The 60,948-nt window shown below is 41.0% G+C and overlaps 4 protein-coding genes across 4 annotated transcripts; all 4 read left to right on the forward strand.

Annotated features, from left to right (window-relative positions):
- The first annotated feature begins 20,933 nt into the window (after positions 1–20,933).
- Positions 20,934–24,364, forward strand: lig4 (ligase IV, DNA, ATP-dependent). Its single transcript, XM_072437648.1, has 2 exons — positions 20,934–23,020; positions 23,531–24,364. The coding sequence occupies exons 1-2, from the start codon at positions 20,934–20,936 to the stop codon at positions 24,192–24,194; spliced, it is 2,751 nt and encodes a 916-aa protein (XP_072293749.1). The 3' UTR covers positions 24,195–24,364.
- A 1,504-nt stretch (positions 24,365–25,868) lies between these two features.
- Positions 25,869–44,419, forward strand: LOC140351798 (NALCN channel auxiliary factor 1-like). Its single transcript, XM_072437660.1, has 3 exons — positions 25,869–27,004; positions 41,161–41,332; positions 41,980–44,419. The coding sequence occupies exons 1-3, from the start codon at positions 26,333–26,335 to the stop codon at positions 42,237–42,239; spliced, it is 1,104 nt and encodes a 367-aa protein (XP_072293761.1). The 5' UTR covers positions 25,869–26,332; the 3' UTR covers positions 42,240–44,419.
- Positions 44,420–44,986: 567 nt separating this feature from the next.
- Positions 44,987–54,964, forward strand: ndufs1 (NADH:ubiquinone oxidoreductase core subunit S1). Its single transcript, XM_072437671.1, has 19 exons — positions 44,987–45,085; positions 46,785–46,861; positions 46,942–47,033; positions 47,919–48,026; positions 48,129–48,205; positions 48,285–48,366; positions 48,451–48,581; positions 49,110–49,295; positions 49,499–49,633; positions 49,752–49,866; positions 50,344–50,489; positions 50,574–50,702; positions 50,809–50,938; positions 51,016–51,176; positions 51,696–51,850; positions 52,211–52,386; positions 52,561–52,695; positions 53,155–53,227; positions 54,644–54,964. The coding sequence occupies exons 2-19, from the start codon at positions 46,789–46,791 to the stop codon at positions 54,733–54,735; spliced, it is 2,196 nt and encodes a 731-aa protein (XP_072293772.1). The 5' UTR covers positions 44,987–45,085; positions 46,785–46,788; the 3' UTR covers positions 54,736–54,964.
- Positions 54,965–55,625: 661 nt separating this feature from the next.
- On the forward strand, positions 55,626–60,725 carry unc50 (unc-50 homolog (C. elegans)). Its single transcript, XM_072437683.1, has 6 exons — positions 55,626–55,761; positions 56,870–57,141; positions 58,051–58,171; positions 59,921–60,060; positions 60,134–60,241; positions 60,395–60,725. The coding sequence occupies exons 2-6, from the start codon at positions 56,874–56,876 to the stop codon at positions 60,529–60,531; spliced, it is 774 nt and encodes a 257-aa protein (XP_072293784.1). The 5' UTR covers positions 55,626–55,761; positions 56,870–56,873; the 3' UTR covers positions 60,532–60,725.
- The last annotated feature ends 223 nt before the right edge of the window (positions 60,726–60,948 follow it).

Below are 60,948 nucleotides of genomic sequence, written 5' to 3' on the forward strand. Positions count from 1 at the left end.
CAGAAAGCATGACATTAACTTCCACTGCTATGCAGACGACACTCAGCTGTATTTATCAATGAAACCTGATCAGAGCGATCAAGTAGACAGACTTAGTACTTGTGTGAAGGAGATAAAAACCTGGATGACACTAAACTACCTGCTTCTTAACCCTGAAAAAAACGAGGTCATTGTGCTTGGCCCTAAGCATCTACGAGACTCTCTATCTGAGCAGATAGTCACACTGGACAATGTCAGTGTAGCCTCCAGTTCTACTGTAAGAAACCTTGGAGTCTTATTTGACCAGGAGCTCTCATTTAAAGCTCATATAAATCAAGCTTGTAAAACAGCCTATTTCCATTTGCGCAACATAGCCAAAATCAGAAGAATCCTGCCTAAAAGTGATGCCGAAAAACTTATCCATGCATTTGTAACGACTAGATTAGACTACTGTAACTCCCTGCTTGCAGCGTGTCCTAAAAGCTCCATAAAAAGCTTTCAACTGGTTCAAAATGCAGCAGCAAGATTACTAACAGGAACAAAAAGAAGAGAGCACATTACGCCGGTGCTGAAGTCTCTTCACTGGCTCCCCGTCGAGTCTAGAATCAAATTCAAAATTCTACTCTTGACCTACAAAGCCATAAATGACATGGCCCCATCCTACCTCAAAGATGCTATAGAACCATATCATCCAAACAGAGCTCTTCGCTCTCAGAATGCCGGCCTTCTGGTGGTGCCAAGAGTCTCTAAAAGTACTGTAGGAGGTAGAGCGTTTAGCTACCAAGCTCCTGTGTTATGGAATCAGCTCCCGACCCATGTTAAATATGCTGACACAGTCTCTTCATTTAAGTCCAGGCTTAAAACGTTCCTCTTCGAAATCGCTTATGGTCAGACTAGTTAGGAACAGAAACATAAACCCACAGCTTTAGCTACGCTGCCCTAGGAGTAACTATGCTGGGGGAATATGTCGGCGTAATCCCTCATTCGTCCAGGCGTGTTCCATAGTAGAAAAAGCTTCAGTTGTAGTCGGTGAGGTGAAGGTTTTAAGCAGGGAGAAAAGATGGTTTGAAAGAGGAGTCAAGGAAGCTATTTTTGTTAAAAGAAAGACCTTCTTTAAACAGAAATGGAGGGCTAAGGTTTAATCTTCCTGTTATTTATAATGGGTTACTGAACCCCTGGAAAGGTAGAGGACATTCAGATGCTAATCAGGTACTCAGGGTGGTTGAGCCAGGGTCTCACAAAGACAAAGAGGTTTCTAATAGCCCATTAAGATTCTGAATAGGCTAGCTCGGTAGATACAAGGGGGGAGTTTCTGTTGAAACAAACAACTCTTTCTACTTCAGGAAGGCTCCTCCCAATGGGCGGGTCTTACCACAGAATAGTATTAATATCGGAGTTCTCGACCTAAATTCTTTTATTGACAATGACTCTTGGATGAGAGTCGAAACGTCTATTTTTCAAACTGAGTCCAGATGACTACAATTGAAGCTTTTTCTACTATGCTGGGGGAAGTATGACAGCTTGAGCACTATCCTCTTCTTCTTCTGACTACTTATGCTATCAAACAATATTTATTTTTTGATTCCACTCGCAAACTGTTCACCGCCTTCTTTTCTTTCTCTCACTCCTGAGGACCTGTGGACCCAGATGCCCCTCACCTGGTGAAGTGGTCCCTGCCCTGTGTGGACGGTCCCTCATCTGCCTGAGGAGTGGGTCCAGCTCGCCCCCGACGGTCCCTCATCTGCCTGAAGAGTGGGTCCAGCTCGACTCCGACGGTCCCTCATCTGCCTGAAGAGTGGGTCCAGCTCGCCTCCGACGGTCCCTCATCTGCCTGAAGAGTGGGTCCAGCTCGACTCAGACGGTCCCTCATCTGCCTGAAGAGTGGGTCCAGCTCGCCTCAGTCGGTCCCTCATCTGCCTGAAGAGTGGGTCCAGCTCCAGTCTCCCTCGTGTCCGTCTGTCCGTCTGTGAGAGTCGGATCTCTCCTTCACTGGAACTCCTCCAGGTTTCTACGCTTTTTTCCCAAAGAGGTTTTTTTGTAGTTTTTCCTGGCCGAGAAGGAGAGTCTAAGGACAGAGGACCCTGGGACATCGTCCCTCGCCACCACAGACATTGTCTGACTCCATCGCCACCACAGACATTGTTGATTAATTTCTCCCTGTGGCCCTCAGAGGCAACTGTTGTTGTGATTTTGGGCCTTACAAAAATAAATTGATTTGATTTGATTTGACCCGTGACTGCAGATCTCTCAGAATAACGCCTTGTGACCCTTGTATGATTAATTGTGATTCTCACACTCATTAGTGAATCACTTATTAATCCTCATTCACACATTCACACTTCTCTCTTACTTACTTCGCTCGTGCACAGCGCTTACATTCACTCATCTTTATGTCAGTAACAACTCGGCATAAGGCTTCATGACTTTCTTTCGGTGAGAAACTTAACTCGTGGTGAGCAATTTAACTCCTTTATGTGAGAAACTTATCTACACAAAGCTAACCAATATTTTTCAGAAATATTAAACTAATTGCTCGAAAGCTAACCAATATTTTTCAGAAATATTAAAAACTAATGCTCGAAAGCTAACCAATATTTTTCAGAAATATTAAAAACTAATGCTCGAAAGCTAACCAATATTTTTCAGAAATATTAAAAACTAATGCATAAAACGTTTTATGGCTAACTCTTTTTCACACACAAAGTTCGAAACGACGCGCTCTCCTCGCGGAGAATGAGGTGCGATGGGCGGCCACGGGAAAAGTGGACTTCCTTCTGCTGTGCACACAGACTTTTACCGATTCACCCGTCAATCTCCGCGAAGGCAGCTGGTCGTCCGGCTCGATAGGACCAGAAAATGTCCTGGAATCAGAAAATGTCCTTGGGAGGAGACATACACACCAGATTCTATTCTGTAACACATCGAGAACTCAATTCAACTTAGAATATGAAACGACACAGAAATATCAGACATTTGTATGGCAAGCTTGGGAGAAAACGCCGGGCTGTGTCAGCCAAGCCGTTGTAAGGAGCCTGGCTGACCCTCCTGCGTCTCACCCCGTTTTTTCCCATGCTGGTTGGTTTTATTAGATATTCTGGAATAGGCGGGTCACATTTCTCATTGGTCTCAAGGCACTTGGTATTTTTCCGTAGAGATCAAGCCTTGGGTAAACATTACCCAAACTCCTATGGGCTGTCACCCCCCCTCGGGTAAACATCCTTTGGTCCATCTTTACGACCCCTTCACAAATGCAGTTTGTCACACACCCATTCTTCTCTTAGACTAATGATGCAGATAATATATCACTATTATGCAGATAAAATACATCACAGAAATATAATCATATATTCACATTTTATCACACTAGTACATTTCCTATCTTAAATAGCATAGCAATAGTTTAAATTTTGAATATTTTCTTAAATTTTCTTGTTGGTCAGATCTGTATTTAATTTTTCAAATCCTTTTCACTTCATTCATGTAAACGTGGTGTCCATTTTTGTATCTTTATGCTCAGGTCTCAGGAGAGGGGGTGACACAGATGTAACCAGTGTAACCGAGGGAGGGGTCTGCCTTCTGTTGCTAAGGAGGACAATGCGTGTAGGGATAAATGTGACATCATCAGAATGACCATAATAATATGTAATATGTAGAGGGTAGTGTAGTATTAATGATAGCAGTAGTTGTTGTAAAATATGTAGTAGTTGTAGATTACACTCATTTGCTGTTTTTGTTTCATATTGTTCTTGTATTTTTGTCTTTTAGATTGAAGATTGTCATCACTTTTCAAACTTTCATAACTGCTGCTCAATTGGGTTTGAATTTTAGACTTTACTTTTCATTTCTGGCCCTAAACGCAAACATTTTATGGCTCTGAAAGTCTCTTAAACACCCACAGATGGAACATGAAATTCTTCATGGAAAAACCTTACACTGAAAATAGATTAGAACATTTTTTTTTTTGAAAGTGGAATGTTGGATATTCCTGTTGCCGGAATGTTAATATGTTGCTTACTATGTTATGAGGAAGTTAAAAAAAAAGAAGAAACATTTGAAAAACATGTGAACATTTTTGCTTTTGCATTGTTTGATAATGATGCAGTGACAGGAGCAGAGCCCGGGGCAGAACGTGAGCCACAGAGCCACAGAGCCATGCTAATGTGCAAATCCTCCACAAAAAATGTTTTAAACACACACACAAAGCAATGGAAAAAGGTGAGAGATTATCTCAAAATGCCTAAAGGAATTTAAGCAGTAATGCTCCTACATTCTAAATAGTGAATTACTAACCCAACTAAACCGACACTGAACCAGCCACCAAACGGCTTTTCGAAGGACTAAATATGGATTTAACAGTGTTGTTTGGTGGCTGAGCGGATAGCACATATGTCAGGCTCCATGTGCAGCTGGTCACAGCATTGTAGGTTTGATTCTGGCTCCGACAATTTGCTGAATGTCCTTCCCAACTCTCTGCACTGCTGCACTCCTGTCCAATCACTGTCCCGTCCAATCAAGCCTTCGGGCCAAAAACTCAAGAACTTCAAGAAATGACCCTGCTTGGACTAAAATAATAGCTCTGTATTCACTTTATTCTCAGATTTCTTTCTTTATTCTTAGTTGAGGGCACATTTTCAGGATTCAGCAGTGCCATTTTGAAACAATTTAATATTTTTTTCTTCATCATTTTAAAATCAATATTGCAATTTAAATTGTCAAATTATAAAATAAGGATCCATGGGTATCATAAATTATAGCCATATAGCAGACAAAAGCATAATTTTCTTCTTTAAAAGCTTGTTCAGTGCATTTAGTAAAGCTGCTCTTTTACATTGACTAGAACCAGGAAGTACCATCACATTAGTCCTGTTCTCAGGTCTCTGCACTGGCTCCTGTGGCTCAGAGAATAGACTTTAAAGCAGCTCTGCTTGTGTACAAGTCTCTCCATGGCCTAGCACCAAAGTACATCTTGGATATGTTATTGCCATCTGAACCATCTCGGACTCTGAGGACCTCAGGGACCAGCCTCCTGCAGGTGCCCAGAGTCAGGACTAAACATGGATCGGCCTCCTGCTGGTGCCAGAGTCAGGACTAAACATGGACCGGCCTCCTGCTGGTGCCAGAGTCAGGACTAAACATGGACCGGCCTCCTGCTGGTGCCAGAGTCAGGACTAAACATGGACCGGCCTCCTGCTGGTGCCAGAGTCAGGACTAAACATGGACCGGCCTCCTGCTGGTGCCCAGAGTCAGGACTAAACATGGACCGGCCTCCTGCTGGTGCCAGAGTCAGGGCTAAACATGGGCCGGCCTCCTGCTGGTGCCAGAGTCAGGACTAAACATGGGGAATCTGCGTTTCAGTTTTATGCAGCTAAAATCTGGAACAGTCTTCCTGAAGATGTGAGACAGGCTTCTACTCTGACAATGTTTAAATCTAAGCTAAAAACAGTTTTGTTTAGCTGTGCATATGACTGAAAGGATTTTCTTTGCACTCTTCTCTTTTATGACTTAAATTGTTTTTAATTAGTTAATTTTATTGTATCTGTAATTTCTTTGTGATTTTAATGCATTTTCCCTGTTGTGTGAAGCACTTTGAATTGCCTTGTGTATGAAATGTGCTCTACAAATAAACTTGCCTTGCCTTACATTACTCCCATAGCTTAAAATGAAGTTATTACACACATATAATTTTTAGGTATTTTGGACAAGGCTGTTGTATGCGGATTCCAGAAAGGTAGTGGGTTCAAATCTAGACATTGCGGTCTGTTTCTGTATTTGAGATGGACAGAATATTGATGCAAATATCACTACATTCTTTATTAGTTAAATTCTTCTGATTCTTCAGTATTGGGACAATATTGTGTGTTTGCAGTTTGTCCTCAGTGCATTGGGGGACAAACGTCGCATGTGCACGTTGTTTCCATTGTTGGCGTGTTTTTTGAGCCCATCTGCTGCTAAACTTACGGCTCATTGGCTGCAACTCAGTGACACGGTTTGAGGTGAATGACCTTTGAACTCACACAAAAACATATGGAAAAACACAGGAGCAAACAAACGCATCAATAACAGACTGCATCCACACCGTAGGTTTTAACATGGTTTTGTCCAGGTTTAGTCCTGGTTTAGTCCTGGTTTAGTCCTGGTTTAGTCCTGGTTTAGTCCTGGTTAACTCTTGGTCTTACACAAGTTAGTTTTGAATGAATGCACTCTTAATTCAATGTTAAGTATTGATTCAATTTAAATTATAGATTTATCCAAATTTCAATCTTCAGTCCCATTGTAGTCACGGTTTTAGATCTGGGTTAAAGCTGAGTTATTTAGTCCTGTCTAACTCTATTTCAGCCTCAAATGTTTTTTATTTTTTATTTATTTCAAAAAAATTAAAAATAAAACACAAAAACAAACTGAACATGACCAGAACGAAAAATCAATCAAAAAATAAACAAACATCAACTCAACATTTAAGTATAAAAACAGTCCCAACGTGTCCAGTCGGTCAAATGTGTCCTTTTTTCCATTATTCTGTAATCATGTCTGTCCAGTCCTTGGTCTTTGTTATGGCTTTTTTTTCTGCTGCCAAAGGCACATTCCACAGGTATCCATTCACTTTGTCCATGGCAGGAGTCTTCAGGCCTAAGCAGAGGTATACTACCTCTGCTTCCGAAGAGTGCACACGCTTTTTTGCTCGCTCCGCTTGCTATCGCTGCTTTCCTTATTTATTTTGCTTTTTAATCAGTTTTTGTCTTCCAAACATTTTTGCTTTAGACTTTTTCAAGTAAACCAAGGATTTTAAGAACATTTTTCCAGTTTTAACGACATATCTGACGCCAGCGACATGTCCGGGAGAATAAGGGAGAAAGACTGTGAACGCTGTCGGAAATATCAACAAGAAATTAATGAGCTGAAAACACGGATATTTGTTTTGGAATCTGAAAAAGTTCTTCACGATACCATTCCTGTGTCAACCGGCGGTAAGAAGAGCACACTTTTTACAAGAAAAACTGCTACTTTCAACCTAAACCGCAGTGACTCTGTGTCGTTTCCGAAACTGTCTAAAAACCAGAAAGACCAGGCTGTTTCTTGGAACAAACTTGGAGCAAAGCCTAAACGATACAAAGATAACGTGAAGTCGCCTAAAATACAGCTCACCAACAGATTTTTACCACTTTCAGAGATGGAATTAAATGAAAAAAGGAAAGATGACGTGGCCAAAATACAGCGAGGAGGATCTGTGCCAGGAGCCAAGGTCACGCAGGTTGTTTTAGTTGGGGACGGCGCGATAAGTCACGTGACGCATGAAAAGATAAACACACATTCTTTTCCAAGCGCCACTGTTTCTGAGATAACGTCACTCCTTCCAAATATTATGGCTAAGCATGGAGGAGCTAAACAGCTGATTGTGCACGTGGGTGCAGTGGACATGCGGCGGGAACAGACTGAAGTTTTGAAAAAAGACTTCTTGAAGTTATTCGACGTGCTTGATAAAATGGAAATCAAAACATTCATAAGTGGACCTCTTCCAAACATCGACAGGAGGATAAACAAGTTTAGCCGGCTTCTTCAGCTGAACACATGGCTGTCCAAAGAGTGTTCCCCGAGAGGACTACACTACATTGAGAACTTCTATCTATTCTGGAAACGAGAGGACCTGTTTAAGAGAAATGGCCCCCACCTATGCAGAGGTGGAGTGAGGGTGCTGACAGAGAACCTGCTCCACGCTCTGAGGCATTGGACTGGGCCTGGACAGGGTCCTGACCAGATAGTTAGAGAAGAGAGGAATGAGAGAAGAATTCCTGCTCCATCAGCCAGAGACCGAGCCAATGTTTCAACATCAAAAGCACCACAACCTCAGCCTCCACCAAAGGATTCATCAGCAGCTGCTCCACCACCACCAGCAAAGGATTCAGCTCCAGCTGCTCCGCATTCACCTCCACCGCCTCCAGCAAAGGAACAATCTTCAAAGGCCTTGGACCCATCTGTGACAAGCCCAACAACATCCCTGTCATCGCCCCTGCCTTCACACCAGCCCTGGGTTCCCCCTGCAACATCTACTCCCACTAAAGATTCATCATTCTCCTTCTCATCTCCACTCTCACCCATGGGCCTTCCCAGCCATTTTGAAAGTCTGATCAAATCAGGCATTAAGATGGCTCCACTCACGCCCAATATAGCAAGGGCTATGTCTTCCCTGCACAAGCCGACTACACCAACAAAAGCCCCACCACCCATCCCCCCTCGCCTCTCACCTGGTCCCAAACTCTCCTTGGCTACAAAAGCCCCACCACCCATCCAACCTCGCCTTTCACCTGGTATCTCCCATAGCTAGGATGCACTGGGTCTCAGCGTTGCCGGGACTTATTGTCACATTAAAAATCAAACCAACCCGGGGCCCTATGTAAAAAGAGCCCCCCCTAGTGCTATTTCTGTAGTCACATCATCACAGAGATGGAAAAACAAAATGCGAGTCAGGCCCAATCTGAGAAATGTGATTCATATTCCCTGTGAAAAGATAAAGCCCAGTCTCACTGAAACTAGTCTGAAACTTGCTGTGCTAAATGTCAGATCCTTATGTAACAAATCTCTCTTAATTAATAATTTTATTTCTTCTTATAATCTTGATTTTATGTTTTTAACTGAAACATGGCTTGACAAAAACACAGGAAATGTAGTTCTGATAGAATCTGCTCCACCCAACTTTAAGTTTGAATCTGAAACACGAGAAAACAAAAAAGGGGGTGGAGTCTGTGCTGTCTTTAGAGATGAAATAATTACCCGCAGGTTGTCTTTTGGGATGTTTTCATCATTTGAGGATGTATCCTTTAAAATGGAGCTAAAACGGTCTCCATCCATTCTCTTCATTGTTTTATACAAGCCTCCCCAGCACTGCCAAAGTTTTATTGATGATTTTACTGAGATGCTTTCAGTCATATGCACAGACTTTGATGGTTTGGTCATTACAGGTGATTTCAATGTGCATGTTGATAATATTTGTGACAGAAACGCTAAAGAGCTTGATGCTGTCCTTGAAACCTTCAGTCTTACTCAGCATGTGAGAGGCCCCACCCACAGCAAAGGACACACTCTAGATCTCATAATTACAAAGGGGGTAAATATTTCAAATGTTAATGTGATCGATGTTGCTCTGTCTGATCATTTCTGTGTCTTCTTTGACCTGTTTCTCCCAAACCTCCGGTTGGTCCTGCAGTTGTTCAGAGGAGACACATAAGTGATGGCACAGGTGCACTGTTTATGGAAATGATAAACTTTGAAAATGTCTCATGTTCTAATGTAAATGATTTGTTGAACTCTGTTACATCTAGTGTTTTGAATGTTCTGGACACCATCGCCCCTATAAAGGCTAAAATGGTTAAAAATAAGCAGAAGGCGCCGTGGAGAAATGATGATTCGGTCAGGGCACAGAAAAGGGAGTGCCGCAGGGCTGAACGGAAATCGCGCAAGTCAAAGCTCCAGGTTCAAAAAGAGATTTACAAAGAAAAGCTGAACATGTACAACCTAATCTTATGTAGAACTAGGGAAAGATATTTTTCTGAAATAATTGGAAGCTGCAGTAACAACCCGCGTGTCCTGTTTGCCACAGTAAACAGATTAACAAACCCTCCAGCTCAGCTGCCGTTAGAACTCATTTCCACATCCAAGTGTAATGAGTTTGCATTATTCTTTAATGACAAAGTTCAGGGCATTAAAAATGCTATAAATCCCACAATGCAAAAACTTACCCTAAAACCACCAAGACACTTAGAGCTAACTCACTTTGCACCAGTAACTGACAAAACTGTCCATGAGATCATCACCAGTCTGAGTTCATCTACATGCTGCCTTGATGTGTTACCCACCAAATTTCTAAAGTCTGTGCTGAACAGTTTGTTAGCACCATTCACTCACATAGTTAACATGTCGCTTCAATCTGGAACATTCCCAATGTCTTTGAAAACTGCGGTCATAAAGCCTCTCCTAAAGAAGAGCAGTCTTGATGCCGCAGTACTGAGTCATTACCGGCCCATCTCTAATCTACCATTTTGGGGCAAAGTCCTTGAAAAGGTTGTTTACCAACAGCTCACAGATTTCCTCTTAATAAACAACTCATTTGATGTTTTTCAGTCAGGTTTTAGACCTCATCACAGCACTGAGACTGCTCTTGTTAAGGTGACAAATGACATCCGCCTGAACACTGACACGGGCAAAGCCTCAGTCTTAATTCTGTTAGATCTGAGTGCTGCTTTTGACACTGTCGATCATGGGATCCTCTTACAGAGACTAGAGGACTGGGTGGGCATCACTGGCACTGCCCTAAACTGGTTAAGGTCCTATCTGGAAGACAGGAAGTACTTTGTTGAAATTGGTAGCTGTGTCTCAGACCACATGACCCTGACCTGTGGAGTGCCCCAAGGGTCAGTCCTGGGTCCCCTTCTGTTCAACCTCTACATGCTGCCGTTGGGTCAGTTGATACGCAGTGAAAATGTGTCCTATCACAATTATGCAGATGACACTTAGATCTATGTTTCACTGTCGGCAGGTGACTTTGGACCAGTAGATTCACTCTGTCACTGCATCCAACAGATCAGTGTGTGGATGCAAAACAACTTTCTCCAGCTGAACTCAGACAAGACTGAAATAATCGTTTTTGGCCCACAGAAACAAAGAGAAAGTGTTAGCGGTCACCTCCAGAGTCTCGCTCTAAAACCTACAAACCAAATTAGAAATCTGGGGGTAATAATGGACTCAGACTTGAACTTTAATAGCCACGTCAAATCAATAACATCAGCAGCTTTTTACCATCTAAAAAACATTGCCAAAATCAAAAATATACTGTCAAAACCAGATTTAGAGAGACTTATCCACGCGTTTGTCTCCAGTAGATTAGACTACTGTAACGGCCTGCTCACTGGTCTCTCCAAACGAGCTGTAAAACAGCTGCAGTACATCCAGAACGCTGCTGCTCGGGTCCTGACCAGAACCAGGAAGTATGAGCACATTAGTCCTGTTCTCAGATCTCTGCACTGGCTCCTGTGGCTCAGAGAATAGACTTTAAAGCAGCTCTGCTTGTGTACAAGTCTCTCCATGGCCTAGCACCAAAGTACATCTTGGATATGTTAGTGCCATATGAACCATCTCGGACTCTGAGGACCTCAGGGACCGGCCTCCTGCTGGTGCCCAGAGTCAGGACAAAACATGGGGAATCTGCCTTTCAGTTTTATGCAGCTAAAATCTGGAACAGTCTTCCTGAAGATGTGAGACAGGCTTCTACTCTGACAATGTTCAAATCTAAGCTAAAACAGTTTTGTTTAGCTGCGCATATGACTGAAAGGATTTTTTCTTTGCACTCTTCTCTTTTGTTTGTGATTTTATTAGTTTAGAAAATCAGTTGGATTGATAATTTTTAATTTAGTTAATTTTATTGTATTTCTGTAATTTCTTTGTGATTTGAATGCATTTTTCCTGCTGTGTGAAGCACTTTGAATTGCCTTGTGTATGAAATGTGCTCTACAAATAAACTTGCCTTGCCTTGCCTTGCCTTGCCTAAGTACATAGTTCCAAAATTGAGTGGAATGGCAATGTCTGGCAAAACTGTCTGCAGTGCATCCTTAATTGCAGTCCAATACTTTTGAACAACAGGACAGTCCCAGTGATAGGGGTTTGCCTCCTTGCTGCCACAATTTCTTCGGCAGTCTGTACCTCCCTGTGAATCCTGGGCACTTTGACATTGTGTTTTGAAATGATGATGATGATACATTCTTCTAACAAAACTCTCTCCAAACGTGTGATTTTGTTGTCTTCCACAGGGATGTACAAACATCTTCCCACTCTTTGTCTGCGAAAACCACTCTCTCCTTCTCATTTGTTTTTGATATATTTTATTTTTTCAAATTAGAAATGCATTGATATCATTTAGATATTATTCCCCTTGAAAGTTCAGATTTATAAGCCTTTATAAACATCTCAATCAAAGGGCCACAATGGTCATTACCCTGTTTAACTTCTCAGTTATGGTAATTCCTTATTTGTTTCTCATGTTTCTCCAAACCAAATTTTTTTTCAGCATATCAAAGCTTTTCTTTTGATTATCTTTTACAATCTGGTAAAATATTTTATATATTTTGTAATCCAAACCCTGAATTTATGGCCAGATCTTTTTTGCACAAAACTTTTGTCATAAATATATATACGTTAGATTGATATATCAATCTAAGGTATATTCTTCAGTAAGATATGGAACTTCTTATTTATCGTTCCTCCAGTGCCTCCTGACTCGTCCAATGCAGGCTGAATGCAAAGATTCCAAACGCCGCCACAAATTAGGGTTCCCTCAGAGTGGTTTACAATCAGGTCCATGACATCAGCGTAGAAGACACTCCCTGGTGGAGCATACACAATTAAAAGACTGAAAACCTTTCCATTAATATTCCCCTTAACCAGTGTCTGCCCTTGTTATCCTTACATCCAAAACACTGTTCAAAAACTATTCGGTCTGAAGTCAAAATTACAACTCCCCTTCTATGTTTGCCTTTGTATGATGAATAAGACTTTTTATAACATAATTTCTTCGTTTTTGATATTCAGTATCAATCAAATGGGTCTCTTGTAAATATACTAGTTAAATTGTTTGTTTGATTGGGTTCAGTATGTCATTCACATTGAAGGATGCTACTTGTAACACTTCTGATGCCATTGGGTTGATTGTATTGACCATACCATTGATAACTCTTGAATGTTTTTAATCTCTCTGGTTGAAAACAACAAACAGACACAAGAACCATAGGAACCCAAAACAGCTGAAAGGATAAAAAACAAAAAGGGTCATGCTGGAAACAGTCATCAAACCCAAAACCTGATCAAAAAAATTATGATGAAGGGAGGGACTTCAACTCAATAATTCTTCTTCAATAATCCTCTCCAAAAAGGTTTCTGCATCCTGATCTTCTTCTCCCTCTGAGACCCCCAAAAGCCGAAGTTTAGGACGACATTATCTAGACTCTAAATTCAGGACCGTCAGCTCAAAGCGCCGCCATAACCCGGAAGTCCAATGATTTAATCCAAAATGTAACATTCATTCAGATTAAGGCTGTGTTCTGGTTTGGGCTTTGTTTGGAGCACAGTTGAGTCCTGATGTAGACTTGCATTTGTAGTCATGTTTATTATCAGTTTATTCAAATTCTTATATGTGTGCCAATGTACACACATTAATAAAGTGCAGATTTATCCTGGTTTAGTTCAGTTCTAGTTTAGTCCTGGTTTATTCCTAGTTTGGCCCTAGTTTTAGTCCTGGTCCAGTCCCATTTAGTCCGTGCTTATGGAAAAGAACAGCTTGAGAGGAAACGGTGGTTAAATGGAGCATGTCTGACTCTTGAGTTTACAGTAAAGTACACTAAAGAGCCCCATATCTTTACAACAGACCATAACAACATTGATATCGACCGTAAACAAACCGTAACATGCTCCATTGACTAGAAGTAACAGGTAATTAGAGGTATATTATTGTAATTTTAACAGTAAGCAGGGAGAAGTAGATACAAATTAACAAATAAATACATTGCTTGTATTCAATTACACAAACGTATATATTTCAGTTGAAATTCAATTTGCTATAAAGCTGTTGGCCTTTAGTCAATTAATCAGTCAATGAGGTATTAGTCATGTGTATGTATAGTCAACATCTTTTTTAGTTTAGTAAGTTCAGCAAAAAGGAAAAGGTATGGAGCTAGCTGAAGATTTGGGATATAACCATGAATATGATGTTCCTTTTTATATAAATACTCTGTTTACTAGTCATTGTGTACTTTTGCTGCATAAATACTGGTAGTTTTTTTGCATAAACTCTTCTGAGAGCAGTGTGGGTCAGATAGAGATTTAGTTCACAATGCACCTTTTAAACCCCTACAGAAGCCTTGCACATTTGAGAGAAGACTGAAATCTGAACTGCTAAGAATCTCATGTATTTCAGAACATTCAAACACACGTTTGCAGAGGTCTAAACTACAGGGTTTGCAGCTTTTACCCAGAATAAGACATTGTTGAGACACAGGGATATATTGCACTGCTATTTCCAATCAAAAAATCCCTAAAGCATTAAACTCCTTTTATCCTGCTAATTGTCTATAATCCTGTATATACCCTGGTTTAATAATCTTATTATGAGTTTGTGCTTGTTTGGCTCAGCTTTAGCCTGATCCTCATCACTGCTGAACTTTTCACCGCTCACTGAAAATTATACATACTCATCCTATTAGCTCCTATAGAAGGTCTAGCAACGACCCAGCTTCAACGGGTCAGGCACAGAGCATGTTTACACCCTAATGCCCCATACAGAAGGGCGGCCATTTTGGAGATGAATGAACAGACGCGAGTGGAAATGTAAAGTAATTAAAAAGTGGAAAAAAACAATACAGTATGCAAATTCCAAAGAGGTTCAAAAAGTACTCAGAATTTGAACTCAATGCAATGAAAAGTAATAATTCCATCTTAGTTCACAAAGAAGACACTGAATGTTTTTGTCAGCATTTGGAAACTGCAATTGTTCCATCCATCCATCCATCTTCTGCCGCTTTATCCGGGGCCGGATAATAAATAATATATTGGACAAGAATAAAACTGAAAAATAAAAGCATGACAATATCACAGTTATAATAAATGTATTGCTCTTTTGTTAGGGCTATTAATGGCTCGAATTATAAATAAGGTCCAGTTACTATTACAAGGTACAATGACAGCTGGTGCTACTACAGCCGCTGTTACTACTAGTAGTACTGGTCTAACCCTGGTTGTTCTTGGTGTAGTCCCTGGTTCCTTCCTGGTAAAGTCCTAGTCATGAGCTGGCTCTTGACTTTGCCCCTTGCATAAGGCTGTTTCCTTCAGTTATCATTTGTAAAGTTGGACTTAGATAAAGCTGAAGTTACATAATGTTTGTTAATATGTTCTGTTTTCACTGATACAGATCGGAGTAAACAAGAGGTGAGCCACTATAAAATAATGTGAAACACTTGAATGTTGGCATTAAACTTATCTCTGGCATTAAACTTATCTCTCTGTGGAAATAATCAGGTGATTCCACCAGGACAAGTTACAAGTCAGATCTGTGGAACAGAAAACTTACAAAGTGCATCTTTAAATAGTAACCAAGAATCTAATCTAGGACTAAACCAGAAGTCAAGGACTAAACCATGAATAAACTCAACCAAGACCAAACCAGGACTAACCCGCTCCTCATTCATTGTTCTGTCCTGTTCTTGGATACTTGATCAGCTTTTGTCTATGTGCGACTTTAAGATTCAGAGTTCAGTTTTTGCCTCAAGTCTTTGGTGAATCAAAGAAAATGTTTGGCTAAAGTCCAACTTTTTTTCTAGTGTTAAAAATTGGGCCAGGAACAAGAGTCTCTTTGTACGAGAACGCAATGTACAACAACAACAACAACAACAACAACAAAAACATCATCTGACACAGAGAGAGAGAGAGAGACACACACACACACACACACACACACACACACACACACTGAGATTTGAGGTATACAGTATGTTCAGAAAATTGCCTTGTTTGACATGGGGTTTAGAAGAGCAAGAACACACAGGAGAGAACTATAAGTACAATACGTATAAAGTAGTAATAGTGGTGCATCTATAATAATTCCTGTGAGATAAATTAAGTCTCTGCAGTAGACTGATTTTGTTGCTAATACGTCCCAACATGGTTTGGACCTGGTTTAGTCCAGTCATAGTCTTGCAATTGCTCTGATTTAGTCCTGTTTGGACCTGCTTATTTCCTGCTTGAGTCTAACAGTAGTCCTGGTTTAGTCCTGATTTATTAGTGACTGAGTCCTGGTCTAGTTCTGCTTTAGTCCTGGTTCAGTCCTGGTTCAATCGTGCTTTAGACAATGCTTTAGATCTGCTGCTGCTGCTCCACTCTGTGTCACTAGAGTCCTCTGTTGAGAACCGGTTTGCTCCCAGATGAGTCCTGGTTGAGTACTGGTTCAAACCTGGCCCATATGTCTGAAGAAGGACCAGATGGAGCTGTTCACGAGTGTTTAAGTCTGAGTCACCATCAGACTGTTTGGGTCTCCCTCAAGCTAAACAGGAAACAGACCAGCACATGAATTATATCCTACATTCATTCAAAAGTCAATCAGTGTAGTCCTGGTTTGGACCTGATTTAGACCGGGGTTAGACCTGCTGTGGTCCAGATCTATTAGAGATGGTTTACTCCTGATTCAGTCCTTGTTTAGTACTGGTTTACCTCCAATGTAAGACTATCTCCTGCCTGCCATGTTGGCTGCTTCTGTTCTAGTCTTTTCTCTCCCTCCCTCTCCTCTCACACTCTATTGTCTTTCTTCTTCGTGTCTGGGATAGTTTTACACTGGGACTTTTCGAGTGGATCCCGAAGCGTGCCACGGAAGCATGACGTCAGTTGTTTACAGTGTGCGGGCTGCAGTGACGCGCTCTGACCACCAGGGGTTACGTAATTGCACTGTCCGCCAGAGATAAAGAGGATGAGAGGATGAGAGAGGGGAAGAAAGAGAAAGAGGGGTTTCCCAAGGTGTTGCCCTCAGTCATACAAGTGAGTTGAGATCAAGGTATACACCAGGTCTTACTTTACTACTACTCATGTATTACTACTTCTACCATTAATTACCATTACTACTCGTGACAACTAAAGTTTATAAAAGGTCATGCAAATGTTAATCATGATGATTCAGTTCATAATTTAAACCATGATTGTTTCAAATCAATTACATCTGTTAACATTGACCTGTAGAGAAATATAGTGTATGGTATTTTATTAATAATGATTTGTGACACTTTGCTCCAGGTTTTGCGTGGCAGAATGAGCACACAATAAAATAATAATTGAAATCACCATTTTGAATGGTGAAATCACCATGTTTTAATTGCACAGCTCAACTACTACTATTACTAGTGTTCCTACTACCACTACCATAAACCAGGACTAGAACAGGACCAAACCAGGTCTACATCAGGACTAATTTGGGATCAAACCAACACCAAACCAGGACAAATTTAGGCTGGGTCCACACTTTCATACACACCATATTGGGACTAGAGTCTACTCTAGACCAGTGGTTCGCATCCTTTTTCAGTTGAGACCCCCATAATAACAACCGTTGGCGTTTACGGCCCCTAAACACAAAAAATAGATTTAGATTTTATCATACATTTTATTTTCAGGTCACTTCCTATTTTCAGGGCACTTCCTATTGCACTACATAACTTTATATTTTATTATGTACATATCATGCTGTTTAGTATTCAGTGTTCAATGTTTGTTGTTGTGTTGTTTTGTATTCATTGTTCAATGTTTTGTTGCTTGTGCTGCACCAAATCACCAGGACAAGTTCCTATGTCTGTGAATTTTGTTCATGACAAATGGCAATAAACTCTATTCTGATTATGATTCTGATGAATTTAGTAGGCCAGCAAGCAGGAATATAAATTTATCATTGAATTTGAAGTGTGTCACGCCTTAGTTAAGACTGTAACATACTTTTTCAACATCATCTGGGGACCCCCTGAAATAATTTCGTGACCCCCATTGGGATCCCGACCCCCGGGTTGAGAACCACTACTCTAGACGACAACAAAAACAGAACTAGAGCAGCACTACACAAAGACAAAGTCTATATCAAGAGTAAACTGGGCTCAAACCAGGTCCCAGGACAAGTACAAGCAGGTGGATGACCCCCCCCCCCATCAGAAATGTACATAGTGCACCTTAATTTTACCTCAATATCTGTATGACTTTATTATATATCTTTTTCAATTTGTTTTGTTTATGTTGTAGTTAATATATTTGACTTTTTGCCCATTATAAATCCCTCTATATTCATTTAGTGTAGTGTGAATTGGCTGTACCAGTTTGAATGGAGCTTGCTCTCTCTCCTCTCTCTCTCGGATCTCCCAGCATCCTTCACTGCTGCAGGGAGAGAAGTAAACAACTCGTGGCTCCACTGACCCCTGCTCCAGCGGCTGCTCTGCTGTCCGTCAGCGCCACCTGCTGGATGCATCGTTCACTTTTACTGAAGGGGAATTCTAGGTTTGCGAGAGGTACAAACGTGTAAGCAAGAGGACTGCAAACTGCAATCAGAACGGTCTCAAATAACAGATTCGTTTTAAATATGATTTAGTTTATTTATTTATTTTCTAAACAACTGGTGGGGCTGACAAATTTCTAAGCAGCATTTTGGAAACTGTTGTATGTTGTATGTTATGCTGCATGCCCTCCCCTGTCTCCTATCTCCCATTTCACTCTAAAAGCTGTCCTATCTAATAAAGCCTAAAGAAACAGAAATAAAGTGGATTTGATTCCCAAGGTCTGTACTTCTTTAGGTCTTCTGTCCTTGTCAAACTTAAACCTTGTGTGTCTCCATGAGTTCTTATTCTGTCTAAAAATTGACTCTGTAGTTTATGCATCTGCAAACAAGGGATGCGTGGGGTTCTTGTTGGTTTTGCAGTTTGGATTTCAATTGACCATTGTGAATATAGGGTGGAAATTTACCCCACCCATGATACATGTATTTTACTTTACCTGTATTTCCAGGCAGAAGATTGATTAAAAACAAATTCAATTTTTGCTCACTGTCTCCCTCTAGTGACTTCGAAGACAAAAAGAAATAATCTGGATAAACAACTAAAAGGAACGGAAAAAAGCTTACTTAAAATGATCTAAAACTTACAGTTGCTTTGTGAATACTATATTCATCCATCCATCCATTTTCTACCGCTTGTTCATTAATTCTATTAATACGTAGTGACAATAAGTGAGTTTTAAAAAAGCAAAGTAAGCTTATTTTTAATTTAACTGAAGTTAGAATTCTGGCTAGTTCTAATAAACTAAGCAAACAAAGCCTAGGTGTATACAGTATTTTATAGGCAATTATTCCTCAGCGGTCATGCGGGAGGGGACGAGCGTGCTCCTTGCCTTTTTCTCGACATGTCATGAATCTTATGACTATTTTAAGGATAAATTGATGGACAATGCTCAACATAAATGTAATTGTATTTATGGACAACGATGAATGTGAAATTCCATTGAGACCTATGTTTTTAGTATGGAACTTACTGTTCATAAAAACGAAGAGGAAACTAATTTGTAAATAAATCACATTCTACATTGTTTACCGGTTATTTGTGATTAAACCACACAGACGTTTGTCATGTTTTGCTGGAGGAATAAAATCGCCCAGTTTATTGTTTCCGGGGGAACCATTTGAGTGTGACTCATCACACGTTTGCTGGTTTTGAAACATGTACGACTATTCGGCTTTTAAATGAGATTATAACGAAGGTAAGTGTTCAAATTGATCATTTAATATATGTTTAGCATGTTCACTACAATATTATTATGTCAAATTATAGCTGGAACCAAATTTGCGCCAGTTTGGGCTAATCTTACAGACTCCACTTCCTAATGCTAAAAAATGGATCACAAATGTTGCTTCAATTGATTTTTTTGTTTTTGTTTTTATAAATAGGTAAACGAACATACAATATGTTGTTTATATTAACTGCCACTTATCACTATCATTGGAATAGTCACCCTAAATGTAACTTAATTGGTTATATGTAACTAGTAAATCTTGAATACTTCTTTGAAAAGTTTCTATTTATGAATAAACGGTATGGACTATGGTTAGTGTTACACTGTTAAGCAGTTTTAAATGCAATGTGTAATTTAAATCCTACTGAAAGAATAAGGCGTGTAGCGCTGGACATGCCCGAACAAGCCTGAAACAGAAAAGCAATAGTACAGTAGAAATTATAGCCTAAATATCTTTTGGTAAAATGATTGGGACTATGAGTAGGACTGGGGATTGGTATTACATGCTACTGTAGCCCACTAAAACAACATTTTGGAGTTCGATTCCAAACTACAGCAGTGTCCTTGGGCAAGACACTTCATCCAATGTGTTTGTGAGATTCTTCCCAATATTTGTTTTATGAATCCAGTCTGATAAGTTAGGTAAATACATTTTGTCTGAGAAATTTAAGAATTGCAATTGGTTGTGTTCACAGTCTATCATTTGAAGGATGATAGACTGTTTCAGATCGGTAATAATGTGAAATATGGAGAGAGAGGATATAGACATTTGGCAAATGTTTGAGGCCGGGAATCAAACCCACAAATTTACAGTGGTAGCAACCACATGTGTGCAATGCCTTAAACCACTGCACCTATGCTGACAGAAAAGCGGTTGAATAATGTTGTTTTTTGCATTTTTGGTTTGTGTGGATGGGCCCATCAATTACAGGTCAACAAATTTGCAATCTGACATTAAAACAGAAAATTCCACCATAGAAATGTGACCTGCCTCCAGCTCAGGTAAAGCTATAGAGTCTAGAATGTTTTGATGTCACGTGAATGCATGTGTCAGACTAACATTTTGAAAATAATTATACAAACCAACAGTGGGAATGGTGTTTTAAGTAAAAAATGTTTCTGCATATTTTACTTCTTGTTTATAAAAATCTTGAATTATTACAGCCCAGTATTTATTAGCTATTATAGTAGGAGTGGACAATATATCAGTGCTAATATTGATATTGGCCAATATCAGTTTCCCTGATATTTGTGTTTCCTTTTGTCATTCCCCGTTTGTCCTCATTGCATCAGATTTGTCTTTTGTAAGCCATATAGCGACTTCCAATAAAATATAAGTGACTCAAAGCTAAAGAAGTGGCTGTATGTTAACACAATCATACTTGAATATAAATAAATACAAATGATATTCCAGATAAATATTGTTTCTCATTATTCAATCATTAAGTAAATTTGTAAAGCTTACTATTGTGGACTTTGCAAAAGATTTTCTAACTGTTATTGACAAATATTGATTATTGGCCAAAACAGCAAGAGAAATATCAGAAGTAGTATCTGCTGCCCAAAAAATGATTAATACATTATATTTTGTTCTTTTTTGTTGTAGGTTGTTAAAAATGGAGGGTTCGACCAATAGTGGCACTTCCACTTCTTCTTCTGCCTCTTCTGCTCCACCCTCTGTCGCCGCTCGGGTCCCGTTCCGCGACCTCTGCAACACTTTAGAGAGAATCCAAAAGTCCAAAACACGTCCAGAAAAGTGTAAAATCCTCGGAGACTTCATGGAAACATGGCGAAATTTCCATGCTGCTTTACACAAAGGTAACCCCAAAACCACGGACTCCTTCTACCCTGCGATGCGCCTGATTGTGCCCACGTTCGAACGAGACAGGATGGCGTACGGGATCAAGGAAAACATGCTTGCCAAGCTCTACATCGACGTTCTGGGACTGCCTAAAAACGGGCCTGAAGCAAATAAACTTTTAAACTACCGCACGCCAACCGCTACACAAGGAGAGGCTGGAGATTTTGCAGGAATGGCGTTCTTTGTTTTGAAAAAGCGCTGCAGTGGACAAAGCAAACTTACCATCAAAGAAGTAAACGATTTTCTGGATTCGGTGGCAATCAACAACGCAAGCAAGAAGAAGGATTTGGTTAGGCAAAGTTTACTGCATCTCATCACACAAAGTTCAGCACTAGAACAAAAATGGTTGATTCGAATGATTATAAAAGATATGAAAATTAGCATAAGCAAAGAAACAGTGCTACAAGTGTTTCACCCTGACGCAGCCGAGCTTTATAATGTCAACACGGATTTAAATAAAGTTTGTCAACAGCTCCACGACACCGCAGTGTCGTTAAGTGATGTTTCAATCAGCCTTTTCTCAGCCTTTAAGCCGATGTTAGCGGCAGTGGCTAATATCCGCAACATTGAAAAGCAAATGGGCAATAGTCCATTTTTCATTGAGACTAAACTTGACGGAGAACGCATCCAACTGCACAAAGACGGCGACGTTTACAAGTATTTTAGCCGCAATGCATTCGAGTACACTCAGCAGTTCGGAGGTTCACCACTAGAGGGCTCCCTTACACCTTACATCCATAACGTTTTCAAGAGCAACGTTGTGAACTGCATTTTAGACGGAGAAATGATGGCTTTCAACCCGACTGCGGAAACATTTATGCAAAAAGGAAGCAAGTTTGACATCAAGAAGCTAGTGGACGACTCCGAGTTGCAGACGTGCTTTTGCGTTTTTGATGTTTTGTTGGTGAATAATCAGAAACTCGGAAAGGAGACGTTAAAAAAGCGGGATGAGATTTTGCAAACGGTTTTCACGCCGGTTAAAGGACGCATTCACGTTGTGCATAAAACCGAAGTGAAAAGTACCAAAGAGGTTATAAATGCTTTGAATGACGCCATTGACGGTAGAGAGGAGGGAATCATGGTGAAAGATCCGATGTCCATTTACAAACCTGACAAAAGAGGCGAGGGCTGGCTCAAAATTAAGCCTGAATATGTCGACGGACTGATGGACGAGTTGGACTTACTTATTGTTGGAGGTTATTGGGGAAAAGGCAGGCGCGGTGGAATGATGTCCCACTTTTTATGTGCTGTGGCTGAGGCCCCAAAAAACGGAGAATCAAAGCCATCTGTTTATCATACGCTTTGCCGAATCGGTTCTGGCTACACCATGGAAGAGCTTTATGATTTGGGTTTGAAATTAGCAAAACATTGGAAAGTTTACCGCAAAAACGACCCACCTGCGTCTATTCTGTGCGGAACGGAGAAGCCAGAGGTGTACATTGAACCGTGCAACTCTGTGATTATTCAAGTAAAAGCTGCAGAGATAGTGAGCAGCGATATGTACAAGACAAATTGTACTTTGCGTTTTCCGAGAATCGAGAAAATCCGTGACGATAAAGAATGGCATCAATGCATGACTTTGTCCGAGTTGGACCAGTTTAGGAGTAAAGCATCTGGGAAGCTAGCGTCGAGACATTTGACAATGGAAGACGGAGAGCTGCAGAAGAAGAAAAGAAAAGTGCCAGTGAAGCCAAAGAAAGTGGTGGGTGTTGTGGATCATTTTAAACCTCAGGATCTGACTGGAGTCAAGAAGGAGACGGACTTGTTTGAAGATGTGGAGTTTTGTGTCATCAACGGGACTGAGGAGCACCCCAAAGCCGAGCTGGAGAGAGGAGTGGTCAGGTAAATATAATTCATACTGTATAACTGGCAAGGTCCATTTTACCGCTATAATCCCTTTGTGAGCAACTCAAAATGGGGGGCAGCAAGCTAGGCTGGAGACCCCTGGTTAAAAGACATTCGCAATTGCATTTTACATTTATCGGTTTATTTAAAAGCAGGTTATGGTAGCATTTTTCTATTAAGATTTTTAGGTTTTACTACAATACAAAGAAATGTTGACCCCAGAATGGATTATTATAATTATTTTTCTCCGCATGGGTATGCGTCATACTTTTTAAAAAAAAAAAGGAAAAAAGAAATTCCAAAGCAAAAAAAAAAATTCTACCATGGAAAGAATTTTTCCCCCCAAGTCTTCATCATAAAAAAAGATCTGACTTCATTTGATCATTAAAAATGTGTCAGGGTTAGTATTATTTTGCCTCCAGTCATCTCCATTTGGTCACTTTAAACAGTCGGATGACTCAGCAATTCATATGGTTTATTCTAATATCAACATTTTCTTTTTCTCAGTTGCGGCGGAATCGTGGTCCAAAACCCCGGCCCGGACACTTACTGCGTCCTTGCTGGCGCCGAGAACATGCGCGTAAAAAACCTCATCTCCTCCAACAAGCACGACATCGTCTGGGCAACCTGGCTCCTCGAGTGCCTGGACAGGAAGGAAGTGGTGCCATGGCAACCGCGTCACATGATCAGCATGTCCCCGTCCACCAAGGAGTACTTCGCCAAACAGTACGACCAATACGGCGACAGCTACAGCGTCGATACGGATGTAGAACAACTTAAAGAAGTGTTTGCAAGAATCGCATCCACCGATTTAGACTTAGACGTTGCCCAAGTGGAAGAGAGATACGGATGGGAGGATTTAGCCACGAGTATGTTCAGACAGTTCAGGGCGTACATGGATTGTTTTGAAGATATCGGAGAGTCGGTCCAGGTAAAAACAGGGACTTGTTTGGACATTCGAGGGCTGGAGTTTGAGTTGCACGGGGGTAAAGTGGAGCGGAGGCTAGAGGAGGGCGTGACACATGTCGTAGTGGAGTCAGAAGATACGATCCTGCAGCTGAGGACGCTGAGGAGAACGTTCAGGAAGAAGTTTAAAATCGTGAGAGAAGCCTGGATCACAGACTCCATCAACGCGGGGTTTTTGCTCAACGACCACGACTACCTGCTTTAAATAGAACTATTAGGTAATAATCAATATATGCTAAAAAGAACTCTTCCTCAATAATACAAATCACAAAACTGAATGTATCTTCTGAATTTCTATTTTAAAAGCTGAATAGTGGATGATACAAATTATGAAACTTGTAGTAGGTAGGTAGTTAAATAAGGGCAACATGTTCATCATATTCTTGTGTCTATTTCCTTGTTTAAGATTTTGTTTGTCACAGGAAAGGACAGAGTGAAATGAGGGATGAGAGAGAAGGGAGGACACAGAATATAATACAGAATATACAATCTTTATATTTCTGGAGTGTGGGTAAATTGTTTGCAATGAGATTCATGTTCCTGTTTTTTCACGTGTTTAAATAATACAACTAATGCAACTAATGTGTTTGTGTGTGTTTTCTCAGTTTGGTGGAAGTGACAGGAGCAATCAAACTGTTGTAGTAGTAAGTGGTTTGCAATTGGGAACTGTCCATGGTGCTGAAACATTTTAACTACCGGTACTAATTCCTGGAGGTGAAGCTTTTTTTCACCTGGGAAAGTGTATGTGGTTGGTTCAGTTCTTGATTCAGCCAGGACATACTGAAGTTGTGACCTTGTGTTCCCTCACATCACTCCAGTCATAGTATGAGGCAGAATCACCAACAAACAAACAAACAACACAATTTTAACACCTCTAATTAATCCATATATACCGTATTTTCCAGACTAAGTTCATAGTTTTGGCCGGGGTGCAACTTATACTTATATTTATACTTATACGCCGGAGCGACTTATATGTGATAATATTTGTTATTTTCACACTTGCAACCTTATTTCATACTCCAGTGCAACTTATACATGTTTTTTTCTTCTCTATTATGCATCTTTTGGCTGGTGCAACTTATACTCCGATGCCACTTATAGTCCGGAAAATACAGTAGGTAGTTTTGAGTGAAGCAGAGGGACTGGATGTAACCTTCAGAAGATGCCTACAGGCGCACTCCAGTGTCTCCAGGGGGCGCTGTCAGAGAAGTAAATGTCGTTTGAATTTATCCTATAACTGAAGGAAAGACACAATGATGGTGATTGATAGGAGGTCTTATTTTTCATAAAGAAAGGCTAGTGGCCTGGTTTAGAGTCTTTAGTCAGAGTCACACAAAATGTAATACATATAATTTTTTGAATTAGAATGTAAATTCAAACAAAAGTGGCTTGTGGAAACTGATTTGATAGCACTGGTTGTTTATCCATCAGGCTATAAGTGTATTCACTTTCAGAATGCCTTTTCACATCCAACAAATTAGCTCTAATCAGCTAATCCCCTTTCTAATAAGCTTTATTTAATTCATCAGGCCTATTAATAAAAATGTAGACTGACATTTTCCACATTCAAAAGCTGAAAAGATCGCGAACCGGTTTTTATAGGCCTAAAATTAGTTCCTCAAATAACCACGAAAAATAACCCGGTTTTAGAAGATTGACAGGTCATGCAATCAGTTTCCTTTAAAAACAGGCCTATGTTCCATATGGTAAAAGCATTGCAATGTGATGAATGGAACTTCTTATCACCTCATGATCTTTCTTGGAGACAAACCGCTCCGGTGCGCCCCGAGAGGAAACCCCGTAAATACGCGCGGAACTCCGCCGCTTTTGTTTTTACGCCGCATCCTGACACTTTATTGTAAAAGTCCAAACCGGATACGCAGGGCTGTGTTTTTCGCCCACTTTCCGCCGCTCGCATCCTCCACATCCTCCATCCACCGCGTCTGTGGCGAATATGGCGGCGACTGGAGAACGGCAGCGATGAACACCGCGAGCTGCTGAAGACGCGCACAACCAAGCGGCGAGCGAGTGGCAGAGCAAGCGGCAGACCGCGACCCAGCGCCATGCTCCAGGCCGCGGGGGGACAGAGCGCTAGCACTGCCACCGTGTGCGGCCGCTCCGAGGGCTGCTAAAAACGGCGACGAGGCTGCGCAGAGGCGGGCCCCAGCGCTCGGCCATGGGATCGGGGCTGGAGGATGCGGCCCACGCTCCGCTGAACGGGAATCACCGCTGAACGCGAAGGAACATTAGGCCTTTACGCGTCAAACCCGTACGCCACCCCACGTCAATGACTGTTGCGGCAGAGGAGCCCCCGCGGTGGAGTCGGCCTGTTCCCAAAATATGACCCAGGGTGCCGGGACGTGTTGGCAGCAAGAAGATGTCGACGGCTTCCCAATCTGGATAGAGCCCCCGCGCCTGCTCCCCGACCCGCAGCCTTGTGCGCTGACCGAGAGATGCCGACTGTCCTGGGCTTCCCTGGCGCTGCTGCTCGCGCTGCTCTCTGACCACCTGTGGTTCCGCGCTGAGGCCAAACTGGCGCCGGAGAAGTTGGCCCCGTCCCCCGTCACCCCGCTGTACCCCGAGCGCACACGGGCAGTTTTTTTAGACAACTCCTCCACACCGCTGTGCGAGAGCCTCCTGGACAGGTACGAGGAGGCGGAGGACTCTCTCTCTAGTAACTCCTTCACTTTCGCGGATGTGGACCATTTGTGCGGGAACATTTCGGAGCGGAACGGCCGTGGCTCGTGGAATGTAAATATCAGCAGCCTGTACCTGTCGTTTTGTAGCTCGTACTCGCTGCTGGACCTGCTCCGCGGCGCGTCGCGTCCGGACCGCCTCAACTGCAGCCTGGACGCCTTGCACGAGGGCCCCGACGGCACGTGCAGCGCGTGCGTCGCGGCGTTCCAGCGCTACGACCTGCACGCGCTGGAGAAATACGAGGAGTTTGAGGTGCTCGCGCTCAAGTACGAACCGGGACCGTACTCCGTGCGCACGTGCATGAACCAGTGCAAGGTAACGGACCACTGCCCCGTGTGACATTAGTGTGGGGGAAAGGGCTAGACTTGGTTTAGTCCAGGGTTAGGCCTGATGTAGTCCTAGTACCGCTTGCCAAGGTCTTGTCTCAATGTCCTTCACTGGGGTTATATCGTCAAGAGTAGTGTACCAGATCTGAGCTAGGATCCTGGTCAGGAGTATCTTATGGAGGATTATTGTGAATGTTTAAGGTTCAGGAGAGAACCATAACTCAGAATACCCCACACTGTTCTGGGAATTGAACTTGAGACCTTCTCTACTCCGCCACTGTACCACCAAACCTTAAAGCAGTCCTGGTTTAGACTTGGACACGGTCAACATATTTTATTTCTGGGTTTTGTTCTGGCCCAGTCCTGGTTTGTCTGGATGAGTTTTGAGATCTGATCTTGTCCTGGCTTAGTCCTGGCTTAGTTCTCGCTTAGTCCTCGCTTAGTCCCTGTTTGTTGTCCACATTTTAGACTTGTGTTGGTTTCTTGGTCTTGAACAGGTTTTGACAGGACCGTTGATGGTTTTAGTTGGACTTGACCTAGTTCTATCAACATCCAAGGTACCAGTCCAGTTTTCCCTGTTAGCTGGTGACTGTGCGTCGCCGTATGTTAATTCCCTCCTCTTCCTCGTTGCTGCGTCTCCATGGAAACGCGTTCATTCATCTCCAGTTGGGTGCGGGCCTCGTAATGAGATGCACTCACAAGAGCTGCAGTTATAGCATGCACTTCCTTAGCCTCAAATGCAGCTACACACATGCTACCAATGCATAAATACATAACATATTGTATTCAGTCAATACAATATGCTACTGGATTTAAATGAAAAACAAGTATACTGAACCCTGACTGACTGGTGGGTTAACCAGGATTAAACCAAGACTACAAATCTAGATCTAAACCAGGTCTAAACACGACTATGATTTCTAGAATTAGTCCTTGGGTTGGGTCTGTCAATTTTGCAAGTGGGAGCTGTCCATGGTGCCAGAATTTGTCTATTAAATTGGAAAAAACAAGGGCTTTCCTAGGACTCTGGTATGAGCAAAAACATGTTTTGATTTTTATAAAGAGCAAACAAAGAACCCAATTAAAAAGCAGAATGTACTAGATTAAAGAGGGCCCTGGCCATGGTGCTGTCCGTGCCAAAAACACATAGTTAGTTCTAAAGCCGGTGACAAAACTAGAGCTGGTACTAATCAAGAAAAATCTCAGGACTAAGCAGAACAGGTATATTAGTGGATTTCAAGTCCAGATCCCTGTTTATCAACAAATCTTTTTAAACAGTGTCACCTCTGATAATGGTATATATCCAACCCCTGAAATGAAATTAAAAGCTTGATTTATTTGGTCTTGGTTTAGTTATGGGATAGTCTTTATGAATTATGCTTTAGTTCTTTTTTATTTTTGTTTCTGTTGCATTTTCACAATTAAGTCACAGACCAATGCAACAACATTCACTTCACACTGAGCATTTTTTTTAAGTAACAAGAGTGTCAAAAGTGGTTGGATTTGGCCATTTATAAATATTTAGTTAAAAATGGAATGATCCTTGGCTAGTCCTGGTTTAGCCTTACGTTTATTACTGAGTTTGTATTGTTTAAATACTGGTTTACCCAGTGTTTGTAACACATCCATTCATAAAAACAGCTTGACTTCATGATTTTTTTGGGTGTACTCTGGATAGTTTACCTGCTGAAATGGCGCGTGAAGCCCCTGTCCGCCTGTTCAAACACACTCAGCATGGGGACAGGAGCAGACGATGGTCGGCCTCTTCACTTCAAGAGGGCTTTCCTGATTTAATGTACTGGAAAGAGGGAGAGGAGGGAGGACAAAGCTGTGTATGTGCATTCATTTAGCTCTGTTGACCTGCTTATGAACACCAAGCAGCACTAATGTGGTTTACAGGTAGGGAACACACTGAGTTGACCCTGGTTTTGTCATTAGTTAGTAATGTTTATTCCAAATTTATCCTATGGTATAGGATTTAATATTCATTTTCACCCGGTTTGGTCCAGAGATTATTAGTCTTTTATTTAGTCATGATTTTTTTTGTAATATTTCTGGTTTGGTCTCAGTTTGGTCCCAGTTTATTCTTATAATTTTGAATTATTGCATGGTTTAGTCCAGTCTTTGACTTTGTTTTTATTTAGCGCTGGTATAGTCTTGGTATAGTCTTGGTATAGTCTTGGTATAGTCTTGGTATAGTCTTGGTATAGTCTTGGTGTAGCCCTGGTGTTGTCCCGGTATAGTCAAATCAAAATCAAATTTTTTTTTTTTTTTTTGTAAGGCCCAAATTCACAACAACAGTTGCCTCTGAGGGCCACAGTGAGAAATGAATCAACAATGTCTGTGGTGGCGATGGAGTCAGACAATTTCTGTGGTGGCGTGGGACGATGTCCCAGAGTCCTCTGTCCTTAGACCCTCCTTCTCGGCCAGGAAAAACTACAAAAAACCTCCTTGGGAAAAGTAGAAACCTGGAGGAGTTCCAGAGTGAAGGAGAGATCTGACTCTCACAGATGGACGCGAGGGAGACTGGAGCTGGACCCACTCTCCAGGCAGATGAGGCACCGTCCACACAGGGCAGGGACCACTTCACCAGGAGAGGGACATCTGGGTCCGGAGGTCCTCAGGAGTGAGAAAAAGAAAAAGAAGGCGGTGAACAGTTTGCAAGTGGAATTAAGAAATAAATGGTGGAATTAAGAAATAAATGGTGGAATTAAGAAATAAATCCAGGTCCTGGTATAGTCCTGGTATAGTCCTGGTGTAGTCCTGGTGTAGTCCTGGTGTAGTCCTGGTGTAGTCCTGGTGTAGTCCTGGTGTAGTCCTGGTATAGTCCTGGTATAGTCCTGGTATAGTCCTGGTATAGTCCTGGTATAGTCCTGGTATAGTCCTGGTATAGTCCTGGTATAGTCCTGGTATAGTCCTGGTATAGTCCTGGTATAGTCCTGGTATAGTCCTGGTATAGTCCTGGTATAGTCCTGGTATAGTCCTGGTGTAGTCCTGGTGTAGTCCTGGTGTAGTCCTGGTGTAGTCCTGGTGTAGTCCTGGTGTAGTCCTGGTGTAGTCCTGGTGTAGTCCTGGTGTAGTCCTGGTGTAGTCCTGGTGTAGTCCTGGGTTCACTTCAGCAGAGAGAGAGCTGTCCGTGGTTCTTTACTCTTCTTGTTGTTCAAAGTGGATATTGAAAGCTGTAAACTGAGGAATTCCCAGCATTCTCTAGTTAAATAAAGCTCTTGCCAAAGCAGAGGGAGCTGTCCGTGTTGTTGAAGTCTAATTCTCTCAGGTAAATTGGGATTTCCAAGACTCTAATATGAGTGTATTCCACCAGTTTAGTTTACATGGGCTAGAGTATCCTGTTTAAATTGTTGTTAAATTAAGTTTGATAACTAACTATCCGACTGCGATATTTGAAGGAACCTGTCAATTTTACATTATTAACCCTTATCTAACCAGGTAAGAACCCATTGAGATCGAGACCCCTCTTTCAAGGGTGAGGTTGGGCAAAGTGATATATACACATATAATATATATATATATATATATATATATATATATATAATTTTTCTCTTTGTTCGTTTTTTTTAATCAAGCAAAACCCCTTATTGAGACCATTTCACGCAATATCAACTCCAACTGAAGGGAGTCCCAAGCTGCTGAACGTAGGAAAAAGCTTGCTTCCCCCAATCAGTCCTTACACGTGGGACAGACAAGCCAAAAGTATCACGTGAGCGCAGGGCGTAATGACCCTCCACTCTCTGCTTTATACTCTATACATCCAATGTGTGAACCTCTTGGCACCTAAAGAATCCCATTCAGCCTTGGCATGGAGTTCACATTGGTGGGTGAGCCTGCCACAACCTGTTGTGTGTCTCAGACAGGGATATACAGTATCCAACAACATTTTGCTGTTGCATTTATATACAGGGCATCGCCATAATCCAATAGAGGCATAAAAGTTGCCAATACCAGTAACGTGGATGAATTAGAACCCGGGGTAATTGACGATTTTTTGGCGATGATCTATTTCATGTTGAAATAGGCAAATAAATGTATATTCCTTGTTTTATGTGAACTTAGCTGTACAGTACTTGAAAAATGTTTTTCTCATATACTTTTTGTGAAAACTTAATCAACAGTTCCCTTCCACTTTTTAGCTTCACTGAATTTGATAGCACTTGATGTTTATCATTCTGAAATCCAGTTTGTGATGTATTAGATTCAGGAGCTGATTAAACATAATGTGCTTCAGTCTGATATATTTCCGGTGCCAGTGGTTGGAAGATCTTTTATTTATTGTTGCCTGTGTTTTTGTGAATCTGGTGGAGCTGTCCACAGTGTTGAATGGCTGTTCCCTGGCTCATTCACATAAACAGGATCTTCTCTCTCTCATTCACTAAACGCACACGGCAGCAGCAGTGGCTCAAACTGATTCAGAACCAGGTGTGGAAACGGGCCATCTGCCCCTCCACGGACTAGAATCAAGCAATGGCACAAGTACTGCGCCTCCATCAGGGTTTGAGCGGAACAGAAACATCACACAGACAACTGAAAACAGAGATGTGTTTATAAAGTTGAGTGTCCAGCAAAAAGAAACTATAAACCATGTTGAAACCATATCTGTACCTGGACTAAACCAGGTCTAATCGCTGATTGACTGGGAACACCCCACAGGAGCTTTTAGAAATGCAATAATAAGCCAATAGTCTAGACATCACACTTGATCTACTTCAAACCTAGGTTAGTCCGGTCGTAGTCTTAATGTTTAGGTTGATGGTAAACACATATCCATATACTATTGCTGCACTCTCCCCAGCTGTGGGACCCCATGTCCTGGGTCACTGCCTCCACAGGTGTGGCCCTTTGATTTGTGGAGGTCTGGGTCAAATGCCACACGTTGGATCAGACGGTGATTATTTGGCACAGAGGAGGAGGTGTGACTATGCGTAGACAGATGCTGAGGTTAGAGCTGGAGCTCTAGAGGATGGATACAGCGGTGAAGTGTCTTATTTTAAAACATTTTGCATTGTTGAACCTGGATAAATGTTTGTGGGGGCTATTTATATTGGCAGATTAGCACAAATTCAGTCAAATATGGTGGAAATGACAATAAGAATATGTCACTTATTTATTTATACAGTGTATGTAAACTATAATGGATAACTTTATCCATAGCTTTCTTCTGATATATTGTAGTCCTGGTTTGGACCTGGTTTAGATCTTGTTTATTCTTGGATTAGTCCTGATTTTGCCCTGATATAGTCTTGGTTTGAGTCTAGTTTTGCCCTGATATAGTCTTGGTTTAGTTCTGGTGTAGTCCTGATATAGTCCTGGTTTAGTTCTGGTATAGTCCTGGTTTAGTTCTGGTGTAGTCCTGATATAGTTCTGGTGTAGTCCTGATATAGTCCTGGTTTAGTTCTGGTGTAGTCCTGATATAGTCCTGGTTTAGTTCTGGTGTAGTTCTGATATAGTCCTGGTTTAGTTCTGGTGTAGTCCTGATATAGTCCTGGTTTAGTTCTGGTGTAGTCCTGATATAGTCTTGGTTTTGGTCCTGATATTGTCCTGGATTACCCTCCATTTAGTCCATGTTTTGACCTGGTTTAGGCCCTGCTTTGGTCTTAATTAGTCCTGATTCAGTCCTGTTTAAGTCCAGGGTTACCATCATTTCCTAAATTTTCTCCCTCATTCAATCCTGGAATACTATGATGCTCTCCTCAATCCTACCATCACGTCTTCCAAGGAGGAAGCAGAGACTGAGGACTCTGAGGCGGACTCGTCCATCTTCCAAGCTGAGGTTGTTGGCAAGCTCTTTGGTGGCAAAACTTCTATCCTGAGTATCTTGGATGTTGTGGGACTGTCTCTGCAGCAGAACGGGGATCAGAGGGTGCGTCTCAGTTACCGGGGATCACACTTCTCAGCCAATCTTGTAAGGTCTATTCCAGGGTTCTGGAGATGAGAGTTGAACCTCTGTTTTCGTCCCGTAGAACACTAGACCAGCTCTTTACTCTCCATCGGGTGCTTGAGGGTTAATGGGCATGTGCAACATGTGCCTTGTGGATCTGGAGAAGGCTTTCGGCCATGTCCATTTTGCGGTCTTCTGGGAGGTGTTCTGGGAGTACGGGGTCTGGGGTAGCGGCTGGGATGAAGATCAGCACCTTCAAATCCGAGGCCATGGTTCTCGGTGGCTTGCCTTCTCCAGGTGGCTGGGGAGTTCAAGTGTCTCGGGGTCTTGTTCACAAGTGAGGGAAAAATGGAGCGTGAGATTGACGGATCGACGTATTGATGGATTGATACAACGTCTGAAGTGATTCAGACACTATGTGAAAAATTAAATCCACTGATTTAGTTTTTAGAAGCGATCTACAAGTCTCTTGGTCTCTAAAGACTTCAAGAAACTACATTAATAGTCTCTGCTCCTCTGGCTCTGCTCCTCTGTCTCTGACTCCTCTGTCTTTGCTCCTCTGTCTCTGCTCCTCTGTCTCTGCTCCTCTGTCTCTGTCTCTGTCTTTGCTCCTCTGTCTCTGCTCCTCTGTCTCTGACTCCTCTGTCTCTGCTCCTCTGTCTCTGACTCCTCTGTCTTTGCTCCTCTGTCTCTGCTCCTCTGTCTCTGCTCCTCTGTCTCTGTCTCTGCTCCTCTGGCTCTGACTCCTCTGTCTCTGACTCCTCTGTCTCTGCTCCTCTGGCTCTGACTCCTCTGTCTCTGCTCCTCTGTCTCTGCTCCTCTGTCTCTGCTCCTCTGTCTCTGCTCCTCTGTCTCTGACTCCTCTGTCTCTGCTCCTCTGTCTCTGACTCCTCTGTCTCTGCTCCTCTGTCTCTGCTCCTCTGTCTCTGACTCCTCTGTCTTTGCTCCTCTGTCTCTGTCTCTGTCTCTGCTCCTCTGTCTCTGCTCCTCTGTCTCTGACTCCTCTGTCTTTGCTCCTCTGTCTCTGCTCCTCTGTCTCTGCTCCTCTGTCTCTGCTCCTCTGTCTCTGTCTCTGTCTTTGCTCCTCTGTCTCTGCTCCTCTGTCTCTGACTCCTCTGTCTCTGCTCCTCTGTCTCTGACTCCTCTGTCTTTGCTCCTCTGTCTCTGCTCCTCTGTCTCTGCTCCTCTGTCTCTGTCTCTGCTCCTCTGTCTCTGACTCCTCTGTCTCTGCTCCTCTGGCTCTGCTCCTCTGGCTCTGACTCCTCTGTCTCTGACTCCTCTGTCTCTGCTCCTCTGGCTCTGACTCCTCTGTCTCTGCTCCTCTGTCTCTGCTCCTCTGTCTCTGCTCCTCTGTCTCTGCTCCTCTGTCTCTGCTCCTCTGTCTCTGACTCCTCTGTCTCTGCTCCTCTGTCTCTGCTCCTCTGTCTCTGCTCCTCTGTCTCTGACTCCTCTGTCTTTGCTCCTCTGTCTCTGACTCCTCTGTCTCTGCTCCTCTGTCTCTGCTCCTCTGTCTCTGCTCCTCTGTCTCTGACTCCTCTGTCTCTGCTCCTCTGGCTCTGCTCCTCTGGCTCTGCTCCTCTGTCTCTGCTCCTCTGTCTCTGCTCCTCTGTCTCTGACTCCTCTGTCTCTGCTCCTCTGACTCCTCTGTCTTTGCTCCTCTGGCTCTGCTCCTCTGTCTCTGCTCCTCTGTCTCTGCTCCTCTGTCTCTGACTCCTCTGTCTCTGCTCCTCTGGCTCTGCTCCTCTGGCTCTGCTCCTCTGTCTCTGCTCTTCTGTCTCTGACTCCTCTGGCTCTGCTCCTCTGGCTCTGCTCCTCTTGTCTGTTTTTCATATTAATTAACGTGAGATGCTGTTGTCTGCATATGGATTATAGAGGAATGATTGTTGGCCATAGGATTTTATTAACTAATGTGTTGGAATAAATGCACGGTAAACAACAGCCTAGTATTAGTGTTTTGTTGATGTTGTTTTTTACATATTGTAGTAGTAATATTTTTGAGAGGAATTTAGACCTTGATAAGTCCAGAATTAGTCCCTTTTATAAACTATGTTTAGTTCAGGTTTAGTTGTGCAAGTCCTGCTCCAATACAGAGATCAGGTGTAAATCTGGTTTAGTTTTGTTGTAGTTATAGTTTAGTCCTGTTTAAGTCCTGCTTTTGTCCTGCTTTAGTCCTGTTTAAGTCTTGCTTTAGTCCAGATAGCTGGTGAAATGGGTGAAATGTGTCCCATGTTAAGCTGCTTTAGCTGATTGGTTCTGGGTCATGGTCTGAATTCACATTCACAATAACAATATTCATTCCGTCCTGACTCGGTGGAGCCTCTTTGCCTCAGCTGCCCTGAGGCTAAATGATGAAGAGGAGGCTGCCGATCTGCATTCTGGTTTAATCCTGTTTTAGCCCTGTTTAGTTCTCATGTAATCCCAATCTTGTCCTGGTTTAGTCCTGGTTTACTCCTGCTATAGTCCTGGATTAGTCCCTTGTGTGGTAATGCTGTAGTCCTGGTTAAATCCTGAAGTAGTCCTGCTTTAGTTCTGGGTTCGTTCTGGTCTTGTCCTGGTTTAGTCCTAGTCTCGGAGGCACACAACGACAAGTCAAAGTCTCTCCAGGCCTAAGTCTCCAGTGAAGATGAGAGCTACAGGGAGAAGGTTGAACCTGGACCAAAACAGAACTTACCAAGTCCAAACCACAACTCCATTAACTGTCGAAAACCTGTACAGCAGATACACTTATTGTGACATCTAGTGGTGAAAGAATTTACTGTGTCTTAACCTCCAACGTGATGTACCAAAGAGGGAATGATGTACAGTTGATATAAATAGCTCCTCAGGTGTGTTAGTAACATTAGCTGTTAGCAAGTGGTGCTAATGATCTTACATGAGTCATAAGCTTTATTTAGACTCCTGTGTTACTGTGGCAGAGTAGTTATCCTGTCTCCAGAGGTGGAGACAGGATAATATTTACTCAGTTTTTCCAGATGCCATATTTTTAATTGAGTAATATATTTGACAGTGTAAGTCTCTTACTTGAGTGAAAGTGGTAGTTCCTCTTCCCCCTGTGAGTAAGTCCACAAGTGACAAAATCTTTATGTCGACAATATTATAATTGTGTAGGTTTGAAATAAATATTCTGACTAACTAGTAGTAGGCAGAAGCAGAGGATAGTGCTCAAGCTGCCATACTTCCCCCAGTATAGTTGCTCCTAGGGCAGCGTAACTGTAGGTTTTTATTTCTGTTCCTAACTGTCCTAATTTCTGTTACTAACCTGACCACAAGCTATTTCAAAGCGCAACGTTTTAAGCCTGGTCATAAATGAAGAGACAGTGTCGGCTTTTTTAACATGGACAGGAGCTGATTCCATTACACAGGAGCTTGGTAGCTAAACGCTCTACCTCCTACTGTGCTTTTAGAGACTCTAGGAACCACCAGAAGTCCAGCCTTTTTTAGATCGAGATGCCCTGTTTGGATGATATGGCACTATAACATCTTTGAGGTAGGATGGGACCATGTCATTTATGGCTTTGTAAGTCAAACTTGACAGTGAGCCAGTGAAGAGACTCGAGCACCGGCGTAATGTGCTCTCTTCTTTTAGTTCCCGTTAGTAATCTTGCTGCATTTTGAACCTGTTGAAAGCTTTTTATAGAGCTTTTAGTACACACTGCGAGCAGGGAGTTACAGTAGTCTAATCTAGACGTTACAAATGCATGATTTTTTTTTGGCATCTCTTTTAGGCAAGATATTTCTGATTCTGAGTAGAACCGGAGGCAACACTGACATTCTCCAGTGTGAATATCTGCTCGGTTAAAGAGTCTCGTAGACGTTTAGGGCCTAGGGTGCCCACACATTTTCGGCTCACAAGCTACTTTTATATTTGACAAAGATCTACCTATAGATCTAAATTATTTTATAATTTAGTATTTTTATTGTCAGTATTAAACAAGTTTTTTTTATTTTTGTTTAACCATAATTAGGCTATAGAAACACAATGTAGGCTTTCATTAGGCTAGGCAAGGCAAGTTTATTTGTAGAGCACATTTCATACACAAGGCAATTAAAAGTGCTTCACACAGCAGGAAAAATGCATTAAAATCACAAAGAAATTACAGAAACAGAAATACAATAAAATTAACTAAATAAAAAATAAAATAAACACCTAGCTAAATCCAAATTGATCCGACCACATTGGCAGGCATTCCAGACACTCCTTCCCATATTTATTTGACATTGCAGCATGACAGGCGTCTCCGGGATGGACACATCACTTTTAGATTGATTTGTTCCCACATCTGCGCGCTTTCTGCAAACTGCACACGTCTGTGCTGAGCGTATGTTTCTTTTACGATGACGACTCTCTCGTCGACGCCTCCACCTGATGTGTGGCGCTTTGTATCATTACCGACGGACCTAGTCTTGTCTGCCCCTCCCTACATTTAGCTTTAGCTAAACTAATTGTCTCAGACAAAACTCGACCAAAGCTTTAGTGTTAAAACCTGGCTATTGGTCAGTGGGTCGGTGCGCCAGGCTCTTCCTGGGCTTTACAGAAGGCTTAGTGCCAACCGACAACCTAACCAGCGTGTGTTCTGACCCTCTCCCCTAATAACCTAATATTGTTTATCATATACAAATGTGCAACATAAAAAGGAGAGAGAAAATCTGCTATTTAACTAGACCATTTAATACAGCTGAGTATTTTGAAAATGAGATATACTGACCACAACTACGCTAAATGAAAGAAGATTGCGCTTAACCAGAACTTCCGCTCTCCTCCTTCCTCTGCGTTACACAGCGCGCACCTTGGCGCTTTCCGGTGCTTTCCGGCGCGCTTTGGCGCGACCAACCCTCACTGCCTCTCGACATATTGGGCACCCCTGGCCTAGTACAATGACCTTCAGTGTTAAGAACCAGATAAAAAGTGTCATCCAGGTTTTTATATCTTCACACAAGCATTAAGTCTGTCTACTTGATCGGTCTGATCAGCTGTGTGTCATCTGCATATCCAATGTTTGCTTCCTAGGAAAACTCTTTTTTTAATCTGCATATTTTTCAGGGATGGGTGATGGTATATTGGTTCCAACATCGGTATAGTGATATTGAAGGGCTTCCACAGATATTGTTATCATTTATTTTTTAAATTATATTCAGCACCAAAAAAAGCGTTAGGGTTAAAAATACCAAGCAGCCCATCTCTGTGTCCCAGTTTGTTCTCAGATTTGTATGGGACTAAACCAGGACATGGGCTAATCCAAAGCTAAACTAGTACTAAAGCAAAACTATACCAGGACAAGACCAAGACCAAGACCAGAGCCAGACCAGAGCCTAACCAGTCTGACTCAAAACTTATGAATAGTCTCAAAACAAAGGATTCCTCCTCTGTAATATCTCAAAGACCCTGTTTGTAAACTCAAATATAGTACTGTGGTCAGGAGGGACCAGTGGACAGGCTGAAGTGTTTGTTTCAGGTAGTTAGCAGCTGGCTAATGCTAGTTTACATATTATTGTGTGGCTATGCCAATAAACCTTAGCCTACTTGGAAACAGTTTTAACAAGCTTAATGCTGTGTTCTGTTTATCCTCTGAGGTCGGATTTTCTAAGCCCCATCTCGTAAATTCCCACTCGATCACCCTCACATCTCGGAATTTCTTCTTGTAAACTAATTTCAAACTAATTTCATTACAACATTTCAACCCTGAGTTTATCTGAGCCTTTTGACTGGTACAAAAAAACAGGATCATATCACCTGTCTTAATGTCCCTCCACTAGCTTCCTGTCTCTTATCGTATTGATTTTAAAATCATCATTATTTTATTTCAGCCCTACACCCCTGTGCGCTCGCTCTCCCCATTTAATTGTGTGGACAAATAAAGGCTTATCTTATCTTAGGTCATTTCTTGTTATTGGTCCCAAAAACAAGGAGGAAACTTAGAGGAGACCCAGCTCTTAAAAAGTCATACTTTTTCTTAGGCTTTTCTTTAAAATGTTGACTTTTATAGTGTATAATGTATTTTTATTTCATATCTATTTTTGCAATTCTGTCTATTTTTTCATTGCTGTGTTTTTATTACTGTTATGTACTGTTCTTTGGACAACTCTGTTGTTTTTAAAGTGTAATGGAAATACATTTGGATTGGATTGGAAACATTAGATACATTTTAACATCCGACTTAGTACTATTTTATCTTTAGTTTCTCACAACTATCTGCAACAACCTGATAAACTGCTTAGCCACTACAGGTAATTACATTTATCGCTCTATACTGTTTAAATACTTTTCAATGAACGCTAAGTTTAGTAATTATCATCTTAAAACACCCATTGGCTTTACATTACTCTATTGTGAATATTCTATGACGTGTGATCCCGTTCCTGTTACAGACCTAGTTTAGATCTCGAGGTACTCCGAAGAATAAGGTTTTTTTCTTCTGGCATTTGTTTTGAAAAGCTTGATGGAAATTTTCGATCCATGTTTCTCAATTGTAAGTTCAGTTCCTGTCTGCTATAATATATCTGCATTTGGTTTTCTGAGGCAGTTTATCAGATGTTATTTTCCGTCTACTTCTCTTTCTCATCTCTCTGAAAATAACCAACATTTACACTCAAAAATATAAACCAAACATTCAAGGATTGTTTGATTTATAATTCCCATAAAGAACGAGATATGGAGAATTGTGTTACTGTGGAAACCACCGTTTTTCCTCATTCCCTTGCATACATTTGAGGGTATTTTGCAGGTTTTTTTTGGACAAATTTTAACTTTTTACAGACAAAAATTACATGTATGTTTTCTGAGCGTAAAGATCCTGGTTTGTCCAACAGAGGGCACAAGGACTCACACTCTAAAGTATTTAGTCCTAAACCAGCTCCAAACATGAGCTGAACCAGGACCTTAAGGCAAGACCCTGCAGGTCAATAGGAAAAAAAATCTTAAATTTAAAGATATCAGTTTGAAACTTCTTGTGCAATTTACTAACATAAGTGTAGAGTGTAAGAAGAAAATGTATTACAAGTTTTTCATAATGTCATGTTTTCATGTGTTAAAGGCAAAATTTGCCCATATTTGGGACATCCAAATTGGACAATGGACAGAGCCAGGTTTTATGTCTTGCTTCATTTTGTTGACACATTCGATACAAAAAGGGGTTTTGGAAATCTTATTTTGTTTTTGAGTGAACAAGATCTAACTGAAAATTGGAGTTAAAATCTAGAGTTAAAACTTTAATGAATCGGGCTTGGAATTAGATATCAACAAATGCTTCTGCCCTGTTCATCAAAATGTTGTAAGTACAAGAGTGTGAACTCTGGTGTATGTAGGCACTACTTTAAGTGGTGAAATGTCCCTGTGGGAGAAAAATACATTTTGAGAAAACAGCCCTTTAAGTTACAGTCCGATAAAAATCAATGGACTTTAAGAGACATCTTTAGGTGCAATTAGGGCAATGTTGTTGTTTGCAGGTGAAAGCTTATAGTTTGAGAGGGCAAACTGACACAAAAACAAAAAATATAAAATAAAAAAAGGACGAAAACGGGCCTAAACCAGGTCTAAACCATGACCTAAACAATCATAACACCAAGACTAAAGGAGGACTCAGGAGGACTAAAACAGGACTAAACCAGATCAAGACCTGAACCAGGACTAAATCTAATGCTAACACTAATGGGGGGGAAATACACATTGTCTAAACAAGGATAACCACCAGGACAAAGATGTATAGGTCACACTTGAGGAGTGAACAAAGAAGGTTACAAAAAAAATGTGTCTTACTTAAATACATTTGAGCTAAAATGATTCGAATGAGTCTGAAGAAGGTGAATGAACTTTTAAAAACATAGAAGGGCACTTTTGGACGATGTCACAAGGTGGAACGGAGTGTTTTGAGCTCTGCAGAGGGGAAAAAATGAAATATGATACATTACTGAAACATGTGTGAATGAAAGAAAACACAACTCCAGGGGTACTTTTGAGGAGGAAACTATATTAGAACAGGTTTAAAGAAAGGGAGTGTCTGCAGAGCCGCGGCGCGCGGCCGAAACTGCCATGTTATTTTTGTGCCGGCTGCGCTCCTGAAACTGCGCCGCTATTTGACCGCGTTTTAGCGCCGTTTTAGACCGCGCCGGGTTAAGGTTAAGGTTAGCCAGGAGGCTATAAGGGAAATGCCACGTTCCCTGAAACTGTGTGGCTATTTGACCGCGCCGCGGCTCTCCAGTCACGGCCAGAAAGAAAAGACATTAAACCTATTACTGTGTTTCCGGTGTGTGTCCACCAGATGGCGTACAAGTGGTGGCTGTGTGCGCAGTTCTTCCCAAACACCTCCCTGTCGTGTGGTCAGACTGTACCCTGTGGCCACAGCTGCCTCCAGGTCCAACAGAGCTGCCCCTTCATCCTCCCTGACAACGAAGACCTGATCCATGGAGGCAGTCCCAGCTTCATCTGTACAGGTACTCGACCAGGACTGAACCAGGACTGAACCAAGACTAAATCAGGACTGATCCACGGTTATACCTGACAACAAAGACCTGATCCATGGAGCTAGTCCCAGCTTCATCTGTACAGGTACTGGACCAGAATATAACCAGGATTGGGCTAGTAGTGAACCAGGGCAAGACCCGGGCTAAACCAAGATTAAAAGTATGTCCATACCACCTTGTCAGTGCCAGATCTCTTCTGATCTCTGAAGCTAAACAGAGTTGAGCCTGGTTAGTACTTGGATGGGAGACTGCTGTTAATACCAGATGTTGCCACAGTGGCTCAAGTACAAACTGTGTCCTTAGCCAAGTGTATGAATATATGAATGTAGTGAGTGAGTGTTGTGATGGTGGGAAGAGCTGATGATGCAGATTCAGATAGGGCTTGCTTCCATCAGTCTGCCCCAGGGCAGCTGTGGCACAAAAGTAACTTGCCACCTCTGAGTATGGAGTGAATGAATAGTCTATGTAATTATTATTTGAAGAGGACTAAACTAGGATTAAACCAGGACTAAATCAGGACTGACAGGACCAAACTTGACCCTCATTATATACATTATACCTTGACTAAAGGGCCAAACGTTTAAGATTGTGTGTTGATATATTGTGTCTCTCCTCAGGGCTGATGTCAGACAGCGAGGCGCGCTGCTGTGACGTCCGATGGGACCCTCGTCCTCCCCCCTCCCCTTCCTCACATGGGACAGTACAAAGGACTGCCTCTCCCTCCTGTCAGCACCAGGGGGCGTGGGTGAGCTCTGCGTCGCCCCGCCTCAAACTCTGCCCCCTGCTGGTTCTCGTGCTCCTACACACTGTCATCCTCTTCTCCCACAATGCAACGCTGTGGGCCACGTCGGAAGAGGGCTCTTCAAACGAGGACTGAACTCTGCACCCATTTTACAGAAAAAATCTAAAGTTAAAATGTTTTGGACACATCCAGACGAAGAGGATACTGCAGACGCAGAGGGACAGAGGGGACAGATGCAGGGTTATGTGGACGAGGGACTGAGGGGTTGTGGGTCGGTGATGGTTTAGAGAAGCCGACAGGAGCATAAGACGTAAACAGGGCTACTAGAAGTGAATCATTTACATGTTTGAATGAGATCTCAATGTTCATTTCACTAATTAGCATCAGAATACACTTTTGTTTGGCTTTAAGGAGGACTCTACACAGAAAGGCCCCACCTGCTCTGGGAATCAAACCCACAACCTAACCCTACCAATCCCTGCCCCCTCTCACCAAACTGTGAAGTTAAACAGCAACAGAGCGTACTAGTCTACGATTTTAGCTTGAAACATTAAATATAGTATAGAACACGATTATTGAAACACCCAGAATATAGATCCTATAGAAAGGGTGACCAGGGTCCAGGCTCAGATTTGGTCCACTGCTCATGACAGGTTTAACTCAGAGACATTGACGTTCAGGGCTGATGCAGAGGACACAAACCGTAACAGGGACAGTTAAATCTATCTTGTCGTTGCTCCTGTCGGCTCCTTCAAACATTTTTATATCAAATTTCCACAGATCTTGAATCCTTCCTCCAAAACTCTGTCTCTTTGGTGCATTTTGGTTGGACGTAGATCTCGGACTCTCAAAGACTCCTGTTCTTTCGTATCCACACCATGTTTTCTAGCCCTCCTTTTACCACGGACACTGGCTACATCTCAGAATGAAAATGGATGCGACATTTTGATTTATTTGAGATATTTTTGCTGCTGGTGCCATAACATATCATAGAGAAACAGGCTCATGTCTATTGTCTGTCTTATGGAGAAGATTATGTATTTTATGTATTTGAATGTGTCGAGACTTTTAATCATTTCAATGGGACAGGTTAAGACCAGGTGAGCTCTGCATTTGCCTATATTTAATCAATCTTGGATGCAAAACATGATTTAATCTGTATTATTATTATTATTATCATTATTAATATCATTATTAATAAATTCAATCCGGAACTTAAAATGTGCCATCTAAAAAGAGGTTTTACAAAAGTTCAAATTATGCCAAACGGACAAAAACGTAACCGCTGACAATTGATAAGATAAAAATACATCAAAAGAAGAAAAGGTTATAGTAAAACAAATATTTGATGAAAAATGACAAATTTAACACAATCAGTGTTAGTTTTTGTGATTGAAAAGGGCTATCAAGAAACAAGAAACAAACGGGAACATACAGGAAGAACAGCCTTGTATGCCACCTAAACTTCACCTGGTGTTGTGACAAAATAAGTGCCCACATAAAGATTAACAGCAGCATTTGTCAAATTAAAATCTAAATTTTGAATGTTTCTAAAAAGTTGAAAACCCCATTTGAATGTGTCAATGATATGATAATTTAAATTCAGTTTGATTGGCATCTTAAGAGATTTTTCCTCACATTTGGGCTTGTGTAGACCTACTTTACAATTTAAATTCAGAATGTTCAAAGGTTGAGTCTAGACATTTTCTTATAGGCCTGATTTTCTAATTGCAGCTAGTTTAAACTGCTACCTTGATAATGGAAAGGTTTGTATTAAAGACTGCTGAACTGCTTATTAAAGATATGAGGATTAAGAAAATTATTTTTTTTATTACATTTGTGTTGTGAATGTAAAAACACAATGTAAAAACGGTCTATCAGAACCCTGCAGATCACCTCCTGAAAAGGGTGCAAACTTTGTCTCGACACCAGCAGCAGCTTTGCCCTTTTGTTTAGTGGTAAAAATGAGCCGCGGTCCCTGTCTCTTTGTGTCCACATTTTGAGTTTTTATTTTCTACTTTAGGCCCATTTCTTTGTGTGCCGCAGTGTGTGAAGAGTAGGACTATGCTGGATGTTAAAAGATGAAGAGCTCTATTTAAACAAAAAGGATTCTGTAGTGAAAATATTCAGATAAAGTGTCATATCGTCACATAGAAAGGCTTTAGTTTGCTATTTACTTTCTTTTCTTTTCTACAAACCACTGAGAATTATTTCTAAGAAGCGTCCCATGAGTCATGACCTTTTGGACGTAAAGACCAAGACATTTATGAACATTTTGTTCAAAAGAAAATAAATATAAATTATGTTATACATCACTGGTCGTGTTTGTGTCTTTTACCAAGCATTTAACAATGTTTTATTATGATTTCATTATTTGACCTGGACATAACTTTCACTTCAGCCATGTCGTTTTTAAATATATATTTTAGGCTGAAAATCAATTTAAATTTGACCTTATGAAACAGCTCTGGTTTAGTGATAACTTGCTTATCAGTGACGTCTGTCTCACATTTCTACAACTAATAACCTCATAACAAACCTTCTTTCAATTGGTAAACTCTAAATTAGTGCTTATTGGAGTACAATAAGGATGTTGTTGGACACAATTAAAGCATTTTTACAGTTAGTGTGATAAGTAACCAAAACTTGAGAATTGCTTGTCCTGCTTCACCAAATTTAGTACTTTAGAAATACAGTATATGGTCAGAAGTCACCACATTTAACCACAGTTTTTGTTTAACGCAATTTCTGATTCCCTTTCCAGACAAGAAACAAAAATAAATTGAACACGTTTTCGCTATAATCAGGAATGTCTCATAATGATAATCTCCGCACAAGTACTGGCTCTGCCGCTAGAGGGCACCGTTTCAGATTCAGCGCGCCCGTCCATGCACCACTTCCGCTGCGTGTCCTGCGCAGTCTCCAGTGTTTATCTTGAATAATCCGCTGCTGTTCTGGTCCAGAAGGCCAAATAGCGACAGGTAAGATTCTAAAACACTTGACAACATCCATACATGTAACCGGACACACCTTGCTCTTCAGGTCGCTTTTAATAGATAGTTATGGGGCTTTATTCCCCGATAACCCTTTACCAAACCTCCTCCATGCCCGTGTCCTTGACTAGCCCCGATGCTAACGCTGCTGCTGAATGTTACGTAGCGGAGACCTGTTATTATGAATTATTATCTGGCAAATTCTTTAAGACCAAGGTTATGTCAGGTGTTTTGTTTGTAATCCGATTGTATTTGTTTGTCATGTCTGATTGAACATTTCATCCTGATTGTACCTAAATTGTCCTGGTTGTTATTAGCATTGATGGCTAAATGACCGGTTATTTGTAGATTTTGAAGCATGATGGAAAATATCTGGACATAAATTCAGCATCTGACTAATTATCAAAGGTGGGTGTTGCTATTACTCAAGAACAAAGTAGTGGTCTGAGAAATGACTCAATGAAGAGAAAAATAGTATTTGGGGAAACTTCTACTGAACTGAGAGTCACTGTCTATCTAATTATTAATTTGAAGTTGATATAATTGTAAGTATAAACTATTAAATAATGCACTTTAGTTTTATCTGGGTCAAATTGGGTTAGACATCTCTATTCATGGGTCTTTAAACAATTTATCGATTAAGCAAATGCATAATCGCTAGATAAATTGAATAGAAAACAAATAATGGTTAGTTGAAGCCCTATCCAGAACTTTAACTCTTTATCCAGATATTTAACTTTAAGTGAAGACTGAAATATGAAGTCCTAAACTAACTAACAAGAACAAGTACAGAACATTGTATTGGTCCAAACTGCAGGGTCAGCAACTTTCACCATTATACTTTGTTGTTTTACAAAAATAATGATCTTGCCAGTCTTTGCCATCTCTAATAGTGACCATTTAACTTGTGATGGTGTGGATATAGTACGTTAGTTTAGTCTTGGCATGTAGTCATGAAGACATTTGAGCGCCTTGTGTTGCCCCACCTTATTGGGCTCATCGCAGACTTTGATGAGTCTCCTACAGGAGGAAAGTTTGTGTCCTGGTGCTGTGGCATCAGTAGAGAATCTACTTCCTGCAGCAGCTGAGGAAAGCCAAGCTGCCAGCTCAGATGACAGTGCAGTTCTACGGCCATCATTGAGTCCATCCTCACCTCCTTCATCACCGTGTGGTACGCTGGAGTCACAGCCAGGGACAAACAGAGACTACAGAGCATTGTGCGCTCTGCTGAAAAAATGTGATGAGCAGATCTGATTGCAGCTGACCCTTCTCACCCTGGCCATAGACTATATTTGAGCCACTTTTCTCTGGCAGGAGGCCACTGTTTATTCAAACCAGAACCTCCACAACAAAGGTTTCTTTCCCTTTCCCGTTGGATTCATAAACTCTTAACACCTGTCAATTTAAATAACTCTTATCAACAATACATTCTCTATTTGCACTGTTGTTCTTGCTGTGTTTTTTTTTTTTTGCATGTCCTAATTTTAGAATAGCCTGTTTACTATTATTGTCATAGTTTTATATGGCACCTTTGTGCCGAAGCATGATCCTAGTTTGTGAATTTTGTTAACTGACATTGTATGGCAATAAACCCTTTCTGATTACATCCTGCACAATTCCTATGTGCCAGCTATTATTTATGATATTATTAGTATTTCTAACGCTCTGGTTCTTTATGTGTCAACAGCGTCATGTTGCGCCTGCCGACCATGGGCAGAGCTCTGGCCGGAGCCACTAAGACCAGCCTAGCTCCATCCAGCTCTTGTGAGTGCTTCTGTTTTGCCTTATGTCTTATACAGTTATTTGACATAAATATGAACCCTTATTTGTCTGGTCCGGTCCAGTACGTACTTCAGTGCAAGCGGCCAGTTCTATGGTGGAGGTCTTCGTGGATGGGAAACCTGTGGAGGTCGAGCCGGGGACCACAGTGCTGCAGGTGAAAATTGATTAAGCTGTGCACTGTACAATATTATTATTCATAGGACTGTGCAATTAATTTAGTTTGAGATTCTGTAATTTCCAATAGTTTTAACTGAGGCCATTTACACGCGTATCTGATAAAACGCATATATTTTTCTACGATTTGACCTGTCATCCACACATGTTTTTAAATCGGTGTTTTTGGAAAACACCGACCAAAGTGAAGATTTTGGAGTAAACTCCAGTTTTGTGTGGGCATATTCCCAGTCACTATCTGCGACAATTAAGGAATACACGTCAACATATGCTTTTTAACAAGTGCTTTTTTTTGTTTGCTTTTGCAAACCAAACTACTGCTTCTTGTGGCGGAGCACAGGAGCAGTGCGTTACAGTCTGTTGTATTGCACCAAATAACCCTTCTTCCAAATGGAAGGCATACAACTCGCAAAAGACTACCTGGCACCACCTGGCCTAGCTTTTAAGCAAACATTGCCAATTATTGGTCTGGCATGTTTATGACTGTGCTCAAGAGTGCAATTATACAGGTTTGTGTGGATGGACATATTTAAAATGATTATATGTGTACGCAACACTTTTTATAAAACAAATGGTGGCGGATATGCGTTTATAAAAATACCCGCCTTCGTGTGTACAAGGCCTGAGAAGTCCACTGCCAAATCCTCCCTCAGTAAAAGCATGTGCTTTGGAGCACTATTAAATGGCACTGATTATTAGTCTGTATTAGGAATTGATATTGAAAGCTGTTTGTATTTGTTTTTAATAATACAAAATAAAAATGTAATTGAAAATTGGGATTGCTCAATATGAGGTAAAATATTTAATGTTTTTGTCCTCATTTTTCATCGTCATCCTTGATGTTGTTATTATTCTTTGTGGTTAGGCATGCGAAAAAGTAGGAATCCAGATCCCCAGGTTTTGTTATCACGAGCGTCTGTCTGTGGCTGGAAACTGTCGTATGTGTTTGGTCGAGATCGAGAAGGCACCAAAGGTAAGTCGTTCTTATCTGTGTTCAAGTACTATTTATTTGAGAAATAATTTCTAATTTCTAAACCAAAATAACTTTATATTGCACTATGTTGTGCTTCTGTAGCCGGTTGCAGCCTGCGCGATGCCAGTCATGAAGGGCTGGAATATTCTCACAAATTCAGAAAAAACACGCAAAGCCAGGTATGGACTTAAAAACTGAAGATTCTTAAACAGATGACCATCATTTATTACTTCTGTATGAACTGTATCTTACTTGCAGAGAGGGAGTGATGGAGTTTCTTTTGGCCAACCATCCTCTGGACTGTCCCATCTGTGACCAGGGAGGAGAATGCGACCTGCAGGTAAAACTAAAACTCCACCAGATATTTTAAATGGCTTCAAGGTGGCGCTGTTATACATACTTTTATCCTTGTGTATTTCTTCAGGACCAGTCAATGACGTTTGGTTCAGATCGCAGCCGTTTCACTGAAGGAAAAAGAGCCGTGGAGGACAAAAACATCGGGCCTTTAATCAAAACCATCATGACTCGCTGCATCCAGTGTACACGCTGTGTCCGGTGAGAACTCAACCAGGACCGGACCAGACAGAGGACTTTACTATAGAACAGGAGACTAGAGAATTTTTGTTCATATGAGAATCACTAGAAAATCATTGTTAATCGTTATCTTTAGTATAAACAGAGTCTTAACTTGTTCAATTTGCAAAGAAAGTTTGAACATTAAGACTGTTAATCAAAATAAAACAGAAAAGAATAATATATATTTGCTGATTTAATAATAAAAAAAAATCGAATTATTCTTAAGTTTTTCAATATATGAAAGTATATTATATAGATTGATGGGTGGGTCAGTCGTTTAGTTGACTAATAAAAAAAAAGTCTACTAGTCGCTTTCTATAATTATTAAAGTGACACATTTTTGTTCAATCAAATAATCTTTTAGTTCCCACACATTCTCTCTTTCTCTGTGAATTGAGTAGATATAGCTATAATGTGACTATAGTTTTAAGTGACATGTGACTGAAGTTGTTTAATTTTTAGTTTTGTCAGAATAAAACATTGAGATATACGCTTTGATCTTTTCAGTTTTGCGAGTGAGATTGCGGGCGTGGAGGACCTGGGCACCACGGGCCGCGGGAACAACCTCCAGATTGGAACCTACGTGGAGAAGATGTTTATGTCCGAGTTATCTGGAAACGTCATCGATGTGTGTCCAGTGGGGGCGCTAACCTCCAAACCCTACGCCTTCACTGCCCGCCCTTGGGAAACGAGGTACAACCCCTGATGCCCTCCCACCCTCCTCTAGTCCTGCAGAGTTTACCAAACCTCATATTTATAAATTATCAATATAGTGTTGCAAGGATTAAGGTCTAGTCCTGCAAATACTTTCAAACTCATAACAATAATATAAGAATGTGAGCTGTCAAAACTTTTAGCGTGTTCTCATTCTAATATTTCACGCTTTTATTTTGAAGGAAAACCGAGTCGATCGATGTTCTGGACGCTGTGGGCTCAAACATCATCGTCAGCACCAGAGGAGGAGAGGTCATGAGGGTCCTACCAAGACTCAACGAAGACATCAATGAGGAGTGGATCTCCGACAAAACCAGGTATAGGCCGAGTCTAGACCAAGGACTAAACCCGAGACTGAACCAGGGGTTAAACCAGAGGGACTAGATCACACCAGGCCCAGCTTTGACGGTGAATTAAATGTTTAATATCCCCCAGGTTTGCGTATGACGGTCTGAAGAGGCAGCGTCTAACCCAGCCCATGGTGAAGGACGAGGCAGGACAACTGACTCCGACCACGTGGGAGGACGCGCTCACCAGAGTTGCAGGAGCTGTGCGTTCCCTAATAATTACACAATTTATATTACTTTTACTAGTTATTCATGGCTGGTAGTTCAGGTCTCCCAAAATGTTTAACTTAAGGTTAATTGTAAGCCTTTGTCCCTAAGAAAAGTAAAAAAATAAGTATGTTTTAAAGCTGTCATTCCTAAAAACATTGAAATAATTTCTAAAGAACATTGTTTTTACGCAAAGTTTTTTTTAAATTTACATTTTGAGATAATTGTATAACTACTGTCAAGAGTGTGCTGGTCACGGTTGAATAGCAGATATTTTTTAGATTATGATGAATGATCAAGAATTGTTATCAAGGTTCAGTTCAGCATTTCAGAACATGTTTGTAGAAGTCTAAATGATTGGGTTAGCTGTTTGTACACAGGATAAAGCCACAAGGACATTTTGTTATGTTGTTGCGCGCAGCCCTATAATTACCCTGAAGTGAACTTGAAGTGGTGTTGTGTTTTGTGCTCAGCTCCAGGGCGTGCAGGGAAGTCAGGTCGCTGCCATTGCCGGAGGAATGGCCGACGCCGAGGCTTTGGTTTCCCTCAAAGATCTGCTGAACCGACTGGACTCTGAGAACCTGTGCACTGAGGAGGTGTTCCCCACAGCAGGAGCAGGGTACGAGTGCGACTGTGGCAGAGGTTATCGCATGTTCTTGTGTTTCTGTGGTTATCCTGTTAACTGCTGTCTTTCTTTTTGCAGCACTGACTTGCGTTCAAACTACCTCCTGAACAGCACAATTGCAGGGATCGAGGAGAGCGACGTTCTTCTGCTCGTGGGGTCCAACCCAAGATATGAAGCCCCACTTTTAAACGCAAGAATCAGGAAGAGGTAAGAAAGGCCAGACATGAGCAGGGCCAGAGAAGGGGCTGTGAATATAAGATGATTAGATGATTAGAAATGCTAATATTCCTCCTTGTTTCTTTTCTTGTCCCAGCTGGCTTCATAATGAGCTCCAGGTCGCAATGGTCGGACACAACGTGGACTTAAGTTTCTCGTACGATCACTTGGGAGAGGAGACGGCAGTGCTGAAGGAGCTGGCCAATGGCACGCACCCATTCTGTCAGGTCAGGAGCCGGATTCTCACAAACACTAATACAATTTGTTATTTTTCTTTTCCTTAATGTTGATGTGTTCATCGCAGGTCCTGTCCTCAGCCAAGCGCCCCATGGTGGTGGTGGGCAGTTCAGCTCTTCAGAGAGAAGACGGTGCGGCCATTTTGAGCACAGTGTCCATCATTGCTCAAAACGCTCGGGCCAGCAGCGGAGTGGAGGAGGGCTGGAAAGTGCTCAACGTCCTGCACAGGTAGCATCGCCGCAGATGGAGGGAAACGCTTTGTTTTCTGCCTCCAGTTGTCACTACACAAGACAATTAGACTTGTCATCAAGCTGTTATAAATATTAGAAGTAAACCCAGACCAAATCATATTTCCCAAACATCTTCAAAGCTCCACTTCCTAAATTCCTTAGCTGTAATTCCCAACATCTTGCCTTCCTTGCCTTTTACATGTTTTGATAAGACTTGACAACAGAAATTAGACTTGCCCCACCACCTCCTATAAAAGGCCCAATACAGTTTTTACATGAATTATTCCTATCTGCAGCTTTTTTCTGTTCAATGTCGATATGAAGTAGTGGGTCCGGTACTGTGGCTTTAAAGTCAATCATTACATAGTTTTATTGCAATATTATATATTCAATGAACAGAAAGAATAAAATGTATGATCTATTCTGGATTATCGCTGAATACCAAATAAAAACACAGTATGTCTTCTCAGAGTGGTTTTAAACTTTTTATTCGGTAGTAATGTGTGTATTTCCTCAGAGTGGCGAGTCAGGTGGCGGCTCTGGACCTCGGCTTCAAACCTGGAGTAGACCTGATCCGGCAGAACCCTCCTCAGGTCCTGTTCCTTTTGGGAGCAGACGCAGGCTGTGTGAGCCGAGCCGACCTCCCCAAGAGCTGCCTCGTCATATACCAGGGTAATTCTACTACTTGTGCTACTAGTACTAATGCTGCTACTACTACTTCTACCTTTACCGATACTGAGTTGACTATTACTGATACCAGAGCTGCTACTACTACTAGATCTACTACTTCTCCTACTATAACTACTATTGTAACCGATTTAGCGCTGGCTGTTGCACAGGAGTTGGGAAACAAAGTGCCTTTCTGTCCAATGGTTGGGAGTGAAGTTTACTCATCACTACTAGTACTATTAATTAGAATTACTATTATAAGTACAGCGAGCACTAGTACTATTACTGCTACTAATACTACTTCTTCTACCACCACAATATTTGGAAACAACTCAAGTCTAATATCTTCCTTCCCTCTTTCAGGTCACCACGGTGACGTCGGAGCTCCAATGGCCGACATCATTCTTCCCGGCGCGGCGTACACGGAGAAGAACGCCACCTACGTGAACACCGAGGGGCGAAGTCAGCACACTAAGCTGGCCGTCACTCCTCCAGGGATGGCCCGCGAGGACTGGAGGATCATCAGAGCAGTGTCCGAGGTATTTACACATGCGTTTGTAGAGGTCTAAACTACAGGGTTATCATTATCTCGCTACTATAATGATGAGAGAACATTGTTGTACCATGTTTAAAGTCTCATAAAAGTCCATTTCAAAATTCAATTTTAGACCTGCAGCCTTCTTAAATTGTTGATGTATATTATTGAATTGCAGCTGGCTGGAGTGCCCCTGCCCTACGACACCCTGGAGGAGGTGCGGAGCAGATTGGCCGAAGTGTCTCCAAACCTTGTCCGATACAACGACGTGGAGGTAGCCAACTACTTCAGACAGGCCAACGAGCTTGCACAGGTAAAAGATGCACCTGCTCTGGTTTAACACTTGAATGAGAAAACAAATAAGTTGCACTCATGTGACATCACAAGATTCTAGAATACTTAAAGTTGTGCTGGAGGACACAACTGAATCTTTGAACTGCTTTGAACTGGTGTTGAATCTGTCGACCTGGTTCTTCGTTAATATCTCTGTAATTACACATGAAAAACTGGCACAACATTCAATGTCTTTCCTGTCTCCATAAATTAACAAAGGTTCATTATTCAAACACACTTATCCCTTAAGGGTTATGAAAAATATGTCAAAAATGTTACAATACCACATCTGTGGATTTTCTGTTTTATTTCTTTCAAAAACAGTAAAAGTTAAATTAAAATTTGGCCAGCGCACACTGATGAATGACCCCTTCTGTTGGTTTTAGATATTGGCTGTAATGATGAGATAATACATTTTAAATGTTTTTTTTCTCCTCAGACTGTGAACCAAGACCTGATCTCCAGTCCTCTGATTCCACCTCAGGTGTCAGTTAAAGACTTCTACATGACAGGTGCGTCTCATTCAGTAACGGTTCAGGTTGTGTGCCGCCTTTAGTGAAGGTTGTGGTGTAGCATAGCAAGAAAAGTGCTTAAAGGACCTGCTTGTCTTCATGTGGATGTTATTGCCTTGCCTGGAATAAGTCATTTGTCCTGGAGAGTTCCATTGTAGAAACAATTCAGTTGTATCATCTGGACTCTGTTTTTAGAAAAACAAAATGTTTCTTCTCTCATCCAAGAGTCCTTCTCAATCTGCGGATCGAGTTTGGAAACTCAGGTTTTATATCCTACTCTGTGTAAGCCCTGCCCACCAGGCTATCTACATCTTATTGTAACCAGACTTTTGCTCCCTCCTGACTGAGTATATATATATATATATTTTTTTATATATATATATATATATATATAAATATATATTATATATTTTATATATATATATATATATATATATATATATATATTGTTTTTATATATATATATATATATATATATATATTTTTATATATATATATATATATTTTTATATATATATATATATATTTTTATATATATATATTTTTATATATATATATATATTTTTATATATATATATATTTTTTATATATATATATTTTTATATATATATATATATATTAATATATATTATATTATATCTATATCTCCTCCACAGATCTGACCTGTAACTTGGCCTGGTGCTTGTTTAATGCTATATAGTGCACCTTAAAAAAGAAAAAAATTGGCATGTTTTTACTTTATATTATATTTCTTGGACCTTTCATATGCATTACTGTCAAATACCAAAGGAATTGACTAATAACAGTATTTTTTTGTTGGCTGCACTGAAGGATCATGGTCTTGTAGTTCCTCTGCATTTTTATTAGGGCTGGGTGTCGCCTATTACCTCACTATAAGTATCCTAATTTAGGGTCCATGATACGATACCGATAATGATACTCGAAACTTGACACTATACATCCTAATACATGGATATCCCGTAAAACCTTAAAAAATATGTTTTGATTAAGTTGAATAGCAAAATGCTTTGGAATTTAGTGTTCACAATGTCCTTAATATGAGAATACAACTGCCCTATGATCAAGTCACATTTTCAGCCCCTCAGATTCCGCCTTGATGCAGCAGTCCGTAGGTTAAGAAGTGTAGAACTCTGCCATTTATAATGAGTGTTGTTTAAAAGTATCACAGTGCACATCTCTGTATCAATATATATTGAGTACAGTCCTTATCTAGTGTGCTGCTGCAGCAGCACTAAGCATTACGATATTAAAACAGTTCATGATTTTATTGTGAGGCTTTTGATAATGTTACCGGTATATCATACTTATGGTGGAATGTATTTATAGTTTTCTGAATACTTTCCGCTTCATGCTTAAATTATCTATTTTTAATCACTTTATTTTATATTCCTCCAGACTCGATCTCACGTGCGTCACAGACCATGGCCAAATGTGTCAAAGCCATGACAGAAGGAGCAGCGGCTGTGGAAGAACCCTCCGTTTGTTAGAATCCTGTTTTAAAATACACACTTCATGTACCTTTACTGCACACGTACTCGCAGTACTACAATACCACAGTACTTTCATCTTTCAGCGCCTGAGGCTGATGCTCCTTCAAGATCTTGTGTGTACCTGGTGTGTCTAATTTAAAATGTTCGATATATTTACTGCTGGGAGCTGCTTTGTTGAATAAAGCCTAAACGATTATAAATATGAATAAAATGTTATGTCTTTAAACTGGAATGATGTATTTTTTGTTGAAATAAAAGCCTGAATACATGAACAATTTACCGGTACATAGTATAACTAAGGTATCCATGGACCTTTTTTAAATCTCCATTTAAGAGGCAACTGGAAGTAGAGTGTGAAAATGTCACTATAATGTGATACTTGACTGATACATATATTGTGGGCTGCTGTATGTATAAATTACCATAAGCTGGAGATTCATGGTATCACATAATTTACGGACTTATTTTTAATAAATAACGTGGGGTGTTGTTTCAAAGGAACAAACACTAAGAAGAGAATGTTTTGATGCGTGTAGAATGCAGTAGAATTAAACTCATTAAATAGGCAACAAAATTAACATTAATTCCCCCAAAAATGGTTTATTTGAATGAGATAATCGTAATTAACTTTACTGGAAATGTTACAGAATTAGCCCCAAAAATATTTTTCATCTCTTGTTTCTTGTCAAGTTGTTTACCTAAAAACATTGATTGAACAAGACAAGATCCAGCAAATACAATTTAGAGATGTTCTCCTTTTGGTTATCTGAAGCTGGTCTTTGTAAAACGTGTTAATATGTATTTAAATGTTCGAATATGACGTATTTAAAACCACAATTATATATTTTAGCCATGTCAACAAGGTTCCGTACAAGTTTCAAAACTCCATATCCCATGATGCCATCGCGGATACCGGAAGTCAGTACGTGTTCGTTTTTATGACACTCCAGGAAGCCCTCAGCAGACATCTACAGAAATAACACGAATTGGTGGTTTTCCCGTTATAAAGTGCTGCTAAATCAGGTCAGAATCAAACAATTACATTACATTTCACACGTGGTTGGTGTAGTTTGGTTGCAGTAGTTGTAAAAGTCGTGAATAAGACAGTTGTTCGTGCCTGTGTTGTGGTGTTAGCTTCTGGCTACAGTCGCTGCTACTCAATACAGCGACAAGAAAACGAACTGCATTTACGGAATAGGCCTCTTAAACTATCGGAACTGCGTCTGTTTTTTATCTGGATCTAATGTTTAACTCATAAAACGATCAAACTGTCCTCCATAGCTTTTGAAATGTGCTGAAATTAAGATGTCGGGTTCAGGTTTGTTAGTTTGTAATAGATATTCACGTCCAGAATCTGCCTGTCATTTCTGTCGACTGTCTGTAATCGTAAACAAACATGTCAAACCTGTCCCTTTTTGGTTGACCCTCATCCAACTAATTTAGATAATGTTCCACCTTTTCATTATTGTCATTTGAACGGTCTGAAATAGTGATTTGATCTATTGCTTTTACAAACTCTCGTAACTGTGTTTTAGGGGATAAATGTTGTAAATCATACGGTTTTATAGCAGTCTTTATTTATAAGCTTAAATATATGAATCTGTTCAAATGTCTGTAGATATTTGTCCAAACTCACTTTTACCACAATTAGACAGGGCCACCCTTAAACTAATAAACGTTTCTTTCTCCATCTGTACTTACACCTATGTGTTTCCCCTGATTCACTAAAACTGACTTTGTTTTGTAATTTTTTCAGATGCGAATGCTTGAGCAGATCTAATATAGAAACGCATATAGAAAAGGGGAAGGTATTCAATGTTTCTCAATTGAACTTCTTGGTAAGAGTTGGTGTTGTGTTCTTCCATGTTCTGTTGTTTTTGTGTGTTTGTGTTTTTGTTTTGTGCCACTTGACATCAATACTCTCCTTCATATTGTTCCCAAAAATGTTTACGGCCTAAACTGGACCAGGACCAAACATATCAAAGTCTATATTATGGATGTAATACAGTTGAAACCAGGACCAAAAGCTGTAGCATTGTGATTTGGCATACCTCTTGAACTTGGCATATCTCTTTCGCCTTTCATACAGTCAAACTCTGTTAACTCTGGTTCTTCACCCTCTCACCCTCAGCACCATGTTGCCCTTGACCTCCTCCAGCAGTAATGGCTCTCTCGGCTCACGGGACGCGGTCCGACACACAGCAGGGGCAAAGCGATACAAATACCTGAGAAGACTGCTGCACTTCAAACAGATGGACTTTGAGTTCGCACTGTGGCAGATGATTTACCTCTTCACATCTCCTCAAAGAGTCTACAGGAACTTTCACTACAGGAAACAGACCAAGGACCAATGGGCCAGAGATGACCCGGGATTCCTGGTACTGCTCAGCATCTGGCTTTGCGGTGAGGCTAAGATACTTGTACTGATACTTATATACTGTATTTGTACTATTGAGGCATTTACTAAGTACATTTACAAAGTGTGAACTTTTGTCTTTTTAAATGCTTTTTGAATCTCTGTAGAAGGTCCATTCCCCTCACTACATGTTATAGAAAAGGAAATTGTTAATAATGTTTGGTAAGTGGTCTATTATGGTATATTGACATCAAATTCTGAGATAAAATTATCTTAAGATAAGATAAGCCTTTATTTATCCCACAATGGGGTAATTCTAGTGTTGCAACACATAGCAGGTACAGAAGTAAATCATTAAAAATAGATAACTTCTAAAAAACTCTTATAAAACTATTATTAAAGAAAAAAAACTCTTATACTCTTAATAATAATATAAATGTCGGTGTAATCCCTCATTCGTCCAGGACTGTTCCATAGTAGAAAAAGCTTCAGTTGTAGTCATCTGGACTCAAACTGAGTCCAGATGACTACAACTGAAGCTTTTTCTACAATAATATAAATGATAATAACATAATAATAATAGTTTCCATTTGCATTCTATTTCACTGCAGAAATAGCAGTATACCTGCACAAATTCCTTTCACTCTTCCTTGCCTGACCATAACAACACCACCAAAACAACCTTTCTGTGGTTTTGTGAGATTTATTCATCACAATATGAAAACGTGCAACAGCCCCCCCTAGTGGGTACATAGTACATAGTAGTGTGTGACTTAGTGGGCTGCAAAATCTGTTTACCGTATATATCAAAAAGTGTGCAGGTCTTTTTGGTAATATTCTGTCTCTGTGTTTCCATTGGGTTTTAAGCTGCTAACCTTGGGATCTCGGATTACTTTAGCAGTATTATTATATAAATAGCTGTGGGTTCTTAATGTTCAATGTCTCTTTGGTTTCAGGCTCCACGGTGGGCTTCGGGCTGGTGCTGGACATGGGCATCCTGGAGACTCTAAAGTTGCTGCTGTGGGTCGTGTTTGTCGACTGCATCGGAGTCGGATTGCTCATATCTACACTTATGTGGTGAAAATACTATTATTAGTACTACTTCTCACTACACTATATTACTATACTATATGATTTGACTATAGTTACTGTTCCCGGAGTGAGACACACATGTCTTTATTGTATATTATTAAAAGCTGAAGTGAAGATAAGACCAAAATTTGGGCCGGGCCCAGATTTTCCCGCTCTGTTGTCAGGTCGGGTCAGGTTTGCCTCACCCACTCTCAGGTGAGCTACCTCAGAATGCATTGGTTTCCCGGAGAGTCTGTCCACAAACTAGGCGTCGGGCTCCGTCATCTAAGGCCTCCACATGCCACAGCATTTCTGTGGGTAAGCTTGCAAAACCACAGCATTCAACATGATGACGGCAGCTCCAGCAGAACGTCTGTGCGCTGGAGCTGGGCTTCTAAGTGCAGCACTGGCTCTGTGTTTTTCTATGGGAATGTCAATCAAACTTGTCTGCGTGCGTTTAGACACCTGTGATGGGTCCAGAGGGAAGATCTGAAAAGGCTTGTATTTAGCATCTGTCCAGGTAGAGCACGGCAAACATGAGGTTTTCATAACTACATTTCAAAACACAAATTGACAGTCTTTTTGAACCCTGGCTCATTCAAATGATCCAAACTGCTCCAGAAATGTGTGGCGCTGATGGTGCACTTACCACTTACCATCAGCACCACACAACAAGACTGTCAATTTGTGCTTTCACAACAACAAACACATGGTTTCTATATATATTTATTTGGTAACAAGCCTTCACTTGTGTCAGGTGTCAAAAAATAGGCGGTATTCTATTTTCTGAAATCATGAGGTACAGCTCGTGCCCTGCGCGAACAGTGTGGCCATTCTCATTCACTTTTGATACTGGCGTTTGTAGGGAAAAATGTTTGTGCTGTGAGTTCTTGGTCTAACATCTGGCCTTTGATTTACACACTGAGCAACTCACTACACGCACAGGAAACAGAGCGCGATGTACAGTAACACAAGTTTTGCAGCATTTGTACCACAGACGCAGCACTGTGGGAGGAGAAGAGGGGGAGACAGAGGGGACGTTTACACACAAGGACGTTTGTCCTTCGCAAAGTAGCATATTGTTAGTCCAAACTAACTTCTGAGTTTGTCATACACCTCAGTGTTGCCATGGAACTCCTGTTCATCACCAAATGTGACAAAAAATCTGTAGAATAGCTCTGAGAGCTTTGACAAAATGCGGCAGAGAAAGGATTGTGCAATCTTTCTGTGCTGAAAGAATGTTATTATATATTATATCGCATTCAAACAAATTAAATGGGCATATACCGTTGCTAATGATGCATAGGGACATGTTATTTCAGTATGCTGTTTATATAGTGCTTATTTTAAAGTATTTAAATTTGATCAACAATTATGTATTTTACTTGTGCCCGCAAATCTACTGGTAGATCCTTGCTGACTTTAAAAGGATGTACCCATCTCTGGCCTGTATATATTACACAATGCATGTCCTTTTTTTCTTCTTCTTTTTTACATCTGTGTGTAATGTTGAAGATTTGGTGTGTATATATACACACCAAATCATCAGTCTTTATATTCTTCTGAGGGAACCCCATTCTCACTACTTTATTTTGTGATAAAAAAATTGTCTACAATGTTAGATTGTTACAACAACAAAACCTCTTATATGTCCATATACTTGCATCGCCATGCGTCAGTATTAGGGTTCCACCACTTCCTAAATTCCACTTTAACCCTTGCCTGTTACTAACTTATGTGCTACTCTCTTTCAAGGTTCGTCACAAATAAGTACCTTCTGAAGCAGCCGAGTCGAGACTTTGACGTGGAGTGGGGCTACGCTTTTGACGTGCACCTCAACGCATTCTACCCTCTGCTCGTCATTCTGCACTTTCTACAACTCTTCTTCATCAACCGTAAGGAGATTTTATATTTACATTTCCCATTACTATATCAACAGTTTGTGAACGTCGTAAATGTTTGTTGCAGATATCTTGGTGATAAATTCAGATTGGTTCGTGGGGTACTTCACAGGAAACACGCTGTGGCTCATAGCGATCGGATATTATCTTTACATCACTTTTTTAGGCTACAACGGTAAGTGTGTGGGACATTATTTAAGTTTTGAGAGGCAGAACAGAATCAAAACTGGTCTGAGCTTGTTTATGTTCCAAAAAGACGTATTTTAATCTGACATATGAAGCTTTCTGCTTTCTATTTTCTAAACGATTGTGATTTTTGCCTCCACAGCGCTGCCCTTCTTGAGGAACACCGTGGTCCTTCTTTATCCGTTTGCACTGCTCATCCTCATTTACGTCCTCTCCATTTCTCTGGGATGGAACTTCACTCGAGGACTCTGCGATTTCTACAAATTCAGAGTGCGATAATCCATCTGGACACTGTAGGTTGACTTTCTAAACTCTTCTAAATGCGCAGACGCAAAGGGCTCCTGACTCGTGTGGACCAGGACAGAAATGTGCGATTGTTGTTTTGAGCTGTGGACAATATTGTTTTTGTAAATGGATTTGTAAATATGTTCCTAATGGTTGTAAGATATGAAAAGTGAGAGTGGCTTTGACTCGGTTTTGTTGTAAAGACAGTGTTCATTCCAAAGCACTTTCAATAAACGCTTTTATTAAAAAAAAATAAAAAAAAAGCCTCAATGCAATGTCATTTTAACATGATATATTCACATACATACAAATAAAAAGTTCTAGAGACTAACCATTTACATCATTTATTTAAGTATTTAGTATTTCCTGTTCCACACTACTAAAAATTATGAATCCTGCAGTCTATTGTGG

Source organism: Eucyclogobius newberryi, unplaced genomic scaffold (genome assembly GCF_026437365.1).
Source record: "Eucyclogobius newberryi isolate DKJ021-1_F unplaced genomic scaffold, fEucNew1.0.hap1 SCAF_1, whole genome shotgun sequence".
NCBI lineage: Eukaryota > Metazoa > Chordata > Actinopteri > Gobiiformes > Gobiidae > Eucyclogobius > Eucyclogobius newberryi.

What these genes read in the sequence shown, in the direction of transcription:
- unc50 (XM_072437683.1), top strand. Translation starts at nt 56,874, where the DNA reads ATGTTGCCCTTGACCTCCTCCAGCAGTAATGGCTCTCTCGGCTCACGG. An exon ending in GCTCAGCATCTGGCTTTGCG is followed by an intron (nt 57,142 to 58,050) that starts GTGAGGCTAAGA and finishes CTTTGGTTTCAG; the next exon opens with GCTCCACGGTGGGCTTCGGG. An exon ending in CACTTTTTTAGGCTACAACG is followed by an intron (nt 60,242 to 60,394) that starts GTAAGTGTGTGG and finishes TTGCCTCCACAG; the next exon opens with CGCTGCCCTTCTTGAGGAAC.
- LOC140351798 (XM_072437660.1), top strand. Translation starts at nt 26,333, where the DNA reads ATGACCCAGGGTGCCGGGACGTGTTGGCAGCAAGAAGATGTCGACGGC. An exon ending in CGTGCATGAACCAGTGCAAG is followed by an intron (nt 27,005 to 41,160) that starts GTAACGGACCAC and finishes TGTGTCCACCAG; the next exon opens with ATGGCGTACAAGTGGTGGCT. An exon ending in TCCCAGCTTCATCTGTACAG is followed by an intron (nt 41,333 to 41,979) that starts GTACTCGACCAG and finishes GTCTCTCCTCAG; the next exon opens with GGCTGATGTCAGACAGCGAG.
- ndufs1 (XM_072437671.1), top strand. Translation starts at nt 46,789, where the DNA reads ATGTTGCGCCTGCCGACCATGGGCAGAGCTCTGGCCGGAGCCACTAAG. An exon ending in TCATCAGAGCAGTGTCCGAG is followed by an intron (nt 52,387 to 52,560) that starts GTATTTACACAT and finishes ATTGAATTGCAG; the next exon opens with CTGGCTGGAGTGCCCCTGCC. An exon ending in TAAAGACTTCTACATGACAG is followed by an intron (nt 53,228 to 54,643) that starts GTGCGTCTCATT and finishes ATATTCCTCCAG; the next exon opens with ACTCGATCTCACGTGCGTCA.
- lig4 (XM_072437648.1), top strand. Translation starts at nt 20,934, where the DNA reads ATGGAGGGTTCGACCAATAGTGGCACTTCCACTTCTTCTTCTGCCTCT. An exon ending in CTGGAGAGAGGAGTGGTCAG is followed by an intron (nt 23,021 to 23,530) that starts GTAAATATAATT and finishes TCTTTTTCTCAG; the next exon opens with TTGCGGCGGAATCGTGGTCC.